Genomic DNA, 72,089 nt, shown 5'->3' with positions numbered 1-72,089 from the left:
TCGATCCACAAGCCGGGCCCCCCCCACAGAACCTAATATGGAGTTGACATCGGAGGATGTATTTCCTACTGAACCTGTGGTGGTGATACAAAATACAACACCCATTGAGATAACTCCCATGGTTCCCATAGTTAATACAGGGAACAATATACCCAAAGGGGAAGAAAACCTGAGAGATTTCGAGACTACCAAAAAACAACTCGAAGCGCTTAGAGTACAGATTGAGAGAATCCGTAAGGGCAGAGATTCTGTCTTCGGACAAGAATCTGATAATGTAATCCCAATAGATGAACCCGATAAAGATTTCATAGATCTTTTAGAATTATCCACACATGATGAATTTATCCCTCTACCTGAGATACAGACTAATAGTGCAGCTGTGGTCTCGATTCCTCCAGGTTTTTCCCCTAACATCAGTCCCAATACTAACACTATCATCATTGACAATTCCCAGAAAGGAAACACCTGTGTTCCTTTTTTATCTCTGGCCAAGAACAATCAGAGTCATATCACCAGTTTCATGACTCCAAAAATAAGAAAAAGAAAAAACACCACAGAGGAACAAGAGCTGGAATTAGGATCCAACAAAAAAGAGAAAAGAGGGCCTCCATACGAGACATAAATTCAGGGATATTTAATTTATCCGATCATATCCTATCTAAAGGGGAGCTCAAAATCCTCAGTAAGGGGTTATCTTTCTGTCCTGCCACGAGTGCGAATGATTTTGAATTATATTTAGATTTTCATAAATTCATAAGAAAACTCACTTTGACTAGACATTTTCAGACACATAAAAATCATCCTGGGACCATCACAGAGGATCCAGATAATTTTTATCATACAGAATTAAAACAAAAATCTAATTTTTATCCGATACATAGTAAAGGCCATCATTTGGAGACATTCAGTGACCTGGTATTGGAGGATTTTAAAAAACTTTCTAATTATAGAACCTCAGTTAGGATCAACCTTAATATGGAGGAGAGAAAAGCGCTTCTGTCCTTAAAAAACAACCCGAACTTGGTTATCAGGAGTGCAGACAGGGGAGGAGGGATTATTTTGCAAAATAAAAATACGTATCTACAGGAAGCAATCAGAAATCTATCCAACACTACTCATTATGAGGTGGCTGATATAGCTGACTATAACCAAGCGATAATTGAATATCATACACTTATAAACAGGGCAGCGACAGCAGGGGTGCTTAATAAAGAGGAGACACAATTTTTAAGCATAAAAAACCCCAAGATGGCCTTTTACTATCATCTCCCTAAAATCCATAAAAACCTGGAAAACCCGCCGGGGAGACCCATCATTTCAGGGATTGACTCTCTTACAGCGAATCTGGCCGAGTATATAGACCGTATCATGAGGATACATGTCACTAGTTTGAAAAGTCACCTTCGGGACTCCACTGATCTTATCAATGTGATTAAGACCATAGAATGGAAGGATTCCTATTTATTTTTGACACTTGATATATCTGCCCTATACACAAATATCTCCCACCAATTAGGTTTGGAGTGCTTCAAACAATTCCTAATGGTAGATGAACGGCTACCTGACAGATAAAAAGAGTTTTTCCTGGAAGGAATTAAATTTATACTGACTAATAACTATTTCATATTCCAAAATACATTGTATCATCAGCACTGCGGGACTGCGATGGGTTCAAAGGTCGCACCTACTTTTGCAAATCTTTTTATGGGGATGTTTGAATTACAATATATAATTAATTCTACATTATTTAAACATGTGATCACATACAAAAGATACATTGATGACCTCTTTATAATTTGGAACAACACAGAGGATAATGTGGAGGAGTTTTTGGGTCAGTTAGATAATAATTCCTGGGGTCTCACTTTCTCCCCCATTGTGAAAAAAGACAGCATTGACTTCTTAGACCTCACGATTACACATAAAGATGGTGGAGTCTACACTAAGACCTTTTTCAAGAAAGTGGACAGTAATGGCTACATCCATTTTTCCAGCAATCATTACAACAAATGGCTACAAAATGTTCAGAGGAACCAGTTCCAGAGGATTAGAAGGAACTGTATATTAAATGGTGATTTCAAATCACAGGCTGACATTTTGAAGGAAAAATTCTTAGAAAAAAACTATCCCCTTCCTTTAATCAAAAAAGCTTATCAGGTCAACAAAGTTTTGACACAAGTTGATTTACTAAAACCAATTGTCCATCAGGTTGATAATAATAGGTACAAGTATGCTTCTAATTTACTGATCACATACAGTAATGACAGTGCTTTGATCAAAAGCATCATCAGAAAACATTGGGGAATTCTCTTGAATGACCCTTTTCTGAAGGATGTAATTCCAGAAGTTCCTGGTATAACCTATCGGAAAGCATCCACCTTAAAAAATCAATTGGCCCCTAGCCGTCTTAGAGAGACCAAAACTTTGTTTTCTGAAAATAAAACCAGGGGATCTTTTAAATGTTTGTCCAAAAATTGTCTATGTTGCAAGTCTATACAGCATAAAAGAACCGATTTTAGTTCCATTACGGGGGGGAGGTATTTCCCATTAGATCATACCTGACCTGTCAATCTGATTATGTTATCTATTTAATTGAGTGCGAATGTAATAAACAATATATTGGGAGAACGATTCAGGCTCTACACAATAGGATCAACTCGCATAGACATAACATTAAAATAGGATTTATGATGCATGGTCTATCTAGACACATTACGATAGATCATAATGGGAATTCCAAACTCAGGATCACTCCGATTGAACAAATACCCTCTTGTGCCCATAATCGTATAGATGCATTGAAAAGAAAAGAGACATATTGGATCTACAAATTAAATACATTAAAACCCCTGGGGCTAAATGAGGTTACAGACTTGTTCTTTTAATTTCCTCAGAATATATGTAATATATGAGTTTTTATACCTGTCCCCTAAATATTGGTCCTTGCACTTGTTGATTTAATTATATGGGTTAAAAATTGATAGATATTTCCTCAAATTAATGTTTTTAAAATATATAATAATTGTTTTTATGTGTTAATTTTATTATTCATATTTTATGTCTTTCATACAGATTTTATGTGATATTTTATATAGAAATCATTTTATCAGGTCGTAATAACGCGATTTTAATTTGATAATATTACCCCCTTTTTTATGCCCCAAATCCTTGCACATATTGTAATATTTTATAAAACATAAAGACCATAACAGAGGTATCCTATTACTGTTCTTTGAGATACAGTCCGTGGACATGCGCACTTTGCTTTTTTCCCACGCTCTTGAACTCTTCTCACCCCTTCTATTGATTCTCTACACTTGCTACATATCTGAGTCAGAGCATGCGCGGTTGTCTTTTTCCCACGCTCATGACCTAACATAAACCTTCACAGTACGGAGGTGCTTGTTCACCTAGGTTACACCTACATGTGTTTTTAAAGCTGGATAGCTATATTGATAGCAACGTAATCACCATGTTTATACCCAAACTGGGTTGTAATCGTTCAGACTTCAATTCACCCGAGAAGCTAACACACATAGTCTTACATGTGTGGATCTTTAATGTCTCGTGTTCCTCACCCAAGTGAATGCCTTCCTGCAGTACTGTTTGAGGTCGGCATTTACTTTAAGGGGTTCTCGTTTTTTCCCCCCCTTTTTTTCCTTTATTTTTCTTGGTGGTTCTCGGATTTTTCTGCACGTGATCACAAATATCACCCTCTTACATTCTGCGATTTTCTTCACTACTGATAACAGTTCCTCTGTGGCTCCGGTTATATACAAGGAGCTCACTTAGCAACTTTGAGCTGGATGTCATATAACGATGTGGTGTTCTAGGCAAGGTTGTGGTATCTCACATATCCTCACCTTATATATATAAATGTAAATGTATATGTATATATATACAGACATATATACATTCATGGTTATACTTTTTTCTTGACATATACGAACATAACAGAAATAAAAAAATAAAAAAAGAGTCTTCACACACACATTGCATTTTCATATATTTGATAAAAAAATCTTTTTTATTGATTCACCCTCCTTTTTCCTTTAGATGAAAAAAATGTTTACAAGTGATTTGGTCATGAAACTTAAGAAAACTAAGATACTACGTCATTGTATTTTTTAATGTATGGATTCCCGCCGATTTTTTCTAAAAGTGGGTGGATCATGACATCATCAGTGGGGTATATAGTGCTGTAAGGTTTCTTTGTACAGCAGATTTGATGTTTTCTTGCCATCTGGTCCTGAAGAAGGAAGGGGTACCTTCCGAAACGCGTAGACCTGTAATTGGAATAAAAGCAACATTAATCTAACAACTTAAAGTTGGTTGTCATTGGCGCGGCCTGGAAACCCTCATTCTACTGCTCTCTGTTATCTGCCAAACCGAGGGACCGCTGCCGTGACTTTGGAATTGTCTACACATATGCTGTTATAGGAGTTGTGACTGTCACAACCCCTATAGGTGAGTAGTACCTTATTTCTTTCTTCCCCAATGCTACCTGGGTAAGACCCTATTGCGCTTCTTTTCTCCACAGTTTAATCATCATGTTTCCTCAGATAGCACTCATTCCAATGTTATATTATAAAGAAGTGCAAACTTGTTTTTTTTTCTTATGTTGAGTTGGCAAGAGAAAAAAATGCTGCGAATGTCAGCGTATATCGGATGGCGTACACTCATACAAGTCTATGGGTGCATGCAAAACTTTGGACGTCTCTCTGATGACATACAAATGCAGTCCAATATAAGCCAACACAGACAAGGGAGAAGAAGGAGAAATCAGTCTCTCCATCTTCTCCTCACCTCTGCTCTGATACAAACATGCAACAGAATTGAAACACAGTGAATGACACTCGATTCACGCTTGCAACAGATTTGCACTACATTAGTGTGAACGAATCCTCATCTTTCCTTACAGTGAGAAGAATGGTAATGGGATTTGAATAAAACTTTTGAAATTTAGAACAGTGTTTTGAAATACTAGAAGTGATATTCATTTTTAATATAGTATCTATATTTATTGATGTACCAATTAAATTGTTCTGCCAACACGACAACATACAGTGCCTTGAAAAGGGGTTCACACCCAGTGAACTTTTCCACATTTTTTTTTACTTTGCACCAATTTAATAGCATTTTTTGTGATATACCAACACTAAGTAAAAAGTATTTCTGAAGTTTAAAATAAGTATGGCTTTCTGAATGTTTAAAAAAAATAAAACCGGATATTTTGATCTGCTTTTGCAATCATTCCCCTGTTGTCTGATACCCCTAAATAAAATACTTAGTGACCATTTGCTTCCAGAAGTTATTTAATTAGTTAATTGAGTCTACCTGTGCATTTTTTATTCTCAGCATAGCTACAGCTGTTCTGTGCAGGCATTAGTAGTTCAGCTCGTAAGGGAAGGAGCCCCATTTGACTGCAAAATTGGCTGGAATCATTAGCGGATGATGTATGTCACATTTGTAGAGTCCCTGATATGCTTAAACAGTGGAGCTTCCTCACAAGTGACCCCATCTTGGAAATCAACCTCTTCAAAAAATCGATCTAGATGGTTGGTGAGCCCCTGCAACCCCTGGGTAATTCACAGTACAGTATTTTATAAAATTAAGCTATGAAAATGAAATAATACATTTTTAACTTCAAAAATATTGTGTTAACAGATATTTTTTCAAGTTCACTAGGGTAATGGGAGATAATGAACCATACAATTTGTTGTGTAATTTCTTCTGAGTATGTCAGTGCCTCATATGTGGTCAAAAACTACTTTTGAGGTACAGTATAAAGTGAAGAAGGGAAGTAACGCCATATTGGATATCAGATTTAGTTGGAATGGTCTGGGGATGCTATGTTACAATTGCAGAGCCCCTGAGGTGCCAGAACGGCAGAAAACCCCCACAAGTAACCCCATTTTACAAACTGTAGCCCCCAATGAATTCATCCAGGGGTGCAGTGAGCATATCGACACTACAGGTGTTTCTCAAAATGTTATACTATTGGGCGTTGAACAAAAAAATAATTACATTTTTACCACTAAAATGGTGTTTTAACCCCAGATTTCCAATTTTCACATGGGTAATAAGTAAAAAAGACCCATAATGTATTACACAATTTCTACTGAACGTTACAATACCCCACATGTGACTGTAAAGTACTGCTCGGGTGCACAAAGGGCTAAGGAGAGAAGGAGTGCAATTTAATTTTTGGAGCACAGCTTTTCCTAGAATAGTTTGCAGACATTTGCAGAGCCTCTAAGTGCAAGAACAGAAGAAATCTCCCTCAAGTGACCAAATTTTGGAAATTTCACCCCTGTGGGAATTCATCTATGGTGTAGTGACAATTTAGTCTCTGGAAAACATCCATAGTATCAAACACAGTGAATGTTGCAGAATTTAAAAATATAAATAAGTCCTTGTTGTGCCCAGTAAATTTTCGTGCCCGTACATTGTGCCCAGCTTGGGCTTCTGTAAACCTGCGCCTTGTACATTGCTGGCTCTCTTCACTACAACAATCTCAGGCATGGTGATGCTAACTGTAGTTTAGGCACATTGTGGGGCTCATAAGAGAGGGGCACCTTTGGATTTGGGAGAGCATATTTTGCTGGATTTCTTTTTTTGAGGGCGGGAGCCATATTGTTTTCCAGAGCCTTTGTGCTACCAGTAATGTGGAAGCCCCTTATATTTTTGTTAAATGATGATGGACCTGAGTGCGGACTGTTTTTTTTTGGGTTTAGTTGAATGCTATTTGTTGGCGATTTTGATACAGAACATTTTGCAGAGCACTTGCTTTGGGGTTTCCATCTACAGCTCTGAAATGTGGGATTCAGATCAACTCGAGATGGATCCATTCACTTTTAGGCAGCATAGTTACTCCGGACTCCATTTGGCCTCTCTTCAGCGGTGTTCGTCTTTTTAAAGGTCAACAAAAGAGGCGTAAAAAGATGGACACTGCAGGACCACAGGCCAAATGTGAGGTCAAAGTAATTCCCTCATTACAATGAATTTTCCATTGGGAATTTTGTCTGAACACGTTTTTCAGAGATTTCAGGTACATATCCACAATTCACACAACAGGTTGCATCCTGTATGTGTGAAGCCCCACAAGTATTGTGTCGGTGCATTACCTTCAGGGACTCCACTCGGCTGGATCCTGTCACAGGTAGGAAATCTTCTATCTAGGATTGTCGTGACGCCACTCTCAGAATTGCGGTCAGTGGGGACCGCCACTGCAGATTAAGGGACGCCTGGGGCTGATGGTGGGTGCAGTCAGTTGTAATAGCCTCCTGAGAGTGAGGCAAGCCCCAGGACCCTGTGTAGGTGTGTAGAACCACAAGGCGCAGAATAACTCAACACAAGCAGGATGTCTTTCAGGGGTTTTACTCACGGAAGGTGGCAGGGTGAGTAACCCGGGCGTAGCTGGGATGAACCAGGCGGGAACCAGGTGTCCTTCAGGCTGACTGATGAGGGTGGCTACCGACTCGCCTTCCTTAGCCCTTTACGTTTTGGGGTAACCCCGACTTTTAGTCCCTATGGGGGTCACCCAGGGAAGTTGCTGGCGCCTCTCTCCCCTTCTTTTTGGCCCGTTTGCTTGTAGCCTGGACCAGGACACTCCGGCTGCTTGCCTCCTGTGAACTATGGGCCCTAACTATGGCTACGTGGCTGCGGACTCTGTAGTGTGGTCTTGGGGGTGTAAAGTGCCCCCTCATGCAGGTTTGGCAAAGGAAAGGTGAATCTATCCCTGCACTGGGACCTGCTACCCGTTTGGGCCTGGTTCTCCCTGACAGTCTCCTTACTTTCCACTCCGTTGCTCTCTCTTTAGCTGTGTGTGGATTTCGGGTAGCACTCCCAGGTGACCTTTCTCCCCCGTCGGTAGTCACTGCGCGGACACTGTTAGACTGCAACAGCCCCAGGGTCTGCTCCTCACGTCTGCTTTCCCTGAGCTGCACACTAAACCGGCTCACTCGTGGGACCTGCACTGCTGCTCCTGTCTGAGCTCCACTTCCATGCTCCTCACTCCTCCACACTCTGCTTCAGACTGCCTTCTCCTCCTCCTTCCTCTTTTCCCTTTTGTGCCTGCCTACGCCACCTAGCAACCAGGCTCTCTACCACACCCCTTGAGTGGAGATGGAGGCTTCGCTCAGGCTTCGCCCCCTCCTGGGATCCCCAGGGGTCCTCTCAAAGGTACATGTGTGAGACCTGATCACTATGCGCCTGTGTAGTCACACCTCGGTCAGCCTTCTGGATTACCTGTGTTGTACTGTCCCCAGCATGGGTGCAGTACTCAGTGGTGCCTGACCAGGTCAGGGGCGCCACATATGCAGGGTGTCTTCCCCTGCGGAGACGTGAGTGTTCTCTGCAGAATACCACAGCTGCCTGTACACACAATAAGGGTTTGGGGTGCTGTGGATTTTCTCTCTGTTTTCTTAGCTAAGGACACTTGCGTCTCTGCAACATAAATTGACATGCTGCATCTAGGGAAGCTGCTCTACAGGTTAGGTTACACTGCAGAGAAAAGAAGCACAGTGGGCATGGTATTTCTATAAATCCATCCACTGTGCTTGTACCGCACAACACAGCAGTTTGGATGCAGCGAAACATGCTGCATCCAGACGCTGCTATTCCTGATTGTGGGCACATATCCATACACATAATCCCATTGCAAGCACTCAACTTAGAGTGTAGAATAAACAGGAGCCATGCCTTGCCGCAATCCTTTAGAGGCAGAATGAACAAATCAATAGCACTTGAAGAATTGGCTTCATTTCTTTGTTTTTTACTCCATTCACCATGCGGTATAAGTGATTTGATGGCTTTATTCCTTTGGGTCAGAACAATTACAGCAACATCAGGTTTATATCTCTTTTTAGGTTTGGCTATTATCACACTAAAACGCTTTTTACAAAATAAAGGTTTTCTGCATCACCGAAGCACCGAAATAGTTTTTTTATTTTTTTGCTGATAAAGTCATGTGAGGGCTTATTTTTTTTCGGGATGAGTTAGAGGTTTTATTGGTACCATTTTGGGCCACATAATAGTTTTTGATCGCTTTCTATTCCACTTTTTCTTAGGCAGGATCAAAAAGAAACAGCAACTCAGGAATATATATATGTATATATGTATATAGATATATATATATATACAGTGCCTACAAGTAGTATTCAACCCCCTGCAGATTTAGCAGGTTTGATAAGATGCAAATAAGTTAGAGCCTGCAAACTTCAAACAAGAGCAGTATTTATTAACAGATGCATAAATCTTACAAACCAACAAGTTATGTTGCTCAGTTAAATTTTAATAAATTTTCAACATAAAAGTGTGGGTCAATTATTATTCAACCCCTAGGTTTAATATTTTGTGGAATAACCCTTGTTTGCAATTACAGCTAATAATCGTCTTTTATAAGACCTGATCAGGCCGGCACAGGTCTCTGGAGTTATCTTGGCCCACTCCTCCATGCAGATCTTCTCCAAGTTATCTAGGTTCTTTGGGTGTCTCATGTGGACTTTAATCTTGAGCTCCTTCCACAAGTTTTCAATTGGGTTAAGCTCAGGAGACTGACTAGGCCACTACAACACCTTGATTTTTTTCCCTCTTGAACCAGGCCTTGGTTTTCTTGGCTGTGTGCTTTGGGTCATTTTCTTGTTGGAAGATGAAATGACGACCCATCTTAAGATCCTTGATGGAGGAGCGGAGATTCTTGGCCAAAATCTCCAGGTAGGCCGTGCTATCCATCTTCCCATGGATGTAGACCAGATGGCCAGGCCCCTTGGCTGAGAAACAGCCCCACAGCATAATGCTGCCACCACCATGCTTGACTGTAGGGATGGTATTCTTGGGGTCGTATGCAGTGCCATCCAGTCTCCAAACGTCACGTGTGTGGTTGGCACCAAAGATCTCGATCTTGGTCTCATCAGACCAGAGAACCTTGAACCAGTCTGTCTCAGAGTCCTCCAAGTGATCATGAGCAAACTGTAGACGAGCCTTGACATGACGCTTTGAAAGTAAAGGTACCTTACGGGCTCGTCTGGAACGGAGACCATTGCGGTGGAGTACGTTACTTATGGTATTGACTGAAACCAATGTCCCCACTGCCATGAGATCTTCCCGGAGCTCCTTCCTTGTTGTCCTTGGGTTAGCCTTGACTCTCCGGACAAGCCTGGCCTCGGCACGGGTGGAAACTTTCAAAGGCTGTCCAGGCCGTGGAAGGCTAACAGTAGTTCCATAAGCCTTCCACTTCTGGATGATGCTCCCAACAGTGGAGACAGGTAGGCCCAACTCCTTGGAAAGGGTTTTGTACCCCTTGCCAGCCTTGTGACCCTCCACGATCTTGTCTCTGATGGCCTTGGAATGCTCCTTTGTCTTTCCCATGTTGACCAAGTATGAGTGCTGTTCACAAGTTTGGGGAGGGTCTTAATTAGTCAGAAAAGGCTGGAAAAAGAGATAGTTAATCCAAACATGTGAAGCTCATTGTTCTTTGTGCCTGAAATACTTCTTAATACTTTAGGGGAACCAAACAGAATTCTTGTGGTTTGAGGGGTTGAATTATAAATGACCCTCTGAATAAACTTTTCACAATTTATAAAAAAAAATAAAAAAAGAAATAACATTCTTTTTTGCTGCAGTGCATTTCACACTTCCAGGCTGAGCTACAGTCCAAATGTCACAATGCCAAGTTAATTCCGAATGTGTAAACCTGCTAAATCATCAGGGGGTTGAATACTACTTGGAGGCACTGTATATTATTTTTTTTTAAGCCATTCATTGTGCCATAAAAGGGATAAGACATTTTTATTCTTCAGGTCAGTGCAATTACAGCAATACCACATTTATATAGGTTTTTTTATGTTTTGCCTCTTTTAAACTATAAAAACTATTTTATAGGAAAAAACCCTTTTTTTGCATTGCTGTATTCAGAGAGTTATATCTTTTTTTTTCTTTACTAATGGGGCTTTATTGCGTCAGTGTACTCACTTTTGTGCTATTATGTTTGTGATTGAGAGTCAGCTTACTGGGGCAGTTACTGAGATAAAAAAAATCCAGTCTCATTTTATTAAGTTTAATAGCTTAGATTTAATGTATCCTCAAGAAAAAAAAAAAGTGGATACGCTTTCTTTGTTGCTCATGTTGTAATACTTTTGAGAAATTATCTTAAGTAAGTTCCCAAAGTTCATAAAGAAATAGGTTGAAGAAAACCGTGGCTGCTTATATTTGACTATTGCATGAAAACTGATATTTTTCTCATAGGAAAAAATCCACTGCTATGGTCTTTTTATAAAATGGAATTTACACTATTTCATAATAAAATATTTTTCTAATACAAAAAGAGGATGTTGTGGTGAACAAGTAGCTAGAGTTTGGTTTTGTACATCACCAAAATAAGTAGTGTTTAGAAATATCTAAAATTCACCTCATAAATTAAACATTTTACGCAATATACACTGTCATGATATCTACTTACAATAATGACGTACACATACCAGAAACATTTTGTATGACAGTGTAGATACTAGAAAGCAAAGGAAAGCAATGACGTTCCCGCAAAATCCCCAATTATGTTATGCTTAAAAAAATATTGTGAAAATAATCATGACATAGCACAGTCCGTCTTAAACCAGATTTTACTGGAAGAATCCCTCTCTGAAATGACAGTAATTAAAACATATACTAGCAGGAAAAATAAACATCCTTACCATGGAAGTCTGATGTCACCTCTAATTGTCAGCTTCTAAAAACATAAAATCACTCCAAAATGTGAGCACATAAAGTTACATATTGGAGAACATAAAATTATTGCTTTCTATAATTTAATCTATTTTTAAAAGATTTGCTACAACTGATAAAATCTCCACTAAAATTCAACAAAACAGAAACCAAATAAATAATACTTAATTCAGTACTTACCAAAGTAAAGAACAAAACTCTATGGCACAATTTTATTTCTATGATTGCAGTTGAGGTTCTTAGTTGTCCCAAGTCTTCCTGATTAGTGTGAGTATAGCTAGATACAAGAGATACTTTGTAAGCATACTACTATGGTTTATAACAATTTTAGCTTGTATAAAATCAACTGTGAGTGCAGATTGATAACTAGAGGTCATGATTAGAGACAATCGAGCAAATAGTATTAAAAAAATAAATATTCAACTCACTACTCTGCTGTCCCACCGCCCATCATTCCGGCTCGTGCGCCTTTCCTTGTCCCTTTTTCTCATCATGCACATCTTCTCTTCCTGCCTTATTCCATGTCATTGCTTCCATCGTTAACTGGGTTTCTGTCATCAGTGATATGACTAGGCTTTGAGAAATGCAAGTTATGTTCTAACAAAATAGATAGCAATAGCATGACATGAAGCGACATGAGAAGACTAGTAAGCTATGGAAGCGAAATCATAGGGAGAAACAGCCAAAGAGGAGAAGAGGAAAAAAAGAAGAGAAAATGGGGGGGAAGCCAGCACTGCTTATGAGTGGGATGCAATTATGATGAGATAAAAAGTGTAACATTCACAAATTCATTCCTACTGTATCAATTCAATGAGATTTTTAGCAAATGATTGATCAATGATTTGAGCCCCCCTGCCCCGTCACGGCAAATCTCTATAAGGGGGGTCCCTACACTACAGTATATAATATACATATGTACCATGTGGTCTCGTGTGATGTGCAGGACCATATAGGAACACCACCTACCTGAGAAGTGTCAGAACCACTCCCATGCTGCAAGGGCTGACAACTGCGAGTACAGAGGCAGTTCAGGTGCCTGCCACTAGCACAATGTCTGAACTAGCCCCCACAGTGTCAGACCTGCAGACATGGATGAAGGGCGGAACAGCCCCAGGCAGGTGGTGCTTAAGTATTAATGCCTGTGGAACAGGGGGCGGTGGCGGTGTGTGAACAGGCACCAACATGCATTTTGATGGCGACAGAAGGAATTTGCAAACCACACTGGGCGTGCACGGCATAGTGGTGGTCAACCACTTGACCAGTATACAAGAAAATGGGGGGGAAGCCAGCACTGCTTATGAGTGGGATGCAATTATGATGAGATAAAAAGTGTAACATTCACAAATTCATTCCTACTGTATCAATTCAATGAGATTTTTAGCAAATGATTGATCAATGATTTGAGCCCCCCTGCCCCGTCACGGCAAATCTCTATAAGGGGGGTCCCTACACTACAGTATATAATATACATATGTACCATGTGGTCTCGTGTGATGTGCAGGACCATATAGGAACACCACCTACCTGAGAAGTGTCAGAACCGCTCCCATGCTGCAAGGGCTGACAACTGCGAGTACAGAGGCAGTTCAGGTGCCTGCCACTAGCACAATGTCTGAACTAGCCCCCACAGTGTCAGACCTGCAGACATGGATGAAGGGCGGAACAGCCCCAGGCAGGTGGTGCTTAAGTATTAATGCCTGTGGAACAGGGGGCGGAATGAATTTGTGAATGATACACTTTTTATCTCGTCATAATTGCATCCCACTCATAAGCAGTGCTGGCTTCCCCCCTATTTTCTCGTTTACTGGTCAAGTGGTTGACCACCACTATGCCTTGCACGCCCAGTGTGGTTTGCAAATTCCTCCTGTCGCCATCAAAATGCATGTTGGTGCCTGTTCACACACAGCCACCGCCCCCTGTTCCATAGGCATCAATACTTAAGCACCACCTGCCTGGGGCTGTTCCGCCCTTCATCCATGTCTGCAGGTCTGACACTGTGGGGGCTAGTTCAGACATTGTGCTAGTGGCAGGCACCTGAACTGCCTCTGTACTCGCAGTTGTCAGCCCTTGCAGCATGGGAGCGGTTCTGACACTTCTCAGGTAGGTGGTGTTCCTATATGGTCCTGCACATTACACGAGACCACATGGTACACATGTATATTATATACTATAGTGTAGGGACCCACCTTATAGAGATTTGCCGTGACGGGGCAGGGGGGCTCAAATCATTGATCAATTATTTGCTAAAAATCTCATTGAATTGATACAGTAGGAATGAATTTGTGAATGATACACTTTTTATCTCGTCATAATTGCATGCCACTCATAAGCAGTGCTGGCTTCCCCCCTATTTTATCGAAAAAAAGAAGAGGTGCAGAGGATCATATGGCAGGTTGCGTTGGCGGTGAGGATGGTGATACAGGTGTGTGGAAACGTGATGATCATTTATTTTTTTTAATAATTTGCCTGGCTGTTTATTTGGAGCAAATTGCAATAAAAAACCCATATGAACATTTGTAAAATTCAAGGAGAATTCAATTCTGCTCACATAAAGTCACTCATCTTTAGTGATGATGTTATATAAAGTCCCATTAGCCAGAGTTGGTAGCAGTGGTCAAACAGAACTGGTATGCAGTTTTTTTAGACATTCAGTCAAGTCACGTTTAGGTAATACTAGTCAGACACAACTTGCATGAAGTACTGTAGGGTAAAATCAGGTCATATTTCTTGTGTAAAGAAATTATTTTCTTTCTCAGATCTTGTCACATTTCTCTTCCATGTGGTGCTGTTGCTGACAGCATGATGTGTGAAAGAGTTATCCTTATCAAGTAACACCTGTATATGGTCAACTCTCTGTTTTACATCTATTTAATGAATAATTTAATTTACCTGTGGTTGAACTCTTGTTAATTAGAATTTTGTAATCAAAACTTTAGCTTTGCTCCTAAGACTTTAATTAATGTGTTCTCATTTTGGCAACATGGTCTTGAATTAATTTGTTAGGAAAATTACAAATCTTGCTTGCAATCAATGGCCCACATATTATTTAAGTATTTGTAGACTGGAATCCCATAGAAAATGTAGAATCTGAAAGGAAACTAAAGGTTTCCTGAAAAATCTTTTGGGGAGTACTCATTTATGCTGAGCACTGCATGTTGCAAGAATAGTGCAAAAATGCATAAGATGTATCAAAGAAAAAGCATTGATGTAAAAAATTAAAAAAATTAAGTACTTCCCGAGAATACCCAGAACAATAGCATTTAAATTAACCATAAGTACATAAGCAATATGCAAAAATGTTAAGGGTGTATGACACAGATTAACAAGAATATATATTTGAAAGCACACATAGAAACATCTACAATGTAAAATGTTCAAAGTATGTAAAGTGTATAATAAGGAAGAGGGCTCTTAGGAATTATCTAATTTGTATGTAAGTTAACTTTGAACTGCATTACTGCTATAGAAAATAGGTTTACATTTCATTATTTCAATGTTGCATATTATATATGGATGGTTGAGATGGTTGAGTTGGTCCACACTTGTCTTATTCTACTTGGAGGTGCAGGTAAGTTTTTTTTCATTTTGTAATATATTGTTTCTCACTGAGCACTCCTCAGGGCAGCCTAAGCTATTTTTAATTAGATCATCATGATTAAGAGTGCTGCGTCACTCGAAATGCGTCGCTGACATCGGTCTTGACTCTGTCCTGACTGTTATGTGCCTATATATTTGTACCAAAAAAAATAAAAATAGCAAAAAATAAAGAACTCTCTGTGGAAGCTGGACTTTTTTTCATTCATGGACTTGTTTTAGGCGTGGCAGCACCTTGTCCAATGCTTCAGAGAGCCTTTGAGATTGATTGAACACGGTGAGCTGAATTTATTTTTTCTATTTTTAATTAGAGCTGAATCTTGCCTGCCCTTTAAATTGTAGAGTTTCAGCCAGGGAGAGGCATAAAAGGTTTTGGTCCCATCCAAGGCCTACACCTTGTTACGGCTGTTGGTATCTCATGAATTAGCCAATTTGTGTGCTAAGTACATTAACTTGATATATATTTTCTGTAGAACTAATGCAGTTCTGATTTCATATATTCAATAGCAAAATCTCCCAGGAAGAGACCTGTCAGTCAAAGGAGCATGCATGGAGACGCCACCAGGGACCCGCTTGTTGTATTAGTGTGCCATGCAGCTCTGTCCCTACTATTAAAGCATATCTGTCTGAAATTTTACAGCCAGTGTCCATTCTGGATCTGGCAGCATATATCAGTTGTCAGGTTCACATTAATGTAAATAACGTAGCCTCAACCATATCTTCATTTAGCCAACTAAATGTATTAATTGCAGTTCCAGACGTACATTCTTTAATTAGCATGCACTTTCTGTCTGAGAACCCTGCCCCACCCATAGCCATGTGTCTTATTTCACATATATAGCTTGGTCCTTTGCTTCCCATACAGAGCAAGGTTTTTAACTACAGGTGAGGTTACACATAGGTTAGGGACTCCAAAAATAGAGATTACCTTGGCGTGGTTTTGGGGCTCTTTTGCATTGATCAATACAATGGCTAAACATCTCTTATGTACCTATTATTCATAGCAGTTATGCATATTCAATTTTCATGTTTTTAATTTTTTCAGATAGGTCATTGTATTTTTGATAAATGTATTAATTGATGTACCAAGAGCACTTTGACTACATCAGCCATTCTCTCTTCTTTGGTATATACACAGCTAAAGAACATATTTAGTAATTCTGCCTTCTATTGATCCTCAGTGACTAACTCCCCAATATCTTTATTTAGGCAAGCAATCTGTGTGGATCTTGTTCTTTTCATATTTATGTATTTAAAGCATGTATTAGTATTTGCCTTGATTTCTTTGGCTACCTGACATCCACTTTCTACGTTAGCTGATTTTATTATTTTTTACAAATTCTACTCAGCTGCCTGCAGTTTTTTAAAGGCTAGAGAGTTAATGCCTCAAATGTATATTTTCTAAATGCCTAAAATTTATCATTAGTGCCTTTCTAACAGTAGGTGTAAGTAAAGTGGGGTTTACTTTTATGTCCCGTATACTTTTTACTTATAGGAATACACTTTGCACATTGACTGACCAATATAGACCTAAGTATTTGGGCTGAGCGAACCTGAATTGTACAGTTTGATGTCCGAACACTGAACACAGACTTTTGCCTGTACGTCTGATTATTTTTTCTTTTCAATGTTTTAGTTTATTTTTTCAAATAAAGGGAAAAAATAGAGTCATAGCTTAAAATACAGAAAAGCAGTGCCTTTACAGTGAATAAAGGCAAATGCATTACTTTATAAGTAGTAATATCACAGGGCTGTCCAGCAAAAGAGAGTTATAACAACAAATTAAAGGATAGTGATGCACAGAAATAGCGTAACCGACAACCATTAACTATTTCCCAAGCATGTGTGTTTGTTAAACAAGCACGGAATTAGTAAAGAACTTGGAGGGGTATTCTACAAGGAAAGAGGTTTTTAGGGGGAGAAGGAATTGGGTAATATGGTTTGGATGCCTCTTCTTGCTTAATCTGTAATCTTTTTTAATGAAATTTGTAAAGATAGTGCCTAGGACTTAAACATGGTGATGTGTCAGGTAGTTAATTTGTAGAGATGCGTTAGATATATTTGGGGGAAGCTCTGTATGTCTCCCAAGGCTTCCAAATTTTCCAGCTGGAAGGCAGGCTATTAAGAGTAATTGTTGCTTGTTCCTCAATGTGGTACAGTTGGACTACTTTAGTTAGTAGTTGTTTTGTAGTGGGAATGTTAGTAGTCCGCCAAAGGACAGTGATTAACAATTTACCTGCTGTTATTATAAATGTAGCAAGTTTAGATATACTGTAGGTATGTTTCTTGACTTGATAGGGAAGTTTAGTAGAACTTCAATGTTAATGTCACCTTGCTGGTTCACAAAATCCATTATGAGTTGAGAGATTTCTTTCCAAAAGGGATGGAGTTTCAGGCATGCTCATCATATATGGAGATAAGTGCATATGCTATTGCTGCATCTCCAGGATTGGTCTGAAGAGGAGGGAAACCATTGGTGTGTTTGGACTGCTGTCGTGTACCAATGTGTGACTATTTAATAAGCATTTTCTTGCATTCTAATGCAATGCGAGGGGCCATGAAAGGAATTGTAAATGTGTTTGACCTGTGGGTCTGAGAGCGTAGTGCTATGATTTTTCTCCTAGCTGGACACAAAGGCCTGTTTTTTGGGGGTATTTTGGGTGATTATTGTGTTATAAAGGAAGGAGAGAACATTTTTGGGATTCTTTAATTGTGCTCCCAATGCTTTGAACGCTATTAAGGGTCTGAGGGGTTGGTTTGGTGTGCTGGGACGGAGTATGGATTTTTTAATTACATTGCACTGTAGAAAAGTGAGGATTGTTAAAGTATTGTGCACATTTCTTGTAAGGACATCAGAGAACCTTCTATCATTAATCGTCAATTGATGTATTTGGTTTAGCAAGTTGACAAGTGTCTCTTGTCTTCATGTAAATTAATTTAATATGTCCTCAAGTACGTCTGGTTCTTGTTTGGGTTTGTCTCCTGAATTAAGCTTGTCGAAATGTTGCAGAGCAGCCAATCAGAAAGATTTTAGGCTGTGGGCACTTCCTGAGCTATTGCAGCCATGCCCATTATTGGTATAGCTGTGATTGGCCAGCGCACCCTGTGACTCAACCTGTATAAAGAAGACTGGAGAAGGACTAGCAGTAGGAAACATTGACTCATTTATCTGGGCTGTTGCCCATACAGAGCTCCAAGCTATGGTTTCTGGGCCAAAAGTGGCCTGTTTCCAACTTTCAAGCCAGAGGACAGTTTCAGAGGAGGAAGAGGAACCATCTGCACAGCAGGGTGGTCAGGAAGTTAGGTCAGGGGCATCACTGCAGCGTCGCTACAGTTCCATCAAACCCAAACATGGAAACAGCGTATTGGTCCATTATTCAAAGCTGTTGTATTCAGACAGAGCTACCTGCTTGAACCAGTATTTTTTTCAAAATAAATGCTTAAGATTCCCAGAATAGACACTGAACAGAATATGTGTGAGCCGCTTCAAGTGTAAATGGCTGGGACTGGCAGCAGCAAGTTTAGCTGGCATATCTGCTTGATCCCAAATCCAACTGTATGCAGATACTAGGCTGTCCACGACTGTAGCAGAAAATTGGCTCCTGTGTGGAAACTGTTAAAACAGGCAGTCAAAGAATCGGTGCCCTGCTTAAAGTGCAGAGTTGACACCGTTGGCCATCTTTCATCAATTCACCCCCTTGAAAAAAAGCAAAGCAGTATGAACTTCAACAAGTGAGGCTCCTGTCACTTCTGTTTTTTGAACACTCTGTAAACTGGGGTTTCGAGGTCCATATCTGTTTTAATTGGGTGCTTTGTGATGGATTTAGGGCAGCGAGAACTATGAGGGTCAACTGGGTAAACAGTAGAGATGAGCGAACCGGTCGCGGTTCGGCTCGAGGTCGGTTCGCCGAACGGAGCTCCCGTTCGAGTTCGGTTCGTCGAATGTTCGACGAACCGAACTCGAACTGCATAGGAAACAATGGCAGGCATTCACAAACACATAAAAACACCTAGAAAACACCTTCAAAGGTGTCCAAAAGGTGACAAACAACTCACAACACAAACACATGGGAAAGTGACAAGGATATATACTCATGCGAAAACAAAAGAGCTGGACAAGGAAAAAGAGGAGGACACACAGATATATGAGTATATGCAAGGAAACATCGATGCCATTACTGTGCAACTTGAGCCCTGCTCATTTTAGGCTTCCAATCTGGATAAATTGCCTGAGCTTGCCACGTACGCCTTGGGGATCTTGTCGTGTCCTGCAGCCAGCATTCTCTCGGAACCTGTCTTCAGTGCTGCTGGGGGTCTGCTGGCAGATAAGCACACATGTCTGTCCACTGACAATGTGGACATGGCTCTCAGAGGACTTTTCTTCCCCTGGGTCAGCCAGGGGACGGAAAAGGCACGCGTATTTTTGAGAGTGCTTCATGCAAAGCATCTTTTTCTTTTTCAAAAGGGGGGTCAAGTGATGCCAGTCAAGTGGGGTGTGTGTGGCCCAATTAGTGGCAACGAGGAAGACTGTGGTTGGAGTCCCCTCGCTGTGTTTCTAAAAGAACCAAGATGAACAAGTCATGGCTCTCAGAGGACTTTTCTTCCCCTGGGTCATCCAGGGGACGGGAAAGGCACGCGTATTTTTGAGAGTGCTTCATGCAAAGCATCTTTTTCTATTTCAAAAGGGGGGTCAAGTGATGCCAGTCAAGTGGGGTGTGTGTGGCCCAATTAGTGGCAACGAGGGAGACTGTGGTTGGAGTCCCCTCGCTGTGTTTCTAAAAGAACCAAGATGAACAAGTCATGGCTCTCAGAGGACTTTTCTTCCCCTGGGTCAGCCAGGGGACGGGAAAGGCACGCGTATTTTTGAGAGTGCTTCATGCAAAGCATCTTTTTCTTTTTCAAAAGGGGGGTCAAGTGATGCCAGTCAAGTGGGGTGTGTGTGGCCCAATTAGTGGCAACGAGGGAGACTGTGGTTGGAGTCCCCTCGCTGTGTTTCTAAAAGAACCAAGATGAACAAGTCATGGCTCTCAGAGGACTTTTCTTCCCCTGGGTCAGCCAGGGGATGGGAAAGACACGCGTATTTTTAAGAATGCTTCATGCAAAGCATCTTTTTCTTTATCAAAAGGGGGGTCAAGGGATGCCAGTCAAGTGGGGTGTGTGTGGCCCAATTAGTGGCAACGAGGGAGACTGTGGTTGGAGTCCCTTCGCTGTGTTTCTAAAAGAACCAAGATGAACAAGTTATGGCTCTCAGAGGACTTTTCTTCCCCTGGGTCAGCCAGGGGACGGGAAAGGCACGCGTATTTTTGAGAGTGCTTCATGCAAAGCATCTTTTTCTTTTTCAAAAGGGGAGTCAAGTGATGCCAGTCAAGTGGGGTGTGTGTGGCCCAAGTAGTGGCAATGAGGGAGACTGTGGTTGGAGTGCCCCCGCTGGGTTTCTAAAAGAACCAAGATGAACAAGTCATGGCTCTCAGAGGACTTTTCTTCCCCTGGGTCAGCCAGGGGACGGGAAGAGCACGCGTATTTTTGAGAGTGCTTCATGCAAAGCATCTTTTTCTTTTTCAAAATAAGTGTCAAGTGATGCCAGTCAAGTGGGGTGTGTGTGGCCCAATTAGTGGCAACGAGGGAGACTGTGGTTGGAGTCCCCTCGCTGTGTTTCTAAAAGAATTAAGATGAACAAGTCATGGCTCTCAGAGGACTCTTCTTCCCCTGGGTCAGCCAGGGGAGGGGAAAGGCACGCGTATTTTTGAGAGTGCTTCATGCAAAGCATCTTTTTCTTTTTCAAAAGGGGGGTCAAGTGATGCCAGTCAAGTATGGTGTGTGTGGCCCAATTAGTGGCAATAAGGGAGACTGTGGTTGGAGTCCCCTCACTGTGTTTCTAAAAGAACCAAGATGAACAAGTCATGGCTCTCAGAGGACTTTTCTTCCCCTTGGTCAGCCAGGGGATGGGAAAGGCACGCGTATTTTTAAGAATGCTTCATGCAAAGCATCTTTTTCTTTTTCAAAAGGGGGGTTAAGTGATGCCAGTCAAGTGGGGTGTGTGTGGCCCAATTAGTGGCAACGAGGGAGACTGTGGTTGGAGTGCCCTCGCTGTGTTTCTAAAAGAACCAAGATGAACAAGCCATGGCTCTCAGAGGACTTTTCTTCCCCTGGGTCAGCCAGGGGACGGGAAAGGCACGCGTATTTTTGAGAGTGCTTCATGCAAAGCATCTTTTTCTTTTTCAAAAGAAGGGTCAAGTGATGCCAGTCAAGTGGGGTGTGTGTGGCCCAATTAGTGGCAACGAGGGAGACTGTGGTTGGAGTCCCCTCGCTGTGTTTCTAAAAGAATTAAGATGAACAAGTCATGCCTCTCAGAGGACTTTTCTTCCCCTGGGTCAGCCAGGGGAGGGGAAAGGCACGCGTATTTTTGAGACTGCTTCATGCAAAGCATCTTTTTCTTTTTCAAAAGGGGGGTCAAGCGATGCCAGTCAAGTGAGGTGTGTGGCCCAATTAGTGGCAATGGAGGAGACTGTGGTTGGAGTGCCCTCGCTGGGTTTCTAAAAGAACCAAGATGAACAAGTCATGGCTCTCAGAGGACTTTTCTTCCCCTGGGTCAGCCAGGGGACGGGAAGAGCACGCGTATTTTTGAGAGTGCTTCATGCAAAGCATCTTTTTCTTTTTCAAAAGAAGGGTCAAGTGATGCCAGTCAAGTGGGGTGTGTGTGGCCCAATTAGTGGCAACGAGGGAGACTGTGGTTGGAGTCCCCTCGCTGTGTTTCTAAAAGAATTAAGATGAACAAGTCATGGCTCTCAGAGGACTCTTCTTCCCCTGGGTCAGCCAGGGGAGGGGAAAGGCACGCGTATTTTTGAGAGTGCTTCATGCAAAGCATCTTTTTCTTTTTCAAAAGGGGGGTCAAGTGATGCCAGTCAAGTATAGTGTGTGTGGCCCAATTAGTGGCAATGAGGGAGACTGTGGTTGGAGTCCCCTCACTGTGTTTCTAAAAGAACCAAGATGAACAAGTCATGGCTCTCAGAGGACTTTTCTTCCCCTTGGTCAGCCAGGGGATGGGAAAGGCACGCGTATTTTTAAGAATGCTTCATGCAAAGCATCTTTTTCTTTTTCAAAAGGGGGGTTAAGTGATGCCAGTCAAGTGGGGTGTGTGTGGCCCAATTAGTGGCAACGAGGGAGACTGTGGTTGGAGTGCCCTCGCTGTGTTTCTAAAAGAACCAAGATGAACAAGCCATGGCTCTCAGAGGACTTTTCTTCCCCTGGGTCAGCCAGGGGACGGGAAAGGCACGCGTATTTTTGAGAGTGCTTCATGCAAAGCATCTTTTTCTTTTTCAAAAGAAGGGTCAAGTGATGCCAGTCAAGTGGGGTGTGTGTGGCCCAGTTAGTGGCAACGAGGGAGACTGTGGTTGGAGTCCCCTCGCTGTGTTTCTAAAAGAATTAAGATGAACAAGTCATGGCTCTCAGAGGACTTTTCTTCCCCTGGGTCAGCCAGGGGAGGGGAAAGGCACGCGTATTTTTGAGACTGCTTCATGCAAAGCATCTTTTTCTTTTTCAAAAGGGGGGTCAAGCGATGCCAGTCAAGTGAGGTGTGTGTGGCCCAATTAGTGGCAATGAGGGAGACTGTGGTTGGAGTCCCCTCGCTGTGTTTCTAAAAGAACCAAGATGAACAAGTCATGGCTCTCAGAGGACTTTTCTTCCCCTGGGTCAGCCAGGGGACGGGAAAGGCACGCATATTTTTGAGAGTGCTTCATGCAAAGCATCTTTTTCTTTTTCAAAAGGGGGGTCAAGTGATGCCAATCAAGTGGGGTGTGTGTGGCCCAATTAGTGGCAACGAGGGAGACTGTGGTTGGAGTCCCCTTGCTGTGTTTCTAAAAGAACCAAGATGAACAAGTCATGGCTCTCAGAGGACTTTTCTTCCCCTGGGTCAGCCAGGGGACGGGAAAGGCACGCGTATTTTTGAGAGTGCTTCATGCAAAGCATCTTTTTCTTTTTGAAAAGGGGGGTCAAGTGATGCCAGTCAAGTGGGGTGTGTGTGGCCCAATTAGTGGCAACGAGGGAGACTGTGGTTGGAGTCCCCTCGCTGTGTTTCTAAAAGAACCAAGATGAACAAGTCATGGCTCTCAGAGGACTTGTCTTCCCCTGGGTCAGCCAGGGGACGGGAAAGGCACGCGTATTTTTGAGAGTGCTTCATGCAAAGCATCTTTTTCTTTTACAAAAGGGGGGTCAAGTGATGCCGGTCAAGTAGGGTGTGTGTGGCCCAAATAGTGGCAACGAGGGAGACTGTGGTTGGAGTCCCCTCGCTATGTTTCTAAAAGAACCAAGATGAACAAGTCATGGCTCTCAGAGGAATTTTCTTCCCCTGGGTCAGCCAGGGGACGGGAAAGGCACGCATATTTTTGAGAGTGCTTCATGCAAAGCATCTTTTTCTTTTTCAAAAGGGGGGTCAAGTGATGCCAGTCAAGTAGGGTGTGTGTGGCCCAATTAGTGGCAACGAGGGAGACTGTGGTTGGAGTCCCCTCGCTGTGTTTCTAAAAGAACCAAGATGAAGAAGTCATGGCTCTCAGAGGACTTTTCTTCCCCTGGGTCAGCCAGGGGACGGGAAAGGCACGCGTATTTTTGAGAGTGCTTCATGCAAAGCATCTTTTTCTTTTTCAAAAGGGGGGTCAAGTGATGCCAGTCAAGTGGGGTGTGTGTGGCCCAATTAGTGGCAACGAGGGAGACTGTGGTTGGAGTCCCCTCGCTGTGTTTCTAAAAGAACCAAGATGAACAGGTCATGGTCTCAGAGGACTTTTCTTCCCCTGGGTCAGCCAGGGGACGGGAAAGGCACGCGTATTTTTGAGAGTGCTTCATGCAAAGCATCTTTTTCTTTTTGAAAAGGGGGGTCAAGTGATGCCAGTCAAGTGGGGTGTGTGTGGCCCAATTAGTGGCAACGAGGGAGACTGTGGTTGGAGTCCCCTCGCTGTGTTTCTAAAAGAACCAAGATGAACAGGTCATGGCTCTCAGAGGACTTTTCTTTCCCTGGGTCAGCCAGGGGACGGGAAAGGCACGCGTATTTTTGAGAGTGCTTCATGCAAAGCATCTTTTTCTTTTTCAAAAGGGGGGTCAAGTGATGTAAGTCAAGTGGGGTGTGTGGCCCAATTAGTGGCAACGAGGGAGACTGTGGTTGGAGTCCCCTCGCTGTGTTTCTAAAAGAACCAAGATGAACAAGTCATGGCTCTCAGAGGACTTTTCTTCCCCTGGGTCAGCCATGGGACGGGAAAGGCACGCGTATTTTTGAGAGTGATTCATGCAAAGCATCTTTTTCTTTTTCAAAAAGGGGGTCAAGTGATGCCAGTCAAGTGGGGTGTGTGTGGCCCAATTAGTGGCAACGAGGGAGACTGTGGTTGGAGTCCCCTCGCTGTGTTTCTAAAAGAACCAAGATGAACAAGTCATGGCTCTCAGAGGAATTTTCTTCCCCTGGGTCAGCCAGGGGATGGGAAAGGCACGCTTATTTTTGAGAGTGCTTCATGCAAAGCATCTTTTTCTTTTTCAAAAGGGGGGTCAAGTGATGCCAGTCAAGTGGGGTGTGTGTGGCCCAATTAGTGGCAACGAGGGAGACTGTGGTTGGAGTCCCCTCTCTGTGTTTCTAAAAGAACCAAGATGAACAAGTCATTGCTCTCAGAGGACTTTTCTTCCCCTGGGTCAGTCAGGGGACGGGAAAGGCACGCGTATTTTTGAGAATGCGTCATGCAAAGCATCTTTTTCTTTTTCAATAGGGGGGTCAAGTGATGCCAGTCAAGTGGGGTGTGTGTGGCCCAATTAGTGGCAACGAGGGAGACTGTGGTTGGAGTACCCTCGCTGTGTTTCTAAAAGAACCAAGATGAACAAGTCATGGCTCTCAATTAGTGGCAACGAGGGAGACTGTGGTTGGAGTCCCCTCGCTGTGTTTCTAAAAGAACCAAGATGAACAAGTCATGGCTCTCAGAGGACTTTTCTTCCCCTGGATTAGTCAGGGGACGGGAAAGGCACGCGTATTTTTGAGAGTGCTTCATGCAAAGCATCTTTTTCTTTTTCAAAAGGGGGGTCAAAGTGATGCCAGTCAAGTGGGGTGTGTGTGGCCCAATTAGTGGCAACGAGGGAGACTGTGGTTGGAGTCCCCTCGCTGTGTTTCTAAAAGAACTAAGATGAACAAGTCATGGCTCTCAGAGGACTTTACTTCCCCTGGGTCAGCCAGGGGACGGGAAAGGCACGCGTATTTTTGAGAGTGCTTCATGCAAAGCATCTTTTTCTTTTTCAAAAGGGGGGTCAAGTGATGCCAGTCAAGTGGGGTGTGTGTGGCCCAATTAGTGGCAACGAGGGAGACTGTGGTTGGAGTCCCCTCGCTGTGTTTCTAAAAGAACCAAGATGAACAAGTCATGGCTCTCAGAGGACTTTTCTTCCCCTGGATCAGCCAGGGGACGGGAAAGGCGCGCGTATTTTTGACAGTGCTTCATGCAAAGCATCTTTTTCTTTTTCAAAAGGGGGGTCAAGTGATGCCAGTCAAGTGGGGTGTGTGTGGCCCAATTAGTGGCAACGAGGGAGACTGTGGTTGGAGTCCCCTCGCTGTGTTTCTAAAAGAACCAAGATGAACAAGTCATGGCTCTCAAAGGACTTTTCTTCCCCTGGGTCAGCCAGGGGACGGGAAAGGCACGCGTATTTTTGAGAGTGCTTCATGCAAAGCATCTTTTTCTTTTTCAAAAAGGGGGTCAAAAGATGCCAGTCAAGTGGGGTGTGTGTGGCCCAATTAGTGACAACGAGGGAGACTGTGGTTGGAGTCCCCTCGCTGTGTTTCTAAAAGAACCAAGATGAACAAGTCATGGCTCTCAGAGGACTTTTCTTCCCCTGGGTCAGCCAGGGGATGGGAAAGGCACGCTTATTTTTGAGAGTGCTTCATGCAAAGCATCTTTTTCTTTTTCAAAAGGGGGGTCAAGTGATGCCAGTCAAGTGGGGTGTGTGTGGCCCAATTAGTGGCAATGAGGGAGACTGTGGTTGGAGTCCCCTCGCTGTGTTTCTAAAAGAACCAAGATGAACAGGTCATGGCTCTCAGAGGACTTTTCTTCCCCTGGGTCAGCCAGGGGACGGTAAAGGCACGCGTATTTTGAGAGTGCTTCATGCAAAGCATCTTTTTCTTTTTCAAAAGGGGGGTCAAGTGATGCCAGTCAAGTGGGGTGTGTGTGGCCCAAATAGTGGCAACGAGGGAGACTGTGGTTGGAGTCCCCTCGCTGTGTTTCTAAAAGAACCAAGATGAACAAGTCATGGCTCTCAGAGGACTTTTCTTCCCCTGGGTCAGCCAGGGGACGGGAAAGGCACGCGTATTTTTGAGAGTGCTTCATGCAAAGCATCTTTTTCTTTTTCAAAAGGGGGGTCAAGTGATTCCAGTCAAGTGGGGTGTGTGTGGCCCAATTAGTGGCAAGGAGGGAGACTGTGGTTGGAGTCCCCTCGCTGTGTTTCTAAAAGAACCAAGATGAACAGGTCATGGCTCTCAGAGGACTTTTCTTTCCCTGGGTCAGCCAGGGGACGGGAAAGGCACGCGTATTTTTGAGAGTGCTTCATGCAAAGCATCTTTTTCTTTTTCAAAAGGGGGGTCAAGTGATGCCAGCCAAGTGGGGTGTGTGTGGCCCAATTAGTGGCAACGAGGGAGACTGTGGTTGGTGTCCCCTCGCTGTGTTTCTAAAAGAACCAAGATGAACAAGTCATGGCTCTCAGAGGACTTTTCTTCCCTTGGGTCAGCCAGGGGACGGGAAAGGCACGCGTATTTTTGAGAGTGCTTCATGCAAAGCATCTTTTTCTTTTTCAAAAGGGGGGTCAAGTGATGCCAGTCAAGTGGGGTGTGTGGCCCAATTAGTGGCAACGAGGGAGACTGTGGTTGGAGTCCCCTCTCTGTGTTTCTAAAAGAACCAAGATGAACAAGTCATTGCTCTCAGAGGACTTTTCTTCCCCTGGGTCAGCCAGGGGACGGGAAAGGCACGCGTATTTTTGAGAATGCTTCATGCAAAGCATCTTTTTCTTTTTCAATAGGGGGGTCAAGTGATGCCAGTCAGGTGGGGTGTGTGTGGCCCAATTAGTGGCAACGAGGGAGACTGTGGTTGGAGTACCCTCGCTGTGTTTCTAAAAGAACCAAGATGAACAAGTCATGGCTCTCAATTAGTGGCAACGAGGGAGACTGTGGTTGGAGTCCTCTCGCTGTGTTTCTAAAAGAACCAAGATGAACAAGTCATGGCTCTCAGAGGACTTTTCTTCCCCTGGATTAGCCAGGGGACGGGAAAGGCACGCATATTTTTGAGAGTGCTTCATGCAAAGCATCTTTTTCTTTTTCAAAAGGGGGGTCAAGTGATGCCAGTCAAGTGGGGTGTGTGTGGCCCAATTAGTGGCAACGAGGGAGACTGTGGTTGGAGTCCCCTCGCTGTGTTTCTAAAAGAACCAAGATGAACAAGTCATGGCTCTCAGAGGACTTTTCTTCCCCTGGGTCAGCCAGGGGACGGGAAAGGCACGCGTATTTTTGAGAGTGCTTCATGCAAAGCATCTTTTTCTTTTTCAAAAGGGGGGTCAAGTGATGCCAGTCAAGTGGGGTGTGTGTGGCCCAATTAGTGGCAACGAGGGAGACTGTGGTTGGAGTCCCCTCGCTGTGTTTCTAAAAGAACCAAGATGAACAAGTCATGGCTCTCAGAGGACTTTTCTTCCCCTGGATCAGCCAGGGGACGGGAAAGGCGCGCGTATTTTTGACAGTGCTTCATGCAAAGCATCTTTTTCTTTTTCAAAAGGGGGGTCAAGTGATGCCAGTCAAGTGGGGTGTGTGTGGCCCAATTAGTGGCAATGAGGGAGACTGTGGTTGGAGTCCCCTCGCTGTGTTTCTAAAAGAACCAAGATGAAAAAGTCATGGCTCTCAGAGGACTTTTCTTCCCCTGGGTCAGCCAGGGGACGGGAAAGGCACGCGTATTTTTGAGAGTGCTTCATGCAAAGCATCTTTTTCTTTTTCAAAAAGGGGGTCAAAAGATGCCAGTCAAGTGGAGTGTGTGTGGCCCAATTAGTGGCAACGAGGGAGGCTGTGGTTGGAGTACCCTCGCTGTGTTTCTAAAAGAACCAAGATGAACAAGTCATGGCTCTCAGAGGACTTTTCTTCCCCTGGGTCAGCCAGAGGACGGGAAAGGCACGCGTATTTTTGAGAGTGCTTCATGCAAAGCATCTTTTTCTTTTTCAAAAGGGGGGTCAAGTGATGCCAGTCAAGTGGGGTGTGTGTGGCCCAATTAGTGGCAACGAGGGAGACTGTGGTTGGAGTCCCCTCGCTGTGTTTCTAAAAGAACCAAGATGAACAAGTCATGGCTCTCAGAGGACTTTTCTTCCCCTGGATCAGCCAGGGGACGGGAAAGGCGCGCGTATTTTTGACAGTGCTTCATGCAAAGCATCTTTTTCTTTTTCAAAAGGGGGTCAAGTGATGCCAGTCAAGTGGGGTGTGTGTGGCCCAATTAGTGGCAACGAGGGAGACTGTGGTTGGAGTCCCCTCGCTGTGTTTCTAAAAGAACCAAGATGAAAAAGTCATGGCTCTCAGAGGACTTTTCTTCCCCTCGGTCAGCCAGGGGACGGGAAAGGCACGCGTATTTTTGAGAGTGCTTCATGCAAAGCATCTTTTTCTTTTTCAAAAAGGGGGTCAAAAGATGCCAGTCAAGTGGGGTGTGTGTAGCCCAATTAGTGGCAACGAGGGAGACTGTGGTTGGAGTCCCCTCGCTGTGTTTCTAAAAGAACCAAGATGAACAAGTCATGGCTCTCAGAGGACTTTTCTTCCCCTGGGTCAGCCAGGGGATGGGAAAGGCACGCTTATTTTTGAGAGTGCTTCATGCAAAGCATCTTTTTCTTTTTCAAAAGGGGGGTCAAGTGATGCCAGTCAAGTGGGGTGTGTGTGGCCCAATTAGTGGCAACGAGGGAGACTGTGGTTGGAGTCCCCTCGCTGTGTTTCTAAAAGAACCAAGATGAACAGGTCATGGCTCTCAGAGGACTTTTCTTCCCCTGGGTCAGCCAGGGGACGGGAAAGGCACGCGTATTTTGAGAGTGCTTCATGCAAAGCATCTTTTTCTTTTTCAAAAGGGGGGTCAAGTGATGCCAGTCAAGTGGGGTATGTGTGGCCCAATTAGTGGCAACGAGGGAGACTGTGGTTGGAGTCCCCTCGCTGTGTTTCTAAAAGAACCAAGATGAACAAGTCATGGCTCTCAGAGGACTTTTCTTCCCCTGGGTCAGCCAGGGGACGGGAAAGGCACGCGTATTTTTGAGAGTGCTTCATGCAAAGCATCTTTTTCTTTTTCAAAAGGGGGGTCAAGTGATGCCAGTCAAGTGGGGTGTGTGTGGCCCAATTAGTGGCAATGAGGGAGACTGTGGTTGGAGTCCCCTCGCTGTGTTTCTAAAAGAACCAAGATGAAAAAGTCATGGCTCTCAGAGGACTTTTCTTCCCCTGGGTCAGCCAGGGGACGGGAAAGGCACGCGTATTTTTGAGAGTGCTTCATGCAAAGCATCTTTTTCTTTTTCAAAAAGGGGGTCAAAAGATGCCAGTCAAGTGGGGTGTGTGTAGCCCAATTAGTGGCAACGAGGGAGACTGTGGTTGGAGTCCCCTCTCTGTGTTTCTAAAAGAACCAAGATGAACAAGTCATTGCTCTCAGAGGACTTTTCTTCCCCTGGGTCAGCCAGGGGACGGGAAAGGCACGCGTATTTTTGAGAATGCTTCATGCAAAGCATCTTTTTCTTTTTCAATAGGGGGGTCAAGTGATGCCAGTCAAGTGGGGTGTGTGTGGCCCAATTAGTGGCAACGAGGGAGGCTGTGGTTGGAGTACCCTCGCTGTGTTTCTAAAAGAACCAAGATGAACAAGTCATGGCTCTCAATTAGTGGCAACGAGGGAGACTGTGGTTGGAGTCCCCTCGCTGTGTTTCTAAAAGAACCAAGATGAACAAGTCATGGCTCTCAGAGGACTTTTCTTCCCCTGGATTAGCCAGGGGACGGGAAAGGCACGCGTATTTTTGAGAGTGCTTCATGCAAAGCATCTTTTTCTTTTTCAAAAGGGGGGTCAAGTGATGCCAGTCAAGTGGGGTGTGTGTGGCCCAATTAGTGGCAACGAGGGAGACTGTGGTTGGAGTCCCCTCGCTGTGTTTCTAAAAGAACCAAGATGAACAAGTCATGGCTCTCAGAGGACTTTTCTTCCCCTGGGTCAGCCAGAGGATGGGAAAGGCACGCGTATTTTTGAGAGTGCTTCATGCAAAGCATCTTTTTCTTTTTCAAAAGGGGGGTCAAGTGATGCCAGTCAAGTGGGGTGTGTGTGGCCCAATTAGTGGCAACGAGGGAGACTGTGGTTGGAGTCCCCTCGCTGTGTTTCTAAAAGAACCAAGATGAACAAGTCATGGCTCTCAGAGGACTTTTCTTCCCCTGGATCAGCCAGGGGACGGGAAAGGCGCGCGTATTTTTGACAGTGCTTCATACAAAGCATCTTTTTCTTTTTCAAAAGGGGGTCAAGTGATGCCAGTCAAGTGGGGTGTGTGTGGCCCAATTAGTGGCAACGAGGGAGACTGTGGTTGGAGTCCCCTCGCTGTGTTTCTAAAAGAACCAAGATGAAAAAGTCATGGCTCTCAGAGGACTTTTCTTCCCCTCGGTCAGCCAGGGGACGGGAAAGGCACGCGTATTTTTGAGAGTGCTTCATGCAAAGCATCTTTTTCTTTTTCAAAAAGGGGGTCAAAAGATGCCAGTCAAGTGGGGTGTGTGTAGCCCAATTAGTGGCAACGAGGGAGACTGTGGTTGGAGTCCCCTCGCTGTGTTTCTAAAAGAACCAAGATGAACAAGTCATGGCTCTCAGAGGACTTTTCTTCCCCTGGATCAGCCAGGGGACGGGAAAGGCACGCGTATTTTTGAGAGTGCTTCATTCAAAGCATCTTTTTCTTTTTCAAAAGGGGTTTCAAGTGATGCCAGTCAAGTGGGGTGTGTGTGGCCCAATTAGTGACAACGAGGGAGACTGTGGTTGGTGTCCCCTCGCTGTGTTTCTAAAAGAACCAAGATGAACAAGTCATGGCTCTCAGAGGACTTTTCTTCCCCTGGGTCAGCCAGGGGATGGGAAAGGCACGCTTATTTTTGAGAGTGCTTCATGCAAAGCATCTTTTTCTTTTTCAAAAGGGGGGTCAAGTGATGCCAGTCAAGTGGGGTGTGTGTGGCCCAATTAGTGGCAACGAGGGAGACTGTGGTTGGAGTCCCCTCGCTGTGTTTCTAAAAGAACCAAGATGAACAGGTCATGGCTCTCAGAGGACTTTTCTTCCCCTGGGTCAGCCAGGGGACGGGAAAGGCACGCGTATTTTGAGAGTGCTTCATGCAAAGCATCTTTTTCTTTTTCAAAAGGGGGGTCAAGTGATGCCAGTCAAGTGGGGTATGTGTGGCCCAATTAGTGGCAACGAGGGAGACTGTGGTTGGAGTCCCCTCGCTGTGTTTCTAAAAGAACCAAGATGAACAAGTCATGGCTCTCAGAGGACTTTTCTTCCCCTGGGTCAGCCAGGGGACGGGAAAGGCACGCGTATTTTTGAGAGTGCTTCATGCAAAGCATCTTTTTCTTTTTCAAAAGGGGGGTCAAGTGATGCCAGTCAAGTGGGGTGTGTGTGGCCCAATTAGTGGCAACGAGGGAGACTGTGGTTGGAGTCCCCTCGCTGTGTTTCTAAAAGAACCAAGATGAACAAGTCATGGCTCTAAGAGGACTTTTCTTCCCCTGGGTCAGCCAGGTGATGGGAAAGGCACGCTTATTTTTGAGAGTGCTTCATGCAAAGCATCTTTTTCTTTTTCAAAAGGGGGGTCAAGTGATGCCAGTCAAGTGGGGTGTGTGTGGCCCAATTAGTGGCAACGAGGGAGACTGTGGTTGGAGTCCCCTCGCTGTGTTTCTAAAAGAACCAAGATGAACAAGTCATGGCTCTCAGAGGACTTTTCTTCCCCTGCGTCAGCCAGGGGATGGGAAAGGCACGCGTATTTTTGAGAGTGCTTCATGCAAAGCATCTTTTTCTTTTTCAAAAGGGGGGTCAAGTGATGCCAGTCAAGTGGGGTGTGTGTGGCCCAATTAGTGGCAACGAGGGAGACTGTGGTTGGAGTCCCCTCGCTGTGTTTCTAAAAGAACCAAGATGAACAAGTCATGGCTCTCAATTAGTGGAAACGAGGGAGACTGTGGTTGGAGTCCCCTCGCTGTGTTTCTAAAAGAACCAAGATGAACAAGTCATGGCTCTCAGAGGACTTTTCTTCCCTTGGGTCAGCCAGGGGACGGGAAAGGCACGCGTATTTTTGAGAGTGCTTCATGCAAAGCATCTTTTTCTTTTTCAAAAAGGGGGTCAAGTGATGCCAGTCAAGTGGGGTGTGTGTGGCCCAATTAGTGGCAACGAGGGAGACTGTGGTTGGAGTCCCCTCGCTGTGTTTCTAAAAGAACCAAGATGAACAAGTCATGGCTCTCAGAGGAATTTTCTTCCCCTGGGTCAGCCAAGGGATGGGAAAGGCACGCTTATTTTTGAGAGTGCTTCATGCAAAGCATCTTTTTCTTTTTCAAAATGGGGGTCAAGTGATGCCAGTCAAGTGGGGTGTGTGTGGCCCAATTAATGGCAACGAGGAAGACTGTGGTTGGAGTCCCCTCTCTGTGTTTCTAAAAGAACCAAGATGAACAAGTCATTGCTCTCAGAGGACTTTTCTTCCCCTGGGTCAGCCAGGGGACGGGAAAGGCACGCGTATTTTTGAGAATGCTTCATGCAAAGCATCTTTTTCTTTTTCAATAGGGGGGTCAAGTGATGCCAGTCAAGTGGGGTGTGTGTGGCCCAATTAGTGGCAACGAGGGAGACTGTGGTTGGAGTACCCTCGCTGTGTTTCTAAAAGAACCAAGATGAACAAGTCATGGCTCTCAATTAGTGGCAACGAGGGAGACTGTGGTTGGAGTCCCCTCGCTGTGTTTCTAAAAGAACCAAGATGAACAAGTCATGGCTCTCAGAGGACTTTTCTTCCCCTGGATTAGCCAGGGGACGGGAAAGGCACGCGTATTTTTGAGAGTGCTTCATGCAAAGCATCTTTTTCTTTTTCAAAAGGGGGGTCAAGTGATGCCAGTCAAGTGGGGTGTGTGTGGCCCAATTAGTGGCAACGAGGGAGACTGTGGTTGGAGTCCCCTCGCTGTGTTTCTAAAAGAACCAAGATGAACAAGTCATGGCTCTCAGAGGACTTTTCTTCCCCTGGGTCAGCCAGGGGACGGGAAAGGCACGCGTATTTTTGAGAGTGCTTCATGCAAAGCATCTTTTTCTTTTTCAAAAGGGGGGTCAAGTGATGCCAGTCACGTGGGGTGTGTGTGGCCCAATTAGTGGCAACGAGGGAGACTGTGGTTGGAGTCCCCTCGCTGTGTTTCTAAAAGAACCAAGATGAACAAGTCATGGCTCTCAGAGGACTTTTCTTCCCCTGGATCAGCCAGGGGACGGGAAAGGCGCGCGTATTTTTGACAGTGCTTCATGCAAAGCATCTTTTTCAAAAGGGGGGTCAAGTGATGCCAGTAAAGTGGGGTGTGTGTGGCCCAATTAGTGGCAACGAGGGAGACTGTGGTTGGAGTCCCCTCGCTGTGTTTCTAAAAGAACCAAGATGAAAAAGTCATGGCTCTCAGAGGACTTTTCTTCCCCTCGGTCAGCCAGGGGACAGGAAAGGCACGCGTATTTTTGAGAGTGCTTCATGCAAAGCATCTTTTTCTTTTTCAAAAAGGGGGTCAAAAGATGCCAGTCAAGTGGGGTGTGTGTAGCCCAATTAGTGGCAACGAGGGAGACTGTGGTTGGAGTCCCCTCGCTGTGTTTCTAAAAGAACCAAGATGAACAAGTCATGGCTCTCAGAGGACTTTTCTTCCCCTGGATCAGCCAGGGGACGGGAAAGGCACGCGTATTTTTGAGAGTGCTTCATGCAAAGCATCTTTTTCTTTTTCAAAAGGGGTTTCAAGTGATGCCAGTCAAGTGGGGTGTGTGTGGCCCAATTAGTGACAACGAGGGAGACTGTGGTTGGAGTCCCCTCGCTGTGTTTCTAAAAGAACCAAGATGAACAAGTCATGGCTCTCAGAGGACTTTTCTTCCCCTGGGTCAGCCAGGGGATGGGAAAGGCACGCTTATTTTTGAGAGTGCTTCATGCAAAGCATCTTTTTCTTTTTCAAAAGGGGGGTCAAGTGATGCCAGTCAAGTGGGGTGTGTGTGGCCCAATTAGTGGCAACGAGGGAGACTGTGGTTGGAGTCCCCTCGCTGTGTTTCTAAAAGAACCAAGATGAACAGGTCATGGCTCTCAGAGGACTTTTCTTCCCCTGGGTCAGCCAGGGGACGGGAAAGGCACGCGTATTTTGAGAGTGCTTCATGCAAAGCATCTTTTTCTTTTTCAAAAGGGGGGTCAAGTGATGCCAGTCAAGTGGGGTGTGTGTGGCCCAATTAGTGGCAACGAGGGAGACTGTTGTTGGAGTCCCCTCGCTGTGTTTCTAAAAGAACCAAGATGAACAAGTCATGGCTCTCAGAGGACTTTTCTTCCCCTGGGTCAGCCAGGGGACGGGAAAGGCACGCGTATTTTTGAGAGTGCTTCATGCAAAGCATCTTTTTCTTTTTCAAAAGGGGGGTCAAGTGATGCCAGTCAAGTGGGGTGTGTGTGGCCCAATTAGTGGCAACGAGGGAGACTGTGGTTGGAGTCCCCTCGCTGTGTTTCTAAAAGAACCAAGATGAACAAGTCATGGCTCTAAGAGGACTTTTCTTCCCCTGGGTCAGCCAGGTGATGGGAAAGGCACGCTTATTTTTGAGAGTGCTTCATGCAAAGCATCTTTTTCTTTTTCAAAAGGGGGGTCAAGTGATGCCAGTCAAGTGGGGTGTGTGTGGCCCAATTAGTGGCAACGAGGGAGACTGTGGTTGGAGTCCCCTCGCTGTGTTTCTAAAAGAACCAAGATGAACAAGTCATGGCTCTCAGAGGACTTTTCTTCCCCTGGGTCAGCCAGGGGACGGGAAAGGCACGCGTATTTTTGAGAGTGCTTCATGCAAAGTATCTTTTTCTTTTTCAAAAGGGGGGTCAAGTGATGCCAGTCAAGTGGGGTGTGTGTGGCCCAATTAGTGACAACGAGGGAGACTGTGGTTGGAGTCCCCTCGCTGTGTTTTTGAAAGAACCAAGATGAACAAGTCATGGCTCTCAGAGGACTTTTCTTCCCCTGGGTCAGCCAGGGGACGGGAAAGGCACGCGTATTTTTGAGAGTGCTTCATGCAAAGCATCTTTTTCTTTTTCAAAAGGGGGGTCAAGTGATGCCAGTCAAGTGGGGTGTGTGTGGCCCAATTAGTGGCAACGAGGGAGACTGTGGTTGGAGTCCCCTCGCTGTGTTTCTAAAAGAACAAAGATGAACAAGTCATGGCTCTCAGAGGACTTTTCTTCCCCTGGGTCAGCCAGGGGACGGGAAAGGCACGTGTATTTTTGAGAGTGCTTCATGCAAAGCATCTTTTTCTTTTTCAAAAGGGGGGTCAAGTGATGCCAGTCAAGTGGGGTGTGTGTGGGCCAATTAGTGGCAACGAGGGAGACTGTGGTTGGATTCCCCTCGCTGTGTTTCTAAAAGAACCAAGATGAACAAGTCATGGCTCTCAGAGGACTTTTCTTTCCCAGGGTCAGCCAGGGGACAGGAAAGGCACGCGTATTTTTGAGAGTGCTTCATGCAAAGCATCTTTTTCTTTTTCAAAAGGGGGGTCAAGTGATGCCAGTCAAGTGGGGTGTGTGTGGCCCAATTAGTGGCAACGAGGGAGACTGTGGTTGGAGTCCCCTCGCTGTGTTTTTGAAAGAACCAAGATGAACAAGTCATGGCTCTCAGAGGACTTTTCTTCCCCTGGGTCAGCCAGGGGACGAGAAAGGCACGCGTATTTTTGAGAGTGCTTCATGCAAAGCATCTTTTTCTTTTTCAAAAGGGGGGTCAAGTGATGCCAGTCAAGTGGGGTGTGTGTGGCCCAATTAGTGGCAACGAGGGAGACTGTGGTGTGGTCCCCTCGCTGTGTTTCTAAAAGAACCAAGATGAACAAGTCATGGCTCTCAGAGGACTTTTCTACCCCTGGGTCAGCCAGAGGACGGGAAAGGCACGCGTATTTTTGAGAGTGCTTCATGCAAAGCATCTTTTTCTTTTTCAAAAGGGGGGTCAAGTGATGCCAGTCAAGTGGGGTGTGTGTGGCCCAATTATTGGCAATGAGGGAGACTGTGGTTGGAGTCCCCTCGCTGTGTTTCTAAAAGAACCAAGATGAACAAGTCATGGCTCTCAGAGGACTTTTTTTCGCCTGGGTCATCCAGGGGATGGGAAAGGCATGCGTATTTTTGAGAGTGCTTCATGCAAACAATCTTTTTCATTTTGAAAAGGGGGATCAACTGATGCCAGTCAAGTGGGGTTTGTGTGGCCCAATTAGTGTAAACGAGGGAGACATCATCTGCAACTTGTTGGCAACAGAAAGGCTGCCTTTACACCCTTTTGAGACCGAGGATTTTCGAGACCTTATGCCCATTGCAGTGCCCCAAGAGCCGATGGCCAGTCGTCACTCCTTCTCCAAGAAATGCGTGCCCGCGCTACCACAGTAGGTCGCACACATCCTCTCCGATTCCTTGAGAAACTCTGTGTGTGACAGGGTGCATTTCACCACAGATACTGGGACCAGTAAGCATGGACAGGGGAGTTACATGTTGCTGACTGGGCACTGCGTAACTATGGTGAGAGATGGAGAAGAGTTTGCTGTACAAGTCTTTCCGTCCCCACGACTTGTGTGTCAATCCTTCCTCTGTATGTACAAGTTCCTCCACTGCTTCTGCCTCCTCAACCTCGTGTGGGTCCTCCACCTCGGCCCAAACCCTGTGTGGTCAGTCCACCCTTCCTTGTAACTGCGCCCAAGGAATCCCACACACCTCCTTACTATGCTGGAAGCAGAGCTTAAGGCCATCAGGCTGTCAAATGTTTACTTTGAAATGTAGGGGAAATGTGAGACACCGCTGAGGAATTGTGGATGGTTAGCTCTGTAGAGTGAGACCGAGTTTCATCAATGGTTGTCTGCACTCAACCAGCAGCCAGGGAAGGTTGGGTGCGACAATGATGCAAACCAGTCTGCGACCCTTCTTCAGAGCAATGTGGCACACGTGCCTTGTATGGCTCACGTGTTGAACATGGTTGTCCAGCAATTTTTAAAACACTATCCCGGCCTACATGGCCTTCTGCACAGGGCACGGTGTAACGCCTGCCTGGATCGACACACTCAGATGGGCTGTAAAGGATAGGCTAGAGGCAAGCCACTCACCAAGCTGGACACCCAGAACCCTGAAACCCTTTAACCCCTATACAGTGATTTGGAATTACACAGGGCCCAAGTTGATCAATACCTGTGGAAGGCTGCAGTTCCAGAGAATAGTAGTCATGCAGGGTCAAAAACATTAATTGAGGAAGAGGAACAGAATGGGATGGCCAGGACTTAATTAGAAAACAAGGAGAGGTGAAATGCGGATCGGCCAACGAGGTACATAAACAGCAAGCAGGAAAAGTAGTCAGGTAACAAGCACACAAACTCATAAAACTGAACTGGGGGTAACAGTAACAAGAGGTTAATAGCTTTGTCTGGCAGTGGTGTGCAGACAGGAGGGGTCTAAAAAAGGGTGTGGTGTCTTCCCATTGGTTGTAGCTGAATGATGGTACTTCATCTGTGAGATACCCACCACCTACATTCAGCCTGTGGTTCTGTATCTGTCAAGGTAACGCAACCCAGTGGGTGACCATAACCTGCGTCCACCTGCGCCGCAGGCATCGACTCCTTTCCCATCATCAGCACTATGCACGAAAGGAACATGTTGTCACCTGGCGACCGGAGTACAAATTGATTGAGTGGACTACGTTGGTGACTTAACAGCCGTGTGCGGCAATGATGCAAACCTGTCTGCGGCCCTTCGTCAGGGCAATTTGACACACGTGCCTTGTATGGCTCACGTGTTGAATCTGATTCTCCAGCAATTTTTAAAATACCATCCCGGCCTACATGGCCTTGTGCAGCGGGCACGCTGCTATGTGCTCACTTTCATCCTTCGCAGCCAGCAGCTCAACAACTTTCATCGCTCCTGAAGTCTTAGGGTCTGGCGGTTAAACGCCGGAAATGCGATGTTCCGACACGCAGGAATTGGAATCTGCACATGTTGCAGCGTCTGTGGCAGCACCGCAGAGCCCTGCTGAAATACGGTATGATGTATACCCTGGGCTAACTTGATCCAGAGGTGGTGCAGATCACGTTGCTGGAGTGGTGTCAGATCAAGGACCTATGCACCCTTCTACACAGTTTACAAATGTCGACGAAGATGTTTAGCACTAGCGATGCCATTCTCAGCGTGACAATTCTGGTCATCTACAAGATGGAGCACACTGTAAGCATTATTCGGAGTCAGGTGTTGGTCCAAGAGGAAGGGGAGGAAGTACAGGAGGAGTCATATGCAGAAGGGATAATAAGATGTACAAGGTCCATACGTTTAGCGGCATCTAGGCGGCACTCATGGTGGGGGATAGGGATTAACAAGGGCGCATAGTATCAGCAAAAATTGTTGATGAAGGTACAGGAGCCCATGAAGAAATGCAGGACGAACTTGCGATGGGCATGGAAGACTCAGCAGATGAGTGAGAGCTTGCTCACATTTCGTTTGTGCGAGTTTGGGGGGAGAGGGCAGAGGAAGGATGCACGATTCTCACCTCACTGCCACCAACAAACCAAGAACTTTGTCTTCCTGGATGCACAAGACACATGAGCGACTTCTTGCTGCACTACCTACAACATGACCCTCGGATTGTACGAATTCGAAGTAATGCTAACTACTGGGTTGCCCCACTGTTAGATCCCCGGTACAAGACAAAATTTGGTGAAATAATTCCAGCCATAGAAAGGGACGCACGTATACAGGAGTATCTGCGGAAGGTGGTACGGATTCTTAGATCTGCTTTTCCAGTAAACACCAGTGCTGCACAGAGTGAATCTCAACGCTTTGTCATGGATAGGAGGAAATGGGCTTTTACTTGTCCACATCTGAGGGACCGAGGGCTGGCTGCTGGGCTGAGATGGCATTGAGTACGGTGTCCCTGCAGAGTTGCACTTTTGGTCATATACCAAATGAGTTGAAAAAGGACAAATGCTGGTGGAAAGGGGAACAGGTGTGTTGGAAAGGGGAAAAAAGTTTTTGTCCGTGGGTTTGGTGGTTAAGCAAAAGTTACATTTGATGAAGAAACACCATCTGTTACGGTGGGACTGGCAGATTTGGATAAGGTGGTATATACTATGTTAGCGGTATATAACGAAAATTAATAAGAAAAGAAAGAGAAAGGTATATATCCCCATCAGCAGTCAATGTCCACCGTGCTCCCAGATGGAAAAGGAGAGGTTGGCAACTGGAAGGTTAGGTGGAGGATACAGAGCTGTGGGGCTATGAAACTAATAGTTGCCTGAACCAAGTTAGACGCCACTTGGATCTTGAGAGTGGGAGCCCTGTTAGCGTCACAGGGTCCACACGCCCACCCAGCCCAGGAACTCCCTGTTAACATCACAGTGGCCATTGAGTACGCTGACCGTGTGCATTGGGGCCACACCTGTGGACAGCAGGCGCATCAGCAGCAGCAGGCCTGTTAATGCCCCTGGGCTGCACAAGCAGGACTTGTAGGACAGGAGCTGGTCTTAACCGTTCTGCGTTACCAACTGTGGTGGTGGCCTGCATCGACGCCCTATCCCTGCCTACCTCTGGCCTAAAGCCGCAATGGGTTCAACACATGGAGGTGTGCTCTTTCGGAGCATAATAGAAGACTGCGCACCTCCTTGTTGGCTCCAGCCCGTTTTATAACCTGGGTCCGCCCCAAACCAGGGTGGACCACAATGCACCTCCTGGAGACAAAAGCAGAGTGACACGTCATGAGTGGCATAACTAGCGTCCTACTTGGAACCGCAACTTCAATAATGACCTCATGGCTGCCACGACACAAACACCTCACCAGTCATCGTCTGACCATCAATAATGAGGTGACAAGTCATAGGGGCGGGCCTCTGCAAGCCATTTGGGAGTGGCCTGGCCACATCGTCAGGACACCTGATGCCCTGTGGTCTATATGGGCCCCCCCACATCAGGGGCAGGGCCAAAGAGTTCATTACCGGACCTAGTTTCTGATGCAATAAGTGCCTGAGCATGGTCAGTTGCATGAAATAGAATCTCTGAAAAAAGACTATCAGCTTTAGCATGGTGTCTCGGCACAAAACAGAACTTAGACCTGGCACGGAATGCAAGTACCTGTGCAAAGAGGCTTTTCACACTAAGTGTGGGAGCATGCGCTGTATCCCGAAATGAAGACTTAGCATAAGGAATGGCACAGTCAGGCTGAGCATACTCACTAGGCGAAACACTGTAGTTAGGCTGCAGCTGGGGTAAATCGGCACACGCATGCGCACTAGCTGCCTCTCCACACTTACACATGGAGGAGAAATTGCTCTTCGGGTGTGGACTTGGAGATGCTGTCTATGAACAGAAGGAAAAGCTAAAGAAAGCCTCACTTTCTATCCCTCCGAATTATCAAATGCAGCAATGAATTCCCTGAGTTTGCTATAACATTAGCGTAGCAAAATGTGCATGAGGGTGTCCTGCACAGGTGCTAGAAATAGCTTGGCACCAGTGGGACAATAATGAAATACAACAGCCAGTTCTATGATGCCACTAAATGGCAGTATTTTTTGCTATCATTATAGCTTATTAAAAACAGAGCAGGAGGGTGTCCTGCACAGGTGCTGCAAATATCTTTGCACTAGTGGGACTATACAGAAGTCCAATAGCCACGTTTAGGATGCCACTAAGTTCACTCAGTGTTTGCTAGTATAATAGCTTAGTTATAATGAGTTTGAGTGTGCAATGCAGGCAGACATGCTGCAAATATCTTTGCACTAGTGGGACTATACAGAAGTCCAATAGCCACGTTTAGGATGCCACTAAGTTTCCTCAGTGTTTGCTAGTATAATGGCTTAGTAACAAATGAGTTTGAGTGTGCAATGCAGGCAGACGTGCTGCAAATATCTTTGCACTACTGGGACTATACAGAAGTCCAACAGCCACTTTTAGGATGCCACTAAGTTTCCTCAGTGTTTGCTAGTATAATGGCTTAGTAACAATGAGTTTGAGTGTGCAATGCAGGCAGACATGCTGCAAATATCTTTGCACTAGTGGGACTATACAGAAGTCCAATAGCCACGTTTAGGATGCCACTAAGTTCACTCAGTGTTTGCTAGTATAATGGCTTAGTTATAATGAGTTTCAGTGTGCAATGCAGCCAGACTTGCTGCAAATATCTGTGCACTAGTGGGACTATACAGAAGTCCAATAGCCACGTTTAGGATGCCACTAAGTTCACTCAGTGTTTGCTAGTATAATGGCTTAGTAACAATGAGTTGGAGTGTGCAAAGGGCAGGAGGGTACAGTGGCAGGGTTGTGGGTCTCTGGGTAGAGGAAAGGAAGCCTGCCTTTCTATCCCTCCTAATGGGGAAATGCAGCGAGGAAATCCCTGACCTTAGCTATACAGACGCTGTCATCTTGTGTAGCTGTTAAACTCTGTTTTCAGGACCTGTCACCTATGGCTCTGAGCCTGCCGGTATGAGCCCTTAAAAGGACTGATAGAAAGTGCTATCCCTATGCTGTCCAGCGCTGTGTATGGAGCGTATACAGCTGTATCGGCGATAGGAGGTGCGCCAGTGATGTCTGACACAAAGGACGCAGAAGAGATAATGGCGTCCGGATGGGCAGATACTCGTTTTTATAATGCAGGGACATGTGACATGGACATCCTATCACACATGCCGTTTCTTCTCTGGCTAAAAGTCCACTTAGCTGTGTGTGTGTCTGGGATTGGCTGACATGCTGGCCCGCCCCACTACACGCGCGCGCTTAGGGAAGGAAGACAAGGGAAAAAAAAAAAATGGCAATCGCCATTATACATACAGCAGTGATCTGAATGCGCTGTTCCTGCACACTATACACTGAAATGTCATAATAGTGTGAGTCACAGAGTGACTTACACTATTACAGCGGAAAGCCAGCTAGGAATTAGCTGGTTTTTTTGCTGCTAGATCCGTTCTCGAACGTATCTAGAACTATCGAGCTTTTGCAAAAAAGCTCGAGTTCTAGTTCGATCTAGAACAGCCCCCAAAATCACTCGAGCCGCGATCTGGAGAACCACGAACCACGAACCGCGCTCAACTCTAGTAAACAGGCTATTTTCAGGACCTTTTAAACATTGGGTACTGCGTGGTGGATCTCGGACCACCTTGACTGTGAGAGATAAACTGGTAAGGAGCTGTTTTGAGGTCTTTTTTTACACTTTGGCGGTCTGTGATGGACCTTTGTTATTCTTGGCTCTGTAGTGAACTAGGAACACAGGCTACATGGAGTAAATTTGTTAAACTTCTTGCTCTGTGGTGAAGTCTGGCAATCTTGGCTGTGTGGGGCAACTGTTTAAAGAGGTTCTAATGAGGCCTACATTTTAAACTTACACTCTGTGGTTAAACTGCCAATTTAGATTGTCTAGGTGAACTGGGAATACAGGCTATATAGGGGAAATTGGTTAAATGTATTGCTCTGGGGGGAAAGTCTGGCAGTCTTGACGGTATGAGTAAACTGGGAATACAGGCTCAGTAAGGGTCCTTTTTTAAATTGTTGATCTGTGGAGAGTCCCTGATATCCATCTCTGTGGTAACTGTGAAAATTTTGAGTTTCTTCATTTACTTTCTATGTAACTATAATTAGTGGGCTGACACAATATTCTCACTTCTCCTACCATGGTATTTACCTGACCTGTGCAGACTGCATTGAAGAAAACCTCCAAACCTGCTATCCCTTATCCAAACAAAATATAGTAAAAGTATAATAGGTGGGGATGTTGTAAATACCTAAAGGTGTTGAAATCCTACTTTCAATTCACATTTTTAAACTTCACTTCACTCTCAAACCAAGTGGCTCCTCTTTACCACACTATGTATTTTGTTTTTTATTAGCCATTTTAGGTAGTGTATTATGTATTTTAGTAAAAACTAGCAGACATTCGCGTAAACCTTCTCTATGCCTTTTATTTTTAGATTTCCAGCAGCTATGCCAAAACCGTGGTACCCCATGATTGCTTTGTGGTGGTATAGAAGTGGTGACAATGAAAAGTGTTGACTGTGGCATGTAAGCAGATAAACATCAGGGATCAGAGCTAGATTTCTGTTAGAGCAAACACCACCTATAAATGGTGTTAGGTCATGTGGTGAGTTTGCACCGGTCCTGTGCCATACGAGTCTGCCATACCATGCGAATTTGTATTAAAGCCAAGCTGCCAGACATGTGAAGACGGCTGACAAATCTTTTTTTAAATTTAAGCATAGGATTATATTAATTCATATGAACTTAAGCTTTTGTGTCCTGTTTATCTAATAAAGCTGTAAATCACATTCTACTGTCTGATATTGCATTAAAGCTTGCATGCTTTGTTAAAATTACGGTACTTGATTCTTGCATAGATTGGCCTTGCACCCATACATAATTTTCTATTCAATGCAAACTTTATCCAGCCATGTGGAGATCGTGAAGACTTATACTTTTATAGAATTTTACCTCATTTAAACTTAGAAAAAAATGTCATAATTTAAAGAATTTATCATTTTTTTCCCATTTCTATATTTTTTGTATTAGTTTGCACACATATATGCAAGATTTGGAAATTAGAAATATAGTTTCCCATTACAAATTGCTACAAATTATATTGGTGTTTAATAGATTCATAAGTATTTAATATGAAAAAGCAATAGAAAAAAATAGACAATTTAATCAAAATTTTCAAGACATTTTTTAACTAGCTCATAAACAATAAAAACAAGTAAAAATTTTGGCATATGCTGAAACAATGAGCAAGAAGACGTTTACAATTCCATAACTCCACATCTGATGTCAATTACATTCATGTCAAGTAGTTTTATTATTTGACAAAACCATTCCAAGGAAATAAGCTTTGTCGGATGCCTTGAAATATCATTATGAGACAATGCACACAGACACGCAAGGAAGTCACGTTTTCCACTTTACACAGGGAGCACAATAGTATGGAAGCTTTAAGGACACAGCCCTCGTTAATCAATTTCACTATCCATCTTCGTTTTTGAGTAAATCATTATTTCCTTGTAACAAAACAATACAAATAGACAGGGATTACCTTTGTTGATAAATCATTTATTTTTCTTATGACAAGCATTGGTTCTCTGTTCTCAGGGATCTGAACGGAAGTGCAATAGCATCTCCAGACATTTTTTAAAATGTATAAATAGTATCTGCTTGGTGGTTTAAGGCTAAGAATTGATGATTCCTTTGCTAAAAAAAGCTAAAAAAATGTAAATCTCCATCAGTTGGCATGAAGTCCTTCAATGGTCAAGCATTTTTGAAATCTAAATGTCTAAATTTGTAGAAATAAGACACATAAGTACAAATAGTTCATCATGAATCCCTGAACATGTAGATCTGATGTGCCTGAAGATATTCTCAAGAGTAATTGTATGACTGGGTGAGTTGAATTATCTACTATGTACAAAAAGAATTGTAGTTTACTAGTTTGTTTGTTTTAATTGAAAACATACAAATGCAAAATGAGCACCAGTACAATAGCCAACACATTTCTGGTTAAACTAATGGTTGTGCATAGCTTTTTATTGAGATGTATTTTGCAGAACCTTAAAGTTATGCCGTCTTTCATAGATACTGTATAATAAAAACTAAACAATTGGAAACAAAAGTAATTTAGAAGCAAAAAAATAAACTAGGGGCTAGAGCTAAACCAGGGATAGGTGATTTTTGTGAACACCAATTTAACTGCTTCAGGACCGCCAACAGTAAATATTAGAAATGAGCGAACCGGTCCCGGTTCGGCTCGAGGCCGGTTCGCCGAACGGAGGTCCCGTTCGAGTTCGGCTCGTCGAACGTTCGACGAACCGAACTCGAACTGCATAGGAAACAATGGCAGGCAATCACAAACACAGAAAAACACCTAGAAAACACCCTCAAAGGTGTCCAAAAGGTGACAAACAACTCAAACACATGGGAAAGTGACAAGGACATATACTCATGCGAAAACAAAACAGCTGGACAAGGAAAAAGAGGAGGACACACAGATATATGAGTATATGCAAGGAAACATCGATTCCATTATTGTGCAACTTGAGCCCTGCTCATTTTAGGCTTCCAATCTTGATAAATTGCCTGAGCTCGCCACGTACGCCTTGGGGATCTTGTCGTGTCCTGCAGCCAGCGTTCTCTCGGAACCTGTCTTCAGTGCTGCTGGGGGTCTGCTGGCAGATAAGCACACGTGTCTGTCCACTGACAATATGGACATGGCTCTCAGAGGACTTTTCTTCCCCTGGGTCAGCCAGGGGACGGGAAAGGCACGCGTATTTTTGAGAGTGCTTCATGCAAAGCATCTCTTTCTTTTTCAAAAAGGGGCTCAACCGATGCCAGTCAAGTGGGGTGTGTGTGGCCCAGTTAGTGGAAACGAGGGAGACTGTGGTTGGAGTCCCCTCGCTGTGTTTCTAAAAGAACCAAGATGAACAAGTCATGGCTCTCAGAGGACTTTTCTTACCCTGGGTCATCCAGGGGCGGCGAAAGGCACGCGTATTTTTGATAGTGCTTCATGCAAAGCATCTTTTTCATCTTGAAAATGGGGATCAAGTGATGCCAGTCAAGTGGGGTGTGTGTGGCCCAATTAGTGGCAACGAGGGAGACTGTGGTTGGAGTCCCCTTGCTTTTGAAAAAAGAACCAAGATGAACAAGTCATGGCTCTCAGAGGACTTTTCTTACCCTGGGTCATCCAGGGGCGGCGAAAGGCACGCGTATTTTTGATAGTGCTTCATGCAAAGCATCTTTTTCATCTTGAAAATGGGGGTACACTAATGCCAGTCAAGTGGGGTGTGTGTGGCCCAAATAGTGGAAACGAGGGAGACTGTGGTTGGAGTCCCCTCGCTTTTGAAAAAAGAACCAAGATGAACAAGTCATGGCTCTCAGAGGACTTTTCTTCCCCTGGGTCAGCCAGGGGACGGGAAAGGCACGCGTATTTTTGAGAGTGCTTCATGCAAAGCATCTTTTTCTTTTTCAAAAGGGGGCTCAACCGATGCCAGTCAAGTGGGGTGTGTGTGGCCCAGTTAGTGGAAACGAGGGAGACTGTGGTTGGAGTCCCCTCGCTGTGTTTCTAAAAGGACCAAAATGAACAAATCATGGCTCTCAGAGGACTTGTCTTCCCCTGGGTCAGCCAGGGGACGGGAAAGGCATGCGTATTTTTGAGAGTGCTTCATGCAAAGCATCTTTTTCTTTTTCAAAAGGGGGCTCAACCGATGCCAGTCAAGTGGGGTGTGTGTGGCCCAGTTAGTGGAAACGAGGGAGACTGTGGTTGGATTCCCCTCGCTGTGTTTCTAAAAGAACCAAAATGAACAAATCATGGCTCTCAGAGGACTTGTCTTCCCCTGGGTCAGCCAGGGGACGGGAAAGGCACGCGTATTTTTGAGAGTGCTTCATGCAAAGCATCTTTTTCTTTTTCAAAAGGGGGCTCAACCGATGCCAGTCAAGTAGGGGGTGTGTGGCCCAGTTAGTGGAAACGAGGGAGACTGTGGTTGGAGTCCCCTCGCTGTGTTTCTAAAAGAACCAAAATGAACAAATCATGGCTCTCAGAGGACTTGTCTTCCCCTGGGTCAGCCAGGGGACGGGAAAGGCACGCGTATTTTTGAGAGTGCTTCATGCAAAGCATCTTTTTCTTTTTCAAAAGGGGGCTCAACCGATGCCAGTCAAGTGGGGTGTGTGTGGCCCAGTTAGTGGAAACGAGGGAGACTGTGGTTGGAGTCCCCTCGCTGTGTCTCTAAAAGAACCAAGATGAACAAGTCATGGCTCTCAGAGGACTTTTCTTCCCCTGGGTCAGCCAGGGGACGGGAAAGGCACGCGTATTTTTGAGAGTGCTTCATGCAAAGCATCTTTTTCTTTTTCAAAAGGGGGCTCAACCGATGCCAGTCAAGTGGGGTGTGTGGCCCAGTTAGTGGAAACGAGGGAGACTGTGGTTGGAGTCCCCTCGCTGTGTCTCTAAAAGAACCAAGATGAACAAGTCATGGCTCTCAGAGGACTTTTCTTCCCCTGGGTCAGCCATTGGACGGGAAAGGCACGCGTATTTTTGAGAGTGCTTCATGCAAAGCATCTTTTTCTTTTTCAAAAGGGGGCTCAACCGATGCCAGTCAAGTGGGGTGTGTGTGGCCCAGTTAGTGGAAACGAGGGAGACTGTGGTTGGAGTCCCCTCGCTGTGTTTTACATGCTTTTAGAAGGGCATGACATGGCTTGGAGGTTGACTTTCATCATCTGCAAACTGTTGGCTACCAAAATGCTGCCTTTCCAACAACTGTGGTTATAGACAATGAGGAACATACTGATGAAGATGAGACGCAGATACCCGATTGGGATGACAACTTAAATATTCGGTCAGGGCAAGAAGAGGCTCAGTCTGAGGGGGAGGGGAGTGCAAACACAACAATTGATGATGAAGTTCTAGATCCCACCTACTGTCAACCCACAGTCAGACACTCGAGGAGGTCAACAGAGGCGGTGGAGGAGGATGCAACCGACGACGAAGTAACCTTGCGTCTTCCTGGACACAGTCGGAGCACTGGTAGCACATCTACAACTGCATCCTCAGCCACCACTCTGCCTCTGAGCATTATTCGGGGTGGATCAACAGGTCGCATGGCCTCTAAGCCTTGCCTAGCCTGGTCCTTTTTTGACATAAAAAAAGATCGCCCAAATTATGTGATCTGTAACATTTGGCATGGTTATCTTAGTAGAGGTCAAAACCTCAGCAGTTTGACAACTTCTTCCATGAATCGTCACATGAATAAATATCATATGGCCTGGTGGGAAGCTCACCGTGCTGCAATGCGGCCTAGCGGAGCCAACCATCCACCGCCTGCCCCTTCCAGTGCATCCGCGCGCTCGTCATCTTCTAGGACTGTGGGGACAGCTGTCACACCTGTTTTTCCACCCACAACTTCCACCACTGTAACCGCAACAGGCAGTTTGCTTGGTAGGTCGTCAGTTGGTTTGGAAGGGGAAACAAGTGATTGTGTACAGCTCTCTCAAACATCGATAGCACCAACGTTGGCTGAAGGCAACATCATGTCTCCGCCTGCACTTTCCTCACAAACCTGCATTTTTCCAGGGACACCCTACTCAACACCGTCTACACACAGCAGCCAGATCTCTGTCCCTCAGATGTGGTCAAATAAAAGGCCACTTCCTGCGACCCATGACAAAGCTAAGAGGTTGACTCTATCCCTCTGTAAGCTGTTGGCTACCGAAATGCTGCCTTTCTGCCTAGTGGACACACAGGATTTTAGAGACCTTATGTCTGTCGCTGTGCCCCAGTACCAGATGCCTAGTCGCCACTACTTCTCTAAGAAAGGTGTGCCCGCGCTACACCAGCATGTCGCACACAACATCACCGCTTCCTTGAGAAACTCTGTGTGTGAACGGGTGCATTTCACCACCGATACTTGGACCAGTAAGCATGGACAGGGACGTTACATGTCGCTGACTGGCCACTGGGTAACTATGGTGATAGATGGTGAAGGGTCTGCTGCACAAGTCTTGCCGTCCCCACGACTTGTGTGTCAATCCTCTGTCTGTCCAAGTTCCGCCACTGCTTTTGCATCCTCCACCTCATCTGGGTCCTCCACCTCCGCCCCAAGCCTGCCTGGTAAGGCCACCAGCGTTCTCACTGCGCAGAAGGAATCACGCAACCCTCATTACTATGCTGGCAGCAGAGCGCAACGGCATCAGGCGGTCTTTAGCTTGACATGTCTTGTGAATAAGAGTCACACAGCTGAGGAGTTGTGGTCAGCTCTGCGGTCCGAGTTTAATAAATGGTTGTCTCCACTCAACCTGCAGCCTGGTAAGGCCGTGTGCGACAATGCTGCAAACCTGGGTGCGGCCCTTCGCCTGGGCAAGCTGACACACGTGCCTTGTATGGCTCACGTGTTTAACCTTGTTGTCCAGCAATTTTAACCCACTATCACGGCCTAGATGGGCTTCTGCACAGGGCATGGTCACTCTCTGCTCACTTCTGCCGTTTAAACGCCGCAGCTGACTTGACTTGCATTGCTCCAGAAGTCTTTCAGCCTGCCGGTTCATCACCTTAAATGCGATGTATCGACACGCTGGAATTCGACTCTCCACATGATACAGAGACAGCACCACCGAGCCCTGGTGCATTATGTCATGACGTATAGCCTACGCCAATGAGATGCAGAGGTGGGGCAGATTACACTGCTAGAGTGGTCTCAGATCAAGGACCTATGCACCCTTCTGCACAGTTTCGACATGGCGACGAATATGTTTAGCGCTGACAATGCCATTATCAGCATGACGATTCCAGTCATTTACATGCTGGAGCACACGCTAAACACTATTCGGAGTCAGGGGGTGGGACAACAGGAAGGGGAGGAACTACAGGAGGATTCATATGCGCAAGACACAACAACATCACCAAGGTCCAGACGTTCATCATCACCAAGGCGCCAGGCGTGGGACCATGGGGGACAGGGATCAACAAGGGCGCATGGTAGCAGGCGAGATGTTGAGGAAGGTGCAGGAGGACATGAAGATATGGATGACGAACTGTCCATGGACATGGAAGACTCAGCAGATGAGGGGGACCTTGGTCAAATTTCAGTTGAAAGAGGTTGGGGGGAGATGTCAGAGGAAGAAAGAACGGTTAGCACCTCTATGCCACAAACACAGCGTGGACTTGGTCCGCATGGCTGCGCAAGACACATGAGTGCCTTCTTGTTGCACTACCTCCAACATGACCCTTGTATTGTCAAAATTAGAAGTGATGATTGTGACGACATGGACTCTCATGGGTTAACGTTTCTTAAAATCCAGCCAGACAGCACGATAGATTGTCTATAGATGGGGGAGAAGTCCCTCATTGTTTTTACAAGACTCTTGTTGACTCAATGTAATTGTGTTGGCCACTGAAAGCTAGACTATTGTTCTCCAGACATTTCCAGTAACCATTGTATTGTAGCTGTGTATTGATAATGTAATTACCTTAGTAGCCATTGTCTAGTCAGTGACTCCCAGTTTACATGTACACCCTCAGCCTTTCTAAGCACATCATTTGAATGAGCATTGTCCATGTAGCTTGAAATTCGTCCAATGGGAGAAGCAATCTTGTCCAACCAATGGATGAGGACGCAGTGTGTCCAGGGGGAGGGCTGTGGCTATAAGAGAGGACTTCTTTAAGGCACCAGGTTGATGATGGTTGATGGATTCAGTCTAAGCTCTTTGGAGCTGACTGGAGGATCAGGACACCTTATGGCTTCATTCTAGGGACTCCGGATCCGGTTGGAGACCATATCCACAGCCTAGGGATTTCGACTCCGGCTGCCAGGATTGTAACATCAAACCAGGACTACCTAAGGAGGACACGCAGGTTGGGACAGTTCAGTCACCTGTTACAGACTTTGCAGACCTCAGACAGCTTGGAACCTGTGAGGCATGGACATTCTAATCCCTGGTGAGCCAGCGGAAGGGTGAGACTCTGTTGCCTGTTACATTTGTGTGTTTTGCTGGTTATGCGTTATGTGCCGTTAATATTTTGGGGATCCAATAAAGTCTAATTATTGTGGTTCCCTCACCCTGTGTTGTCTGAGTAGTGTTACGCCCACGGTTAAGGAGGCCGGCGTTCAGTTGGGATGAGCCCTGAGCCACGCTGTCTTTCTAAAGGCGGCGGGTTTTAGTGGACGAGAGCGCCCACTGAGCCCCGTGTCTCCACAATGATGACTACTGGATTGCCACACTATTAGATCCCCGGTACAAGTCCAAATTTTGTGACATAATTCCAGCCATAGAAAGGGACGCACTTATGCAGGAGTATCAGCAGAAGCTGTTACTCGATCTTAGATCCGCTTTTCCACCAAACAACCGTGCAGGTGCAGGGAGTGAATCTCCCAATTGTAACTTGACAAACATGGGACGGTCTCGTCATCTTCAACAGTCTACACGTACCAGTAGGACCGTATCTGGTGCTGGTAACAGCAATTTAATGGAATCTTTTCATAATTTTTTTAGACCCTCCTTTGCAAGGCCACCAGAGACAACAAGTCTGACACATAGTCAACGGCTGGAGAGGATGATACAGGAGTATCTACAAATGAACATCGATGCCATGACTTTGCAAATAGAGCCTTGCTCATTTTGGGCTTCAAATCTAGAAAAATGGCCAGAGCTATCCAGTTACGCCTTGGAGATTTTGTCGTGTCCAGCTGCCAGCGTTGTCTCTGAACGTGTCTTCAGTGCTGCTGGGTGTGTGCTGACAGATAAGCGCACGCGTCTGTCCAGTGACAATGTGGACAGACTGACGTTCATCAAAATTAACAAGTCATGGATCCCGAAGGAATTTACAACCCCTGTGTCATCCTGGGGAGAGTAAATGCTTGTGGATTTGGAATGTGCTTGATGCAAATCTAGCTGTGAAGTGTACAACTATGGCACAACTGCTGCCACTGAATGGGTGGGTGTGTGTGGGGCACAATTTTTGGAAAAAAGGGAGGCTCCGCTTGGAGTAACCCTTGCTTACATTGTTTTTAAAAGGAGCCAAGATGACCAAGTCATGGTTCAGCAAAGACTTTATCTACCTACCCCGGTGTCATGCTGGGGACGGTTAATTATGGCGTATTTTTGAATGTGCTTGATGCAAATCAAAACATCCTGTTTGCAACTAGGGCACAAGTGCTGCCACTGATGGGGTGTCTGTGTGCCCAATTTTTGGAAAAAAGGGAGACTCCGCTTGGAGTAACCCTTGCTTGCTGTGTTTTTTAAAAATGATACAAGATGAACAGATCTGAAGGCAAGATGAAGGCAACATCATGTCTCCGCCTGCACTTTCCTCACAAACCTGCATTTTTCCAGGGACACCCTACTCAACACCGTCTACAGACAGCAGCCAGATCTCTGTCCCTCAGATGTGGTCAAATAAAAGGCCACTTCCTGCGACCCATGACAAAGCTAAGTGGTTGACTCTATCCCTCTGTAAGCTGTTGGCTACCGAAATGCTGCCTTTCCGCCTAGTGGACACACAGGATTTTAGAGACCTTATGTCTGTCGCTGTGCCCCAGTACCAGATGCCCAATCACCACTGCTTCTCCAAGAAAAGCATGCCCGCGCTACACCAGCATGTCGCACACAACATCACCACTTCCTTGAGAAAATCTGTGTGCGACAGGGTGCATTTCAACACAGATACTTGGACCAGTAAGCATAGACAGGGTCATTACCTGTCACTGACTGGGCACTGGCAAACTATGGTGAGAGATGGAGAAGGGTCTGCTGTACAAGTCTTGCCGTCCCCACGAGTTGTTTCAATCCTTCTACTGTATGTAGAAGTTAATACACTGCTTCTGCCTCTTCAACCTCGTGTGGGTCCTCCACCTTGGCGCAAACCCTGTGTGGTCAGGCCACCCTTCCTTGCAACTGCGCACAAGGACTACCACACACCTCCTTACTATGCTGGCAGCAGAGCTCAATGCCATCAGGCGGTCAAAGTTTTACTTTGAAATGTATGGGAAATGTGAGTCACACCGCTATTCCAGAGAATAGTAGTCAGGCAGGGTCAAAACATTAATTGAGGAACAGGAACAGAATGGGACGGCCAGGACTTAATCAGAAAACAAGCAGAGGTGAAATGCGGATCGGCCAACAAGGTACATAAACAGCAAGCAGGAAAAGTAGTCAGGTAACAAGCACACAAAATCATAAAACTGAACTGGGGGTAAAATTAACCAGAGGTTCATAGCTATGTCTGGCAGTGGTCTGCAGACAGGATGGGCATAAAAAAGGGTGTGGTGTCTTCCCATTGGTTGTAGCTGAATGATGGTATTTCATCTGTGAGATACCCACCAGCTACATTCAGCCAGAGATTCTGCATCTGTCAAGGTAATGCAGCCCAGTGGGTGAGCATAACCTGCGTCCACCTGCGCCGCTGCCATCGACTACTCTCCCATCATCAGCACTATTCATGAAAGGAACACGTTGTCACCTGGCGACCGGAGTACAAATTGACGGAGCGGACTCCGTTGGTGACTTAACAGCCGTGTGCGGCAATGATGCAAACCTGGCTGCGGGCCATCCTCAGGGCAATGTGACACACGTGCCTTGTATGGCTCACGTGTTGAACCGAATTCTCCAGCAATTTTTAAAACACCATCACGGCCTACATGGTCTTGTGCAGCGGGCACGCTCGCTATGTGCTCACTTCCATCGTGCGCACACATCAGCTCAACAACTTTCATCACTCCGGAAGTCTTAGGGTCTGGCAGTTAAACGCCGGAAATGCGATGTTCCGACACGCAGGAATTGGAATCTGCACATGTTGCAGCGTGTGTGGCAGCACCGCAGAGCCCTGCTGAAATGCGGTATGATATATAGCCTGGGATAACTTGATCAAGAGGTGGTGCAGATCACGCTGCTGGAGTGGTGTCAGATCAAGGACCTATGCACCCTGCTACACAGTTCACAAATGTCGACGAAGATGTTTAGCACTGGCAATGTCATTCTCAGCGTGACAATTCTGGTCATCTACATGATGGAGCACAATGTAATTATTATTCGGAGTCAGGTGTTGGGACAAGAGGAAGGGGAGGAAGTACAGGAGGAGTCATATGCGGAAGGGATAACAAGATCTACGATGTCCAGATGGTCAGCGGCACCTATGCGGCATTCATGGTGAGGGAGAGGGATTAACAAGGGCGCATAGTATCAGCAAAAAGTGTTGATGAAAGTGCAGGAGCCCATGAAGAAATGGAGGACGAACTGGTGATGGGCATGGAAGACTCAGCAGATGAGTGAGAGCTTGCTCACATTTCGGTTGTGCGAGGTTGTGGGGAGAGGGCAGAGGAAGGATGCACGATTCTCACCTCTCTGCCACCAACACACCAAGGACTTGGTCCTCCTGGATGCACAAGACACATGAGCGCCTTCTTGCTGCACTACCTACATGACCCTCGGATTGTATGAATTTGAAGTAATCCTGAATACTGGGTTGCCACACTGTTAGATCCCCGGTACAAGACAAAATTTGGCGAACTAATTCCTGCCATAGAAATGGACGCACGTATACAGGAGTATCTGCAGAATGTGGTACGCAATCTTAGATCTACTTTTCCACTAAACACCAGTGCTGCACAGAGTGAATCTCAACGCTTTGTCATGGATAGGAGGAAATGGTCTTTTACTTGTCCACATCGGAGGGACTGAGGGATGGCTGCTGTGCTGAGATGGCGCTGAGTACGGTGTCCCTGCACAGTTGCACTTTTGGTCATATCCCAAAATGAGTTGAAAAAGGACAGATGCTGTTGGAAAGGGGAACAGGTGTGTTGGAAAGGGGAAAAAAGTTTTGGTCCGTGGATTTGGTGGTTAAGCAACTGTAACATTTGCTGAAGAAACACCATCTGTTACAGTGGGACTGGCAGATTTGGATAAAGTGGTATATAATCTGTGACCGCTATATAATGAAAATTAATAAGAAAAGAAAGAGAAAGGTATATATCCCCATCAGCAGTCAGTGTCCACCGTGCTCCCAGTTGGAAAAGGAGAGGTTGGCAACTGGAAGGTTTGGTGGAGGATACAGAGCTGTGTGGCTATGAAACTAATAGTAGCCTGAACCGAGTTACACGCCATTCGGATCTGGAGACTGGGAGCCCTGTTAGCGTCACAGGGTCCACATGCCCACCCAGCCCAGGAACTCCCTGTTAACAACACAGGGGCCATTGAGTACGCTGACCGTGTGCGTAGGGGCACACCTGTGGACAGCAGGCGCATCAGCAGCAGCAGGCCTGTTAATGCCACTGTGCTGCACAAGCAGGACTGGTAGGACAGGAGCTGGTCTTAACCGTTCTGCGTTACCAACTGTGGTGGTGGCCTGCATCGACACCCTATCCCTGCCTACCTCTGGCCTAAAGCCGCAATGGGTTCAACACATGGAGGTGTGCTCTTTCGGAGCATAATAGAAGAATGCGCACCTCCTTGTTGGCTCCAGCCCCTTTTATAACCTGGGTCCGCCCCAAACCAGGGTGAACCACAATGCACCTCCTGGAGACAAAAGTAGAGTGACACGTCATCATGAGTGGCATAACTAGCGTCCTATTTGGAACCGCAACTTCAATGATGACCTCATGGCTGCCATGACCCAAACACCTCACCAGTCATCGTCTGACCATCAATAATGCGGTGACAAGTCATAGGTGTGGGCCTCTGCAAGCCATTTGGGAGGACACCTGATGCCCTGTGGTCTATATGGGACCCCCACATCAGGGCCAGGGCCAAAGAGTTCATTACCGGACCTAGTATCTGATGCAGGAAGTGCCTGAGCATGCTCAGTAGCATGAAATACAGTCTCTGAAAAAAGACTATCAGCTTTAGCATGGTGTCTAGGCACAAAACAGGACTTAGACCCGGCACGGAATGCAAGCACCTGTGCAAAGAGGCTTTTCACACTTAGTGTGGGAGCATGCGCTGTATCCCGAAAAGAAGACTTAGCGTCAGGAATAACACAGTCAGGCTGAGCATACTCACTAGGCGAAACACTGTAATTATGCTGCAGCTAGGGTACATCGGCACACGCATGCGCACTAGCTGCCTCTCCACACTTAGACGTGGAGGGGAAATTGCTCTTGGAGATGCTGTCTATGAACAGAAGGAAAAGCTAAAGGAAGCCTGACTTTCTATCCCTCCGAATTATGAAATGCAGCAATGAATTCCATGATTTTGCTATAACATTAGCGTAGCAAAATGTGCATGAGGGTGTGATGTGGATGTGCTAGAAATAGCTTGTCACCAGTGGGGCACTAATGGAATACAACAGCCAGTTCTATGATGCCACTAAATGGCAGTATTTTGTGCTATCATTATAGCTTATTAAAAACAGAGCAGGAGGGTGTCATGCAGAGGTGCTGCACATAGATTTGCAGTAGTGTGAATAGATAAAAGTACAATAGCCACGTTTAGGATGCCACTAGGTACACTGAGTGTTTGCTAGTATAATGGCTTAGTTTAAAAAAGTTGGAGTGTGCAATGCAGGCAGACGTGCTGCAAATATCGTTACAATAGTGTGAATAGACAAAAGTACAATAGCCACGTTTAGGATGCCACTAGGTACACTGAGTGTTTGCGAGTATAATGGCTTAGTTTAAAAAAGTTTGAGTGTGCAATGCAGGCAGACGTGCTGCAAATATCGTTACAATAGTGTGAATAGACAAAAGTACAATAGCCACGTTTAGGATGCCACTAGGTACACTGAGTGTTTGCTAGTATAATGGCTTAGTTTAAAAAAGTTGGAGTGTGCAATGCAGGCAGACGTGCTGCAAATATCGTTACAATAGTGTGAATAGACAAAAGTACAATAGCCACGTTTAGGATGCCACTAGGTACACTGAGTGTTTGCTAGTATAATGGCTTAGTTTAAAAAAGTTGGAGTGTGCAATGCAGGCAGACGTGCTGCAAATATGTTTACAATATTGTGAATAGACAAAAGTACAATAGCCACGTTTAGGATGCCACTAGGTACACTGAGTGTTTGCTAGTATAATGGCTTAGTTTAAAAAAGTTGGAGTGTGCAATGCAGGCAGACGTGCTGCAAATATCGTTACAATAGTGTGAATAGACAAAAGTACAATAGCCACGTTTAGGATGCCACTAGGTACACTGAGTGTTTGCTAGTATAATGGCTTAGTTTAAAAAAGTTTGAGTGTGCAATGCAGGCAGACGTGCTGCAAATATGTTTACAATAGTGTGAATAGACAAAAGTACAATAGCCACGTTTAGGATGCCACTAGGTACACTGAGTGTTTGCTAGTATAATGGCTTAGTTTAAAAAAGTTGGAGTGTGCAATGCAGGCAGACGTGCTGCAAATATGTTTACAATAGTGTGAATAGACAAAAGTACAATAGCCACGTTTAGGATGCCACTAGGTACACTGAGTGTTTGCTAGTATAATGGCTTAGTTTAAAAAAGTTGGAGTGTGCAATGCAGGCAGACGTGCTGCAAATATCGTTACAATAGTGTGAATAGACAAAAGTACAATAGCCACGTTTAGGATGCCACTAGGTACACTGAGTGTTTGCTAGTATAATGGCTTAGTTTAAAAAAGTTGGAGTGTGCAATGCAGGCAGACGTGCTGCAAATATCGTTACAATAGTGTGAATAGACAAAAGTACAATAGCCACGTTTAGGATGCCACTAGGTACACTGAGTGTTTGCTAGTATAATGGCTTAGTTTAAAAAAGTTGGAGTGTGCAATGCAGGCAGACGTGCTGCAAATATCGTTACAATAGTGTGAATAGACAAAAGTACAATAGCCACGTTTAGGATGCCACTAGGTACACTGAGTGTTTGCCAGTATAATGGCTTAGTTTAAAAAAGTTGGAGTGTGCAATGCAGGCAGACGTGCTGCAAATATCGTTACAATAGTGTGAATAGACAAAAGTACAATAGCCACGTTTAGGATGCCACTAGGTACACTGAGTGTTTGCTAGTATAATGGCTTAGTTTAAAAAAGTTGGAGTGTGCAATGCAGGCAGACGTGCTGCAAATATGTTTACAATAGTGTGAATAGACAAAAGTACAATAGCCACGTTTAGGATGCCACTAGGTACACTTAGTGTTTGCTAGTATAATGGCTTAGTTTAAAAAAGTTGGAGTGTGCAATGCAGGCAGACGTGCTGCAAATATCGTTACAATAGTGTGAATAGACAAAAGTACAATAGACACGTTTAGGATGCCACTAGGTACACTGAGTGTTTGCTAGTATAATGGCTTAGTTTAAAAAAGTTGGAGTGTGCAATGCAGGCAGACGTGCTGCAAATATCGTTACAATAGTGTGAATAGACAAAAGGACAATAGCCACGTTTAGGATGCCACTAGGTACACTGAGTGTTTGCTAGTATAATGGCTTAGTTTAAAAAAGTTGGAGTGTGCAATGCAGGCAGACGTGCTGCAAATATGTTTACAATAGTGTGAATAGACAAAAGTACAATAGCCACGTTTAGGATGCCACTAGGTACACTGAGTGTTTGCTAGTATAATGGCTTAGTTTAAAAAAGTTGGAGTGTGCAATGCAGGCAGACATGCTGCAAATATGTTTACAATAGTGTGAATAGACAAAAGTACAATAGCCACGTTTAGGATGCCACTAGGTACACTGAGTGTTTGCTAGTATAATGGCTTAGTTTAAAAAAGTTGGAGTGTGCAATGCAGGCAGACGTGCTGCAAATATCGAAAGAATAGTGTGAATAGACAAAAGTACAATAGCCACGTTTAGGATGCCACTAGGTACACTGAGTGTTTGCTAGTATAATGGCTTAGTTTAAAAAAGTTGGAGTGTGCAATGCAGGCAGACGTGCTGCAAATATCGTTACAATAGTGTGAATAGACAAAAGTACAATAGCCACGTTTAGGATGCCACTAGGTACACTGAGTGTTTGCTAGTATAATGGCTTAGTTTAAAAAAGTTGGAGTGTGCAATGCAGGCAGACGTGCTGCAAATATGTTTACAATAGTGTGAATAGACAAAAGTACAATAGCCACGTTTAGGATGCCACTAGGTACACTGAGTGTTTGCTAGTATAATGGCTTAGTTTAAAAAAGTTGGAGTGTGCAATGCAGGCAGACGTGCTGCAAATATCGTTACAATAGTGTGAATAGACAAAAGTACAATAGCCACGTTTAGGATGCCACTAGGTACACTGAGTGTTTGCTAGTATAATGGCTTAGTTTAAAAAAGTTGGAGTGTGCAATGCAGGCAGACGTGCTGCAAATATGTTTACAATAGTGTGAATAGACAAAAGTACAATAGCCACGTTTAGGATGCCACTAGGTACACTGAGTGTTTGCTAGTATAATGGCTTAGTTTAAAAAAGTTGGAGTGTGCAATGCAGGCAGACGTGCTGCAAATATCGTTACAATAGTGTGAATAGACAAAAGTACAATAGCCACGTTTAGGATGCCACTAGGTACACTGAGTGTTTGCTAGTATAATGGCTTAGTTTAAAAAAGTTTGACTGTGCAATGCAGGCAGACGTGCTGCAAATATCGTTACAATAGTGTGAATAGACAAAAGTACAATAGCCACGTTTAGGATGCCACTAGGTACACTGAGTGTTTGCTAGTATAATGGCTTAGTTTAAAAAAGTTGGAGTGTGCAATGCAGGCAGACGTGCTGCAAATATCGTTACAATAGTGTGAATAGACAAAAGTACAATAGCCACGTTTAGGATGCCACTAGGTACACTGAGTGTTTGCTAGTATAATGGCTTAGTTTAAAAAAGTTGGAGTGTACAATGCAGGCAGACGTGCTGCAAATATGTTTACAATAGTGTGAATAGACAAAAGTACAATAGCCACGTTTAGGATGCCACTAGGTACACTGAGTGTTTGCTAGTATAATGGCTTAGTTTAAAAAAGTTGGAGTGTGCAATGCAGGCAGACGTGCTGCAAATATCGTTACAATAGTGTGAATAGACAAAAGTACAATAGCCACGTTTAGGATGCCACTAGGTACACTGAGTGTTTGCTAGTATAATGGCTTAGTTTAAAAAAGTTGGAGTGTGCAATGCAGGCAGACGTGCTGCAAATATCGTTACAATAGTGTGAATAGACAAAAGTACAATAGCCACGTTTAGGATGCCACTAGGTACACTGAGTGTTTGCTAGTATAATGGCTTAGTTTAAAAAAGTTGGAGTGTGCAATGCAGGCAGACGTGCTGCAAATATGTTTACAATAGTGTGAATAGACAAAAGTACAATAGCCACGTTTAGGATGCCACTAGGTACACTGAGTGTTTGCTAGTATAATGGCTTAGTTTAAAAAAGTTGGAGTGTGCAATGCAGGTAGACGTGCTGCAAATATGTTTACAATAGTGTGAATAGACAAAAGTACAATAGCCACGTTTAGGATGCCACTAGGTACACTGAGTGTTTGCTAGTATAATGGCTTAGTTTAAAAAAGTTGGAGTGTGCAATGCAGGCAGACGTGCTGCAAATATCGTTACAATAGTGTGAATAGACAAAAGTACAATAGCCACGTTTAGGATGCCACTAGGTACACTGAGTGTTTGCTAGTATAATGGCTTAGTTTAAAAAAGTTGGAGTGTGCAATGCAGGCAGACGTGCTGCAAATATCGTTACAATAGTGTGAATAGACAAAAGTACAATAGCCACGTTTAGGATGCCACTAGGTACACTGAGTGTTTGCTAGTATAATGGCTTAGTTTAAAAAAGTTGGAGTGTGCAATGCAGGCAGACGTGCTGCAAATATGTTTACAATAGTGTGAATAGACAAAAGTACAATAGCCACGTTTAGGATGCCACTAGGTACATTGAGTGTTTGCTAGTATAATGGCTTAGTTTAAAAAAGTTGGAGTGTGCAATGCAGGCAGACGTGCTGCAAATATGTTTACAATAGTGTGAATAGACAAAAGTACAATAGCCACGTTTAGGATGCCACTAGGTACCCTGAGTGTTTGCTAGTATAATGGCTTAGTTTAAAAAAGTTGGAGTGTGCAATGCAGGCAGACGTGCTGCAAATATCGTTACAATAGTGTGAATAGACAAAAGTACAATAGCCACGTTTAGGATGCCACTAGGTACACTGAGTGTTTGCTAGTATAATGGCTTAGTTTAAAAAAGTTGGAGTGTGCAATGCAGGCAGACGTGCTGCAAATATGTTTACAATAGTGTGAATAGACAAAAGTACAATAGCCACGTTTAGGATGCCACTAGGTACACTGAGTGTTTGCTAGTATAATGGCTTAGTTTAAAAAAGTTGGAGTGTGCAATGCAGGCAGACGTGCTGCAAATATCGTTACAATAGTGTGAATAGACAAAAGTACAATAGCCACGTTTAGGATGCCACTAGGTACACTGAGTGTTTGCTAGTATAATGGCTTAGTTTAAAAAAGTTTGACTGTGCAATGCAGGCAGACGTGCTGCAAATATCGTCACAATAGTGTGAATAGACAAAAGTACAATAGCCACGTTTAGGATGCCACTAGGTACACTGAGTGTTTGCTAGTATAATGGCTTAGTTTAAAAAAGTTGGAGTGTGCAATGCAGGCAGACGTGCTGCAAATATCGTTACAATAGTGTGAATAGACAAAAGTACAATAGCCACGTTTAGGATGCCACTAGGTACACTGAGTGTTTGCTAGTATAATGGCTTAGTTTAAAAAAGTTGGAGTGTGCAATGCAGGCAGACGTGCTGCAAATATGTTTACAATAGTGTGAATAGACAAAAGTACAATAGCCACGTTTAGGATGCCACTAGGTACACTGAGTGTTTGCTAGTATAATGGCTTAGTTTAAAAAAGTTGGAGTGTGCAATGCAGGCAGACGTGCTGCAAATATGTTTACAATAGTGTGAATAGACAAAAGTACAATAGCCACGTTTAGGATGCCACTAGGTACACTGAGTGTTTGCTAGTATAATGGCTTAGTTTAAAAAAGTTGGAGTGTGCAATGCAGGCAGACGTGCTGCAAATATCGTTACAATAGTGTGAATAGACAAAAGTACAATAGCCACGTTTAGGATGCCACTAGGTACACTGAGTGTTTGCTAGTATAATGGCTTAGTTTAAAAAAGTTGGAGTGTGCAATGCAGGTAGACGTGCTGCAAATATCGTTACAATAGTGTGAATAGACAAAAGTACAATAGCCACGTTTAGGATGCCACTAGGTACACTGAGTGTTTGCTAGTATAATGGCTTAGTTTAAAAAAGTTGGAGTGTGCAATGCAGGCAGACGTGCTGCAAATATGTTTACAATAGTGTGAATAGACAAAAGTACAATAGCCACGTTTAGGATGCCACTAGGTACACTGAGTGTTTGCTAGTATAATGGCTTAGTTTAAAAAAGTTGGAGTGTGCAATGCAGGCAGACGTGCTGCAAATATGTTTACAATAGTGTGAATAGACAAAAGTACAATAGCCACGTTTAGGATGCCACTAGGTACACTGAGTGTTTGCTAGTATAATGGCTTAGTTTAAAAAAGTTGGAGTGTGCAATGCAGGCAGACGTGCTGCAAATATCGTTACAATAGTGTGAATAGACAAAAGTACAATAGCCACGTTTAGGATGCCACTAGGTACACTGAGTGTTTGCTAGTATAATGGCTTAGTTTAAAAAAGTTGGAGTGTGCAATGCAGGCAGACGTGCTGCAAATATGTTTACAATAGTGTGAATAGACAAAAGTACAATAGCCACGTTTAGGATGCCACTAGGTACACTGAGTGTTTGCTAGTATAATGGCTTAGTTTAAAAAAGTTGGAGTGTGCAATGCAGGCAGACGTGCTGCAAATATCGTTACAATAGTGTGAATAGACAAAAGTACAATAGCCACGTTTAGGATGCCACTAGGTACACTGAGTGTTTGCTAGTATAATGGCTTAGTTTAAAAAAGTTTGACTGTGCAATGCAGGCAGACGTGCTGCAAATATCGTTACAATAGTGTGAATAGACAAAAGTACAATAGCCATGTTTAGGATGCCACTAGGTACACTGAGTGTTTGCTAGTATAATGGCTTAGTTTAAAAAAGTTGGAGTGTGCAATGCAGGCAGACGTGCTGCAAATATCGTTACTATAGTGTGAATAGACAAAAGTACAATAGCCACGTTTAGGATGCCACTAGGTACACTGAGTGTTTGCTAGTATAATGGCTTAGTTTAAAAAAGTTGGAGTGTACAATGCAGGCAGACGTGCTGCAAATATGTTTACAATAGTGTGAATAGACAAAAGTACAATAGCCACGTTTAGGATGCCACTAGGTACACTGAGTGTTTGCTAGTATAATGGCTTAGTTTAAAAAAGTTGGAGTGTGCAATGCAGGCAGACGTGCTGCAAATATCGTTACAATAGTGTGAATAGACAAAAGTACAATAGCCACGTTTAGGATGCCACTAGGTACACTGAGTGTTTGCTAGTATAATGGCTTAGTTTAAAAAAGTTGGAGTGTGCAATGCAGGCAGACGTGCTGCAAATATCGTTACAATAGTGTGAATAGACAAAAGTACAATAGCCACGTTTAGGATTCCACTAGGTACACTGAGTGTTTGCTAGTATAATGGCTTAGTTTAAAAAAGTTGGAGTGTGCAATGCAGGCAGACGTGCTGCAAATATGTTTACAATAGTGTGAATAGACAAAAGTACAATAGCCACGTTTAGGATGCCACTAGGTACACTGAGTGTTTGCTAGTATAATGGCTTAGTTTAAAAAAGTTGGAGTGTGCAATGCAGGCAGACGTGCTGCAAATATGTTTACAATAGTGTGAATAGACAAAAGTACAATAGCCACGTTTAGGATGCCACTAGGTACACTGAGTGTTTGCTAGTATAATGGCTTAGTTTAAAAAAGTTGGAGTGTGCAATGCAGGCAGACGTGCTGCAAATATCGTTACAATAGTGTGAATAGACAAAAGTACAATAGCCACGTTTAGGATGCCACTAGGTACACTGAGTGTTTGCCAGTATAATGGCTTAGTTTAAAAAAGTTGGAGTGTGCAATGCAGGCAGACGTGCTGCAAATATCGTTACAATAGTGTGAATAGACAAAAGTACAATAGCCACGTTTAGGATGCCACTAGGTACACTGAGTGTTTGCTAGTATAATGGCTTAGTTTAAAAAAGTTTGACTGTGCAATGCAGGCAGACGTGCTGCAAATATCGTCACAATAGTGTGAATAGACAAAAGTACAATAGCCACGTTTAGGATGCCACTAGGTACACTGAGTGTTTGCTAGTATAATGGCTTAGTTTAAAAAAGTTGGAGTGTGCAATGCAGGCAGACGTGCTGCAAATATCGTTACAATAGTGTGAATAGACAAAAGTACAATAGCCACGTTTAGGATGCCACTAGGTACACTGAGTGTTTGCTAGTATAATGGCTTAGTTTAAAAAAGTTGGAGTGTGCAATGCAGGCAGACGTGCTGCAAATATGTTTACAATAGTGTGAATAGACAAAAGTACAATAGCCACGTTTAGGATGCCACTAGGTACACTGAGTGTTTGCTAGTATAATGGCTTAGTTTAAAAAAGTTGGAGTGTGCAATGCAGGCAGACGTGCTGCAAATATGTTTACAATAGTGTGAATAGACAAAAGTACAATAGCCACGTTTAGGATGCCACTAGGTACACTGAGTGTTTGCTAGTATAATGGCTTAGTTTAAAAAAGTTGGAGTGTGCAATGCAGGCAGACGTGCTGCAAATATCGTTACAATAGTGTGAATAGACAAAAGTACAATAGCCACGTTTAGGATGCCACTAGGTACACTGAGTGTTTGCTAGTATAATGGCTTAGTTTAAAAAAGTTGGAGTGTGCAATGCAGGTAGACGTGCTGCAAATATCGTTACAATAGTGTGAATAGACAAAAGTACAATAGCCACGTTTAGGATGCCACTAGGTACACTGAGTGTTTGCTAGTATAATGGCTTAGTTTAAAAAAGTTGGAGTGTGCAATGCAGGCAGACGTGCTGCAAATATGTTTACAATAGTGTGAATAGACAAAAGTACAATAGCCACGTTTAGGATGCCACTAGGTACACTGAGTGTTTGCTAGTATAATGGCTTAGTTTAAAAAAGTTGGAGTGTGCAATGCAGGCAGACGTGCTGCAAATATGTTTACAATAGTGTGAATAGACAAAAGTACAATAGCCACGTTTAGGATGCCACTAGGTACACTGAGTGTTTGCTAGTATAATGGCTTAGTTTAAAAAAGTTGGAGTGTGCAATGCAGGCAGACGTGCTGCAAATATCGTTACAATAGTGTGAATAGACAAAAGTACAATAGCCACGTTTAGGATGCCACTAGGTACACTGAGTGTTTGCTAGTATAATGGCTTAGTTTAAAAAAGTTGGAGTGTGCAATGCAGGCAGACGTGCTGCAAATATGTTTACAATAGTGTGAATAGACAAAAGTACAATAGCCACGTTTAGGATGCCACTAGGTACACTGAGTGTTTGCTAGTATAATGGCTTAGTTTAAAAAAGTTGGAGTGTGCAATGCAGGCAGACGTGCTGCAAATATCGTTACAATAGTGTGAATAGACAAAAGTACAATAGCCACGTTTAGGATGCCACTAGGTACACTGAGTGTTTGCTAGTATAATGGCTTAGTTTAAAAAAGTTTGACTGTGCAATGCAGGCAGACGTGCTGCAAATATCGTTACAATAGTGTGAATAGACAAAAGTACAATAGCCACGTTTAGGATGCCACTAGGTACACTGAGTGTTTGCTAGTATAATGGCTTAGTTTAAAAAAGTTGGAGTGTGCAATGCAGGCAGACGTGCTGCAAATATCGTTACAATAGTGTGAATAGACAAAAGTACAATAGCCACGTTTAGGATGCCACTAGGTACACTGAGTGTTTGCTAGTATAATGGCTTAGTTTAAAAAAGTTGGAGTGTACAATGCAGGCAGACGTGCTGCAAATATGTTTACAATAGTGTGAATAGACAAAAGTACAATAGCCACGTTTAGGATGCCACTAGGTACACTGAGTGTTTGCTAGTATAATGGCTTAGTTTAAAAAAGTTGGAGTGTGCAATGCAGGCAGACGTGCTGCAAATATCGTTACAATAGTGTGAATAGACAAAAGTACAATAGCCACGTTTAGGATGCCACTAGGTACACTGAGTGTTTGCTAGTATAATGGCTTAGTTTAAAAAAGTTGGAGTGTGCAATGCAGGCAGACGTGCTGCAAATATCGTTACAATAGTGTGAATAGACAAAAGTACAATAGCCACGTTTAGGATTCCACTAGGTACACTGAGTGTTTGCTAGTATAATGGCTTAGTTTAAAAAAGTTGGAGTGTGCAATGCAGGCAGACGTGCTGCAAATATGTTTACAATAGTGTGAATAGACAAAAGTACAATAGCCACGTTTAGGATGCCACTAGGTACACTGAGTGTTTGCTAGTATAATGGCTTAGTTTAAAAAAGTTGGAGTGTGCAATGCAGGCAGACGTGCTGCAAATATGTTTACAATAGTGTGAATAGACAAAAGTACAATAGCCACGTTTAGGATGCCACTAGGTACACTGAGTGTTTGCTAGTATAATGGCTTAGTTTAAAAAAGTTGGAGTGTGCAATGCAGGCAGACGTGCTGCAAATATCGTTACAATAGTGTGAATAGACAAAAGTACAATAGCCACGTTTAGGATGCCACTAGGTACACTGAGTGTTTGCTAGTATAATGGCTTAGTTTAAAAAAGTTGGAGTGTGCAATGCAGGCAGACGTGCTGCAAATATCGTTACAATAGTGTGAATAGACAAAAGTACAATAGCCACGTTTAGGATGCCACTAGGTACACTGAGTGTTTGCTAGTATAATGGCTTAGTTTAAAAAAGTTGGAGTGTGCAATGCAGGCAGACGTGCTGCAAATATGTTTACAATAGTTTGAATAGACAAAAGTACAATAGCCATGTTTAGGATGCCACTAGGTACACTGAGTGTTTGCTAGTATAATGGCTTAGTTTAAAAAAGTTGGAGTGTGCAATGCAGGCAGACGTGCTGCAAATATCGAAAGAATAGTGTGAATAGACAAAAGTACAATAGCCACGTTTAGGATGCCACTAGGTACACTGAGTGTTTGCTAGTATAATGGCTTAGTTTAAAAAAGTTGGAGTGTGCAATGCAGGCAGACGTGCTGCAAATATCGTTACAATAGTGTGAATAGACAAAAGTACAATAGCCACGTTTAGGATGCCACTAGGTACAATGAGTGTTTGCTAGTATAATGGCTTAGTTTAAAAAAGTTGGAGTGTGCAATGCAGGCAGACGTGCTGCAAATATGTTTACAATAGTGTGAATAGACAAAAGTACAATAGCCACGTTTAGGATGCCACTAGGTACACTGAGTGTTTGCTAGTATAATGGCTTAGTTTAAAAAAGTTGGAGTGTGCAATGCAGGCAGACGTGCTGCAAATATCGTTACAATAGTGTGAATAGACAAAAGTACAATAGCCACGTTTAGGATGCCACTAGGTACACTGAGTGTTTGCTAGTATAATGGCTTAGTTTAAAAAAGTTGGAGTGTGCAATGCAGGCAGACGTGCTGCAAATATGGTTACAATAGTGTGAATAGACAAAAGTACAATAGCCACGTTTAGGATGCCACTAGGTACACTGAGTGTTTGTTAGTATAATGGCTTAGTTTAAAAAAGTTGGAGTGTGCAATGCAGGCAGACGTGCTCTGCAAATGTCTTTGCACTAGTGGGACTATAGCAAAGTCCATTAGCCACGTTTAGGATGCCACTAGGTACACTGAGTGTTTGCTAGTAAAATGGCTTAGTTTAAAAAAGTTGGAGTGTGCAATGCAGGCAGACGTGCTCTGCAAATGTCTTTGCACTAGTGGGACTATAGCAAAGTCCAATAGCCACGTTTAGGATGCCACTAGGTACACTGACTGTTTGCTAGTATAATGGCTTAGTTATAATGAGTTGGAGTGTGCAATGCAGGCAGACGTTCTCTGCAAATGTCTTTGCACTAGTGGGACTATAGCAAAGTCCATTAGCCACGTTTAGGATGCCACTAGGTACACTGAGTGTTTGCTAGTAAAATGGCTTAGTTTAAAAAAGTTGGAGTGTGCAATGCAGGCAGACGTGCTCTGCAAATGTCTTTGCACTAGTGGGACTATAGCAAAGTCCAATAGCCACGTTTAGGATGCCACTAGGTACACTGACTGTTTGCTAGTATAATGGCTTTGTTAAAAAGAGTTGGAGTGTGCAATGCAGGCAGACGTGCTCTGCAAATGTCTTTGCACTAGTGGGACTATAGCAAAGTCCAATAGCCACAGATAGGATGCCACTAGGTACACTGAGTGTTTGCTAGTATAATGGCTTATCTTAAAAAAGTTGGAGTGTGCAATGCAGGCAGACGTGCTCTGCAAATGTCTTTGCACTAGTGGGACTATAGCAAAGTCCAATAGCCACGTTTAGGATGCCACTAGGTACACTGAGTGTTTGCTAGTATAATGGCTTAGTTATAATGAGTTGGAGTGTGCAGAGGACAAGAGGGTACAGTGGCAGGATTGTGGGGCTCTGGGTAGAGGAATGGAAGCCTGCCTTTCTATTCCCTCCTAATGGTGAAATGCAGGGAGGAAATCCCTGACCTTGGCTACACAGACGCTGTTGCTGTTTGCAGGACCTGTCACCTATGGCTCTCTGACCCTGCCGGTTTGAGCCCTTAAAAGGACTGCTAGAAAGTGCTCTCCCTAAGCTGTCTAACGCTGTGTATGCAGCGCATACAGCTGTATCGGCGATAGGACTCAGGAGGACGGAGCTGCGACAGTGATGTCTGACACCAAAGACGCAGAAGGCAGATAATGACGTCCTGGAGGAAAATGTCCGTTTTTATAATGCAGGGACATGTGACATGGACATCCTATCACACATGCCGTTGCTTCTCTGGCTAAAAGTCCACTTAGCTGTGTGTGTGTCTGGGATTGGCTGACATGCTGGCCCGCCCCACTACACGCGCGCGCTTAGGGAAGGAAGACAAGAAAAAAAAAAAAAAAATGGCGATCGCCATTATAGAAACAGCAGTGATCTGAAGGCGCTGTTCACGCACACTATACACTGAAATGTCATAATAGTGTGATTCACAGAGTGACTTACACTATTACAGCAGAAACCAAGCTAGGATTTAGCTGGTTTTTGGCTGCTAGAACCGTTCTCGAACGTTTCTAGAACTATCGAGCTTTTGCAAAAAGCTCGAGTTCTAGTTCGATCTAGAACATGCCCCAAAATCACTCGAGCCTAGAACTGGAGAACCACGAACCACGAACCGCGCTCAACTCTAGTAAATATATGTCGGCTTCTGCTGGTCTTTGTGCAGAGCTGACATATTTTAACAGTCAGCACTCAAGACGGGATTGTGATGCCCATGCATGCTGCCATCAATGGTTTTCCAGTACATAATGGTAGTTCTGCCAGGAGACATCACCAGCACCTGATCCAATCATCTTTCCAAACGCTACATGGCATCTACTATCTATTCCAAACAATTGTGCGCTCTTAAATCAAATGGCGCTCCTTCCCTTCTGAGTTCTGCCGTGAGCTTAAATAGATGATTTCCACCATTTATGAGGTATCAGTGTACTCAGGAGGCATTGCACAATACATTTTATGGTGCATTGTTTTCTGATACCCTTGTGAAAAAAAAAAAAAAGCTACCTGGTTGAAGTAACAATTTTGTGGTAAAAATGTATTTTTTTTATTGTCATGGCTCAATGTTATAAACTTCTGTGAAGTCTCTGGGGCTTCAAGGTGCTCACCAAACATCTAGATAAATTCCTTGAGGGGTCTACTTTCCAAAATGGGGTTACTCTTGGAGGAGCTCTTCTTTTTAGGCTCATCAGGGGCTGTCCAAACGCAACATTTCGTGTGATAATGATTCCTGCCAATCTTGCAATCAAATGGTGCTCTTTCCCTTCTGAACCCTGCTTTGCACCCAAACTGTAGATTTGCACCACATATGAGGTATCAGCATGCTCAGAAGACATTGCACAATAAATTTTATGGTGCATTTTTTCCTGATACCCTTGTGAAAAAAAGCTACCTTGCTAAAGTTACAATTTTGTGGTAAAAATGCATTTGTTTCTTTTCATGGCTCAATGTTATAAACTTCTGTGAAGTCCCTGGGAGTTCAAGTTGTTCACCATACATCTATATATATTCCTTGAAGGGTCTAGTTTACAAAATGGGGTCACTTGTGGGGGAGAGCCACTGTTTAAGCACATCAGGGGCTCTCCAAACGTGACATGCTGTCTGCTATCGATTTCAGCTAATTTTGCTTTAAAAAATTCAAATGGTGCTCCTTCCATACCGAGCGCTGCCATACACCCAAACAATTTATTTCCATCACATATGAGGTATCATCGTACTCAGGAGAAATTTCACAACAAACTGTATAGTGCCTTTTTTCGTGATACCCTTGTAAAAATGCAAAATTTGAGGCTAAAGTAATATTTTAGTGGGAAAAAGTAAAATTTTCATTTTTTCTTCCATGTTGCTTTGGTTCCTGTGAAGCACCTAAAGGGTTAATAACTTCTTGGATGTCGTTTTGAGCAGTGTAAGGTGTTCAGTTTTGGGTATTTTATGTCACCTAGTCCTCTCAAAGTCACTTCAAATGTGATGTGGTCCCTAAAAAAATGTTTTTGAAAATATTGTTGGAAAAATTAGAAATTGCTAAAGAATTTTGAACACTTCTAACTTCCTAACAAAAAAAGGTATGTTTCAGAAATTGTGCTGATATAAAGTAGACATGAGGGAAATATTATTTATTCACTATTTTATGTGACATAACTCTCTGGTTTAATGGTATAAAATTAAAACTTTATTTTTTTAAATGAACGCAAAATATATAATCTTAGTTTTACATTGCTCCTGAAGTATAATATGTGACACAAAAAAAAATCTCAGAATCATCAGGATCCGTTGAAGCATTCCAGAGTTATAACCTGTCAAAGTGACACTGCTCAGAAATGAAAAAAATTGGCCTGATCAAGAAAGCAGAAATAGGCTCTGGCACGAGAGGGTTAAAACTAATTAGGATTATGTAATTGTTTTGTCTCTCTAAGACCTGTTTCACACGTCAGTGATTCTGGTATGTATGGGTTATTTTTTATACGTACCAGAATCACTGACATAATGCAGACCCATTATAATCAATGGGTCTGCACTAGAGTTGAGCGCGGTTCGTGGTTCGTGGTTCTCCAGTTCTAGGCTCGAGTGATTTTGGGGCCTGTTCTAGATCGAACTAGAACTCGAGCTTTTTGCAAAAGCTCGATAGTTCTAGAAACGTTCGAGAACGGTTCTAGCAGCAAAAAACCAGCTAAATCCTAGCTTGGTTTCTGCTGTAATAGTGTAAGTCACTCTGTGAATCACACTATTATGACATTTCAGTGTATAGTGTGCGTGAACAGCGCCTTCAGATCACTGCTGTTTCTATAATGGCGATCGCCATTTTTTTTTTTCCTTGTCTTCCTTCCCTAAGCGCGCGCGTCTTGTGGGGCGGGCCAGCATGTCAGCCAATCCCAGACACACACACAGCTAAGTGGACTTTGAGCCAGAGAAGCAACGGCATGTGTGATAGGATGTCCATGTCACATGTCCCTGCATTATAAAACCGGACATTTTCTTCCAGGACGCCATTATCTGCCTTCTGCGTCTTTGGTGTCAGACATCACTGTCGCAGCTCCGTCCTCCTGAGTCCTATCGCCGATACAGCTGTATGCGCTGCATACACAGCGTTAGACAGCTTAGGGAGAGCACTTTATAGCAGTCCTTTTAAGGGCTCAAACCGGCAGGGTCAGAGTTAAGGTGACAGGTCCTGAAAACAGCGCCAGCGTCTGTGTAGCCAAGGTCAGGGATTTCCTCCCTGCATTTCCCTATTAGGAGGGATAGAAAGGCAGGCTTCCATTCCTCTACCCAGAGCCCCAAAATCCTGGCACTGTACCCTCGTGTCCTCTGCATACTCCAACTCATTATAACTAAGCCATTATACTAGCAAACACTCAGTGTACCTAGTGGCATCCTATCTGTGGCTATTGGACTTTGCTATAGTCCCACTAGTGCAAAGACATTTGCAGAGCGCATCTGCCTGCGTTGCACACTCCAACTCATTATAACTAAGCC

This window comes from Anomaloglossus baeobatrachus, chromosome 6, assembly GCF_048569485.1.
Source record: "Anomaloglossus baeobatrachus isolate aAnoBae1 chromosome 6, aAnoBae1.hap1, whole genome shotgun sequence".
Lineage (NCBI taxonomy): Eukaryota > Metazoa > Chordata > Amphibia > Anura > Aromobatidae > Anomaloglossus > Anomaloglossus baeobatrachus.
The sequence above is the reverse complement of the archived record's forward strand: the minus strand, read 5'-3'. Positions refer to the sequence as shown.